Below are 72,089 nucleotides of genomic sequence, written 5' to 3' on the forward strand. Positions count from 1 at the left end.
AGATCATCATCATCATCAAATTCTTGAAAGAGAAGGATTAAGATTTGCTTATGAGTTCACTATCTGATTTGTTCAGTTTCCAGGTGAATTCGTTCCTTTAATTCTTTGGGAATAATTGTAAATCTTGAGTAGGTGTCTCAAGTGGTAAGGAATTCTTGTAGTGGGTTTCAACAAGAGGTGCTTTCTTTGGGTCAAGAAAGTGGGTATCTTGAATGTAAGAGTGTATGCATGTGTGGTATGCTTGTAAAACTTCTTCATTAAGATAGTAGAACAAATCTTGATCAGGTTATGATTGAGGACTACATGTAGGTCACATGTGGAGTGGCTGAACTAGGATAAAAGACTTGTGCAATCTTTTCTTACCCTTATCTTTTACTTTGAACAATATCTTGGTTGTGTGTGAAAGGGAATAATCTTGATTAACATCTTTGTATGCACAACATTGCTTTAAACTGAATCAAAGTATTTCATATTGATTGCTCTTAACTTTGGAGTTTAATAAAGATTAATCAAGAAAGCATATAGGACTCATTTTCACTAACAAGTCTTTTAAGGAACTTTTTTGAAAATTCATATTAGAAAACTTTGAATTGAAATAAAGATCCTAAGAACTCTAAAAAATTTTAAAGTGTCATAGAATCCAATTCACCCCCCTCTTGGATTGAGCCATTCTTTTCTAACAATTGGTATCTAGAGCAAGGTTCTTGAGAGTTATTCAAGATTTCAAAAATGGCCAACAACAACCTACCTTATGGTCAGATAATTGATTATTTTTATAATCGATTATCTGGAACAATCGATTATTTGGGAAATAATCAATTATCTGGGCGAGTTAGAGGAAATGACCCTCTGGAATAATCAATTATTCGAAAAATAATCGATTCTTTAGTGCAGAAAGGCTTTTTCAAAGGATTTTACTGATACAAATAATCAATTATTTGTATAGATAATAGATTATTTGTGTGGCCCTTGGTTTTCCAGATGGTTTTTGAACGGTTTTATTCGCGCCAACCTCCAACTTCCCTCTACTCTTCATTTGTGGAACTTCTCCTCTACCCCAAACCGGTGCTAGGGATTTTATAACTTCCAAAGCCTCTTATTTTTCATAAACCCACATTTTCTAAACTCTCAAACCCTAACACACTCATTTTCTTCATCTTCTTCATCTTCTTCATCTCCACCAAAGAACCAATCTTTAACCTAACAATGGCTTCATCTTCCAAAAGGCCAAAGAAGCTAGAAGTCAGGGGGAGCAAACGTCCTCTACCCACAGAGAAACTCATCTCCAAGTGGTTTGCTGATGAGAAGACCCAAAAGTATTATTTTGAATGGTTTGCGGGTAGAATAATCATCCCTCCTAAGACCTTGAAGCTAGAATGGTTCAAGATTGAGGGGTTTAGCTTTCCTCCTCTCTTGGAACACCAGGAACTTGGGAAGTTCTTGGAGCTAGAAGGACTCTATTACCCTGAGCTTATAAGGCTATTCTTATGCTTTGCCTCAAGCAATGAAGAGATAATGCAATCGGTGGTAAAGGGCAAGCTTATAAAGCTTGATGGTCCAACTTTGAAGGAAGCTGTCGGGCTGAGCGGAGATGGGAGTACAAAGCTCCAACCCTTCAACTTTGGAGACTTCGAGGAGTTGACAACTTTCAGAGACTATTAGAGGAACCTGGAGACCACCAACTATACAAAATTTATGGCCGGAGGTATGAAGAAAAATTCACGCTTAATTTCCTTTCTCATAGCTTGGTTGATTAAGCCTCGGTTGCATAATCATGCTCAAATGTCAAGGGATGACATTTTGCTGACGCATGTAATCAAGAAAAAAATTAAAATAGATTACGTGTCTGTGGTGAACGACTGTATGTGGAAGGCTAGGAGGAAGGAGGATGGTCCAATACCATATGCTTTGTTATTATCTAGAATTTTTGAGAAAGAAGGTGTGGATCTGAAAGGGGAGAAAAAGATAATTCTCCATGCCTCGAATAAGATTGAAAAATCTTCCTTGCATCATATGGGGATGTTGAAACAGGAATACAAATGGGTATTCAAGGAAGATGTCCCTCTGACTCCTGAACCTGCAACTGATGAAGATGGCGTTCCATCTCATGATGAAGATCAACCGCCACAAGTAGAAGTTGAACCTGAAAGGGAACAAGAATCGGAGCCAAAAGCATTCTCTCCATTTGAGCATATTATGATTAACAAGCTAGATGTGGTAATGGAGATGTCTAGGAGGCACGAGTCAATTTATTCGGGTATTCTTGATCGGTTTGATAACCTTGGTCATGAGATTAATCGAATTAAGGCTCAGCTTGGGATGCCAAAATACTCGGAGTGATTTTAGTGCTTTAGTGTTAAGTTCTAATTTTAGGAGTTTAGTTTAAATTTTTGTTTTTCAACTGGGTGGTAATTGGTTTAATTTTCGAACAATTATGTTGGTTTATTTTGTTGAACAATTTAAATTCTGATGCAATGTGAGTTTTATTGTGGTTATATTGTGATTTGATAATTTTGCTTTGGATGATTGATTGTGTTATGTTCTGTTTTTGAATATTGATATGTGATAGTGTTGCTTCATATATGTTGGTGTTTGCTGGTATATTTGATAATGCTATATTCTGTTTTGAACATTGAAATGTAATGCATATTTGTGATATTTGCTGATGGTATGATGTTTTGTTGATGAATCATATGGTTGAGATATTGTGACTAAAGATCACTTGATATGGAAAAATTTCCTGATCACAAATTTTGGTATTAATTGATTGGAACAATGCCTATGTTGAAACTTCAGAACAAGATAGAAGAAGTTAGAATAGAGAATCAAAAAGAAAAAACGTTATTATGAAGTCTTTGTGACCTTCTTGGAGTGTTTTCTTTGTGAAACCAAGAAGTAAAAAGTTTTTGAAATGCTTTGAGAAAAGATCATCATCATCATCACGTTCTTGAAAGAGAAGGATTAAGATTTTCTTTTGAGTTCACTATTTGATTTGTTCAGTTTCGAGGTGAAATCGTTCCTTTAATTCTTTGTGAATAATTGTAAATCTTGAGTAGGTGTCTCAAATGGTAAGGAATTCTTGTAGTGGGTTTCTACAAGAGGTGTTTTCTTGGAGTCAAGAAAGTGGTTATCTTGAATGTAGGAGTGTATGCATGTGTGGTATGCTTGTAAAACTTCTTCATTGAGATAGTGGAACAAATCTTGATCAGGTTATGATTGAGGACTGCATGTAGGTCACATGTGGAGTGGCTGAACCAGGATAAAAGACTTGTGAAATTCTCTTACCCTTATCTTTTAATTTGAACAATATCTTGGTTGTGTGTGAAAGAGAATAATCTTGATTAACATGTTTGTATGCACAACATTGCTTTAAACTGAATCAAAGTATTGCATATTGATTGCTCTTAACTTTGGAGTTTATTAAAGATTAATCAAGAAAGCATATAGGACTCATTTTCACTAACAAGTCTTTTAAGGAACTTCTTTGAAATTTCATATTAGAAAAGTTTGAATTGAAATAAAGATCCTAAGAACTCTGAAAAATTTTAAAGTGTCATAGAATCCAATTCACCCTCCCTCTTGGATTGAGCCATTCTTTTCTAACAGTATCTACACCCATAGTTTCCTTTTTGTTTATAAGACTACAAAAAGAGCATAAAATCAATTTCAATAGTAATGATAATTCAAAACAAAACACCCTAAATAATATTATTGTTGGAATTAAAATACCTTACTTTAGGAGAGATCCAACTCATTTTTTTCTTTAACTTTAAACCCTTTATCATATGATACCCTTCAGTTTTAAACTTTATGTAAAACATGTTACACAAATAGACTTCTAGATCATTTCCATCTTTTAAACAGGTAAGACTTTATAAGAATTGTAACACATAAACCAATTAATCGCCCAAAGTTTAACCTATTTCAATGTTTAGTAGGCACCAACAACACCAATATCAAAATAGAAATTAAATATTCTATACATTAATCCGGTAAAGAATTTTTATATTGACATTCTATCAAAATTAGTTATAATATATAACCATTGAACTTGTATAAAAATAAGTAAGAATTTGGTTTTGTTTTTAATGCAAAAATACAAGTAAGCAAATATGCCCATGTCTAGCATAAAACAATTCTCCCTTACTAGTCATAATGTTTAGCCAAACTAGCACATTCAAAATGATCATGGTGTTGTCAACATAGGCAAGCAATTACATTGTGTTCATCCCATTTATCCACATTCACATAAAAAATACTAAAATTCTTTAATATAATTAAATTAAAAGTGAGTATTTAATTAAAAATGGGAACGGGGACGGGTATGGGTACGGGTACGGGGCGGGTAAGTACATACCCGTACCTAATTTAATATATCGGGTTTTACCCGTACCCGTACTCGTACCCGGTCAAACCGGGTATTCCCCGTCAAAGTCGGGACGGGTTCGGGTATTACCCACGGGTACGGGTATATTTTCCATCCCTACCACCAATGCATCACTACTCCCATAATTTTTTTTTTTAAAAAAAAAAAGATGCATAAAATGTTTAGCAGAAAATTTAATGTGAAAATCAAATCCAACAATTTTATTGTGATACACAAACATAGGTAGAGATACATCATAACTAACACACTTTAAAAATAATCAAAAAGAAAAAATATGTGCAAGAATAAAAAAGATATAAAGTTTTCCCTGATAGTGGTACCCATAATTTCAACTTTTCATCGTCAAGGTCAATCAAGGACATCACTACTAGAAGGATTTTATTCTAAGTCGGTTATTTTGCCATATCTACATTGGTTCTACAACTAACTTAGATGAGAGCGACGTAGATGAATGAACATATCTATGTCGGTTCCTTAAAACTGACTTAGATCTACGTGTTAATCTAAGTCAATTTTTACTAAAAACTATCTTAGATGTACATGTACATCTAAGTTGGTTTGTAATAAAAACCGTTTTTGATGTACACATACATCTAAGTCAGTTTTTAGTAAAACAGTCTTAAATATGCACATACATCTAAGTCAGTTTTTAATAAAAATCATCTTAGATGTACCCATATATCTAAGTTAGTTTTCATGTAATTGTCTTAGATGTACACATACATGTAATCTAAGTCGATTTTTAAATATAACCATTGTAGATTGTATTTTTTTAACCAGTTTAATTTTTAAAATACTGTAAAAACTAATTCAATTATCCAAATCAAAATCCATCATGAACTAAGAAAGGCCAATCTGGGATCCTTATCATTATAGGAATGACTCAATTACATCATTATCATTATATAATATATAATACTAGAGAAGCCATATACTCAAAAATCAAGAGAGGCCAATTTGGGATCCATAAAGAAGAGTTTTTTTGTTACAAGGAGAAGAGAAGCTCAAAAAAATTACGTCACACTAAATTAGACATGCACTTGGCAGCTTAATGCTGAAGCCACATTCACCTATTTCTAAATTTTACATGTAATACTAGACCTTTCAACATGGTGTATTTCTAAATTTTTCTAAATTTGTACATCTATAACATACAAATTCCTCCATTTTCATGTTCCTAACCAAAGTCTATACCATTAGGAAAGGAAAATTATAAGCCTTGTCTAAGGACCAAGTAGAGTCCATTACAATCTTTTTTGTATAAAATATATAATATTAAAAAGTTTCTTATAACTAAATAAACATCATAATAGAAATCATTAATTGTAGCTGATGCAAAAATAGAGCAAAGATTGTACCTGAATTCATATTTTTATTAGAGGTGCGAGAATTCTGACTTTAGTGTATACATCAGACACAATAGAGTACAGTGAAATTTTATCTTCCAACTTCTAATTAGAATCTCCAACCTGTGTCACCAATGATTTCCCAATTAAATTACTATCAATCAACTATAGAATTCTGCACTTTAATCTCAAATATTTATATTTCCTCTTCATCCATACAAAATCATTAAGGAAAGACGTGGCAAACGAAGAATGAAGAAAAAAATAATATAAACACATCACAACATTAATGTGCTCAAATAGACCAAATAGATAACATAACCTTTTGGAAACATAGATGGATTAGATGGATTAGGGTAGAGCATAATGCAAATACCTTAGGGGAAAGAGGTGGAGAACAAAGAGCGATTGAAATTAACAACAAGTAGAGGGAATACGAATGAAGGATGAACACGAATGGGAAACCACTAAAGCATGATGGCCACGATGAGAGAGAAATCTGATAACACAAATTGGAGGTGATGGCCACGGTGACGAGCCTCGACGGAGGAATGAGAGAGATCGCAACCATGAAAAAGAAAAGTTAGTAGGTGTGATAGAGAGGAGACTAGAACCGAAGCAAGAGACAGAAGGTGGTGGAGGCGTAAAGGAGTAGAAAGTGGAGGGGCGCGAGAGAGACATTAGGTCTCCTTATAGCAATAATATATTTAAGATCTTTTAAAATTACGTGTTTAAGAACCGATCTTGTATATCACTTTTAAAATTGGTTCTACTTATAACCTATCTTAAAAGTTGTATCAGACACACCTTTTAAAATCAGTATTAGAAGAATCGATCTTAAAAATTGTAACATTATTTACAAAATTGCCACTGCATCACTTTTAAGATCGGCTTCCTCTTAACCGATTTTAAAATTAAATTTTGTACTAGAGATTTAACCCAAAAAATGATGTTAATCATTCAATATACAAAAACATGTAAAGAAAAATAGATATCCAAATAGATATTCAACCTAATATTTGAGGAAATGCTATGCGTTGACGCTGCAAAACCTAACCTTAACAAGTATCTCAAACCTAGTCATTGTCGTACACTCCCAAGAGAACGAGATTTGCCTCATCCATAATGAGAATGTTAGCTGAACTTGAGGGTTCAGGAAACATTACAAGAAAAATCAGCATTACCCATGGAAATTTCAGTAGATAATCATGAAAATCCATAGGAAACTGTCAATTATCTATGGATCATCTACAGAAAAAAATCCGTAGGTAACAAGGTCGTAGATAACGTTATCTACAAAATTTTTTGTAGATAACGTTTGTAGACACCCAATTTCGTCCGGGGGGCATACAAATAACAAGATAGGACATCAGAGGGCCCAAAGGCCCAAACCAATTTTTTAGTGGCCCGGAACGGGCCGTTCCTAAGTCCGGAACGGGCCGTTCTCAATCAGAACGGGCCGTTCTGGGCTTCTAAAAACCCTAAAAAAATATAGGTTGGAACGGGCCGTTCTAGACCAGAACGGACCGTTCCGAACCAATCAAGGGGGGCTTAAAATCTGTACCCCAGAACGGCCGTTTTGAAATCAGAACAGGCCGTTCTGGTTCCCCGGAACGGGCCGTTCTGGTTTCAGAACGGCCCGTTTTAGGGTGCAAATGTACTGCATAACGTTTGGATCCAGAATGGGCCGTTCCGAATCCAGAACGGGCCGTTCCGGCCCACATCTGATGCCTATAAATAGAGAATCTCGGCCAGCAGTTAAGGGGACCTTCAAAATTTCGTCCAAAGCTCCATAGAGCTCGAAATTTCTCCCTTTTTTCTCTCTCTCTCCTATTGTACTTCTTGAGTTTTGTGAGGCTTATTGTAGTGTGAAAGGTTGCCACAAAGCACCTAAAATCCTCATAGTTGAAGATCCAATAAAGCTTGTTACGAGGTATTACTCATCAATCTCTTGTTTTATCTTTCTCTTCTTTTATTTTACATTGTTATAATAAAAATAATCATGTAGATATTTTAGAGTCAATTGTTTAATTTAAATTTCAAGCATGTAAATAGTCATCAATAAAAGGGGATTTAATATTTATATTATTATTATTTATAATGTTAAACTTCGTCATAGGGTACCGATTAAGGGCGTTGTAGGGGTGCTTAATACCTTCCCTACACGTAACCGACCCCCGAACCCAATTCTGGTTATCTTATTGGACTTTTAAAAACCTTTTCTTTTTCCAATGTTTTGAGTAAAATATTGGTGGCGACTCCATGAACCTATTTTCAAAACCATTAATTAAGGATTAGTCTGGTGTTTGGGCATTCCTTAATTGATGAGATCTTTAAAAGGATGTCTAAACCATAGGTTGCAAGATCGGAAATTTTCGGGTTGCGACAACGTTATCTATGGAATTTTCTGTAGATAACCCATGAAAGTTGTTATCTATGGATAAAATCCATAGATAACTTTCGAAAAAAATTTATTTAATTTTAATAAATTTATTAATGTAACATTCCTCATATTTGGGCTCTCAAGGATGTCATTTGTAACGTAGTGAGGAGACTTTTGAGTTTAGTTGACTCTAGAGAGAGAAGAGTATATAAGGGTTTCCCTGAGAAAGGAACTTCCTAAGTTCATTCTCAAAGAAATTAGATAGAAGTTTTAGAGAGGACTCTGGGTCCATGAGCTCCTTTCTCTCTCAAATTTCTCTGGTTGATTCTTCTTCTTCTCTAGATCACTAACTTCTTCTGTCTTCTCTTGGTATTCAGGTTAGGAAGCTTGATTTTGAAGGATTAAAGTTTGAGAGTCGAGCTTGGAGGAAAGTCTTCTTCTTCCCAAAGTCAGTTTTTTGAAGTCAATCTTCAGCTAAGGGAAGCTAGAATGTATGTTGTTTGCTTGCATGGGAGTTTAGGAACTCCATTGATGTATGGAATTCGACAATAAGTAATTTAATCGAGTGATTTCCTCATTTTTGGGGTTTTTAAGAAAAATGGGGTTTTTATCAATTTTGATGCATTGATTGGTTGCATGTTGAATCTGAACTCATTTTTGAGTTCTAGGGAGTCTATATGTTGCATTTCATGGATTGCTTGTGGTTGAAGTTGCTCATTTTCAGGTTTTGAAGGAATTTTTGAGGATTTTGGAGGTTTCTGGTTGAATATGCATCGGGCATTCTTCATTTGGGGCCACCAATGTTAAATCACACCGGGCGCGAGGCTAGTCGAGTCGGGCGTGGAGATTCTTGTTAGTCTCTGTTTGAGTTTGCGCCGGGCATGACACTAATGCACCGGGCGTGAGTATGTTGGTCTTTAACTCTTCATGAAAGTTTTAGCCTTGGATGTTAGCTTTCCAATGGTGCTTGAATCACCCAAGAAAAGGTCTAGAACTCTAGAAATGGCTGTTTTAGTGAAGAGGGGTCAAGCTACCAGTATTGGTTATAGCTGTTGCGGTTTTTAGAATTTTTAACAAGGTAGATGAAGGAATTAGGACTTGGTGTCTTCATGAGAGTTGTAGTAAATCTTCTTATCTTTCATATGATATAAGGATGAGCATGATAGGAGTAGTATAACTCCCGACATTCTATTCTATGTAAAGGTTGCCATTTCACAAGGAGTGATTTGGATAAGTTGAAGGTTGTCTTGGGTGTGTAGGTTAATTCATGCTGTATATGTTGTGTAGGTTGGCATGATAGATGATTTTTAAACATGATGGGAGAGTTGTATTATGTGTTGAATATGTTGTATGTTGTGAAGTTGTTGATCTATTATATGTTGAATTGATGATATTGTTGAAGCATGTTAAAGTTAAGTGGTTAAAGTTGTTTTATGTTATGAGTTGGCTAATTATGTTGTGAAATATGATGAGATGATATAGTTGAAAGTTGTGAAGTGCATGATGATAATATTGTGAGAAGCATGATGTGAAGTGTGTAGAGGTGTTGAGATTTATATAGAAGTTATTAGTAGACTGTGTTGCTAAGTTGTTAGAGGAAAGATGTATGTTGTTATAAAGTTGTATGTTGTACCATGTGTTGAAAGATATTATTTTAGGATGATTGATCTGTAGATTAGGAGTTGAGCCGTTAAGCTGTTGAGTTCATCATGCTATTTAAGATGTTGAGCTGACTTGTGTTGTTGATTTGATCATGCTGTTTAAGTTTTTGAGATAAGTTGTGTTGTTGAGTTGATCATGTTGTTCAAGTTGTTGAGCTGATCTGTGTTGTTGATTTGATCATGTTGTTTGAGTTGTTGAGCTAAGCTGTGCTGTTGAGTTGATCATGCTGTTTAAATTGTTGAGCTAAGTTGTACTGTTGAGTTGATCATGTTGTTTAAGTTATTGAGTTAAGTTGTGCTGATTGAGTTAATCATGTTGTTTAACTTGTTGAGCTAAGTTGTGTTGTTGAGTTGATCATGTTGTTTAAGTTGTTGAGCTGAGTTGTGTTGTTGAATTGTAAGTTGATTAAGCTGTGATGATGAGCTGTTGATCACTAGGACTAGGGGAGATGTTTTCGAGGTTGCTCATCCCATTGTGTGGATTGAGAAAGATGTGGTGCTTAGAGAGCCCAATTTGTTGAAAACCCTCCTTGGGAAGTTGTCCCTTGGAGTGGACATTTTGTTGTTCTCCTCTAGGACTTAGTTGGTCCCGTGTGTGGGCAAGGTCGAGGCACACGTGTACAAAGCGACTACGGTATAGAGGCCAGGTCAAGCTATACCGATTAGAAAGCGTCCAATTTGAGTAAAGTACGAAGTCAGGAACTTTGTTCCTAACCGAGTATCGGAAGGTTGTAGTATTTGGAGGATAGTTGGTAGGCTAATCCCATAGGTGGCTTAGTTAAGCTAGCTAATGTCGTGGTAGGCCTAAACCTAGCTGTTTTATCCTGACATAGTACTATACTACCTTGTTTAAGTGGCAAAGTTTGAGAAATCGTTATCATCCTATGGATTGGTATCCAAATTTGTTGTTTACTTAGCAATCCCAACAAGGTTCTTTGCTATCGGTTCGGTAGGACCTAGCCACTTAAACTACTCACCCATGTTGTAAGAGATCTCCAAGTTGAAATGCGTGACGACGAATAAGCTGTTGATGTATTTAATTCATGTTGATATGAGTTGTATATGTGTTGTTGTGTTGTGAAGCTTTGATTGAGTTGTTTGTTGTTATGTGTTGTATGTTGACCCTATTAAGGATGATGATAGTGCTGTTATGTTGTAAGTAGGTTATTTGTATACAAGTTGATGATGATGCTAGCGTTACTAGATTACCTGTGTTGTAAGTTGCTTTTAAACATGTGTTGTTGAGAGGTTTCCAATACATGTGTTGGTTGTTATTATGATGAATATGGTAACTATTCCAATGATTTGTGCAATAGATGTGATGAAGTGTTGATACAGTAGTGATATGTTAAATTTAGTTGAAATGATGCTAAGATGTATATTATATGTGTTGTTGTCTTCTATGTTGGATGTGAAGATGATTGTATTGTTGGTGTGTTCAATATTTAATTATTATAAGTTGTTTATTGTCTCTAGCTTACCCTTGCATGTTTCCATGTGGTTTGGACGTTGATGATCATATGATGTATGTGAGCAGGATAGGGATAGGCTGAGAGATAGTTGCTAGAGGCCACAGGAGGTGCCTAAAGTTGGATTTTTTTGTAGGCTACCCTATAGTAACATATTTTGTTGTATATAGCTGGTTGTTGTTGGTTGCTTGATTAGCAACTTGTGTTGTAATTATTTTATTATACTGTTTTAGTATATATATTCCAGTAGTGTGTAGTGTTGTTCCGTGGTGTGACGGCCATGGCGGGTCGTTACATTATTTCATGACACTTCACTTTTTAACATGTCTTGTCTTTACTGCACATTTTCTGGGAGACTTCCCAGAAGGTCACCCATCCCTATACTACTCCAAGTCAAGCAGGCTTAACTGTGGAATTCTGATAAGATAAGCTACTGAGAAGCAAATGCATGCTATCAGTATAAGTAACACAAATTAATTCATTTAAGTTATCCTAAACTATACAATCTCATACTTATACTATTATTATTATTACTATTATTATTATTCTTATTATTATTATTACTATTATTATTATAATTATTTTTATTTTTATTATTACTATTATTATTATTATTATTATTATTATTTTTATTATTATTATTATTATTATTATTATTGGTTTATCTACGAAATTTACCGTAGGTAACGTTACCTACAGAAAATTTTGTAGATAACAACTTTGGTGAGTTATTTACTTCGTAGGTAACATTACCTACGAAATTTTCCATAGATAACCCACAAAACTTATTATTATTATTATTATTATTATTATTATTGAGTTATCTATGGAATTTTTCGTAGGTAACGTTACCTACGAAAAATTTCGTAGATAACAACTTTTGTGACTTATATATGGAAAACTCCGTAGGTAACGTTACCTACGGAAAATTTCGTTGATAACACTTTTCGTGGGTTATCTACGGAATATTCCGTAGGTAACGTTACGTACAGAGTTTTCGGTAGACAACCCACGAAACTTATTATTATTATTATTATTATTATTATTACTACTACTATTACTATTATTATTAATATTATGGTTATAATTATTATTATTATTTTTAATTATTATAATTATTATTATTATGATCATTATTATTATTAGTATTATTATTATTCGTGGGTTATCTACGGAAAATTCCATAGATAACAACTTTCGTGGGTTATCTACGGAAAATTCTGTAAGTAATATTCCGTAGATAACTAAACATTATCTACGGAAAAAATTCCGTAAGTAATACTCCGTAGATAACTAAAAGTTATATCGGAAAAAATTCCGTAGGTAATATTCCGAAGATAACTAAATATTATCTACAAAAAAAATTCCGTAGGTAATATTCCATAGATAATAACAATTTTTCTTGTCGTGAGAACACTCCAGCTTGGGAGAATGTGATTAGGGATTTGGACGTTCAATTTGTTCGAAGCGACGATACATCAAATTCACATTTATTTATAAAAATGCCACCGCATTTTATTTCTACATCTTTTTTACGTTAACTGGTATAAAAATAGTGATGTAAAATAATACTTTTGTAGTTGCCACAAATCAAAATCTCTAAATTGTGCACCCAACTCTGTCTATGGTATTTGAGGACCGGTCTCGGAACAAATCTAAAATCTACAGCAATATCTACCCTTGACGGTACCGTAAAATCCACTACATAATAATCACCTCTATACCTTAAGTAATAAAGGTAAAAAACTATAAAACCATCTTGAAATTTTAGAAAGTTAATTTTTTATTATAACTAACTAGTACTGTAACCATTTTACCTCTTATAGTCGGTAATTATCATGGTCCATCGATCGACCACATATGCTATTTAACCTTAGCATATTCGCATCCTTTCATCACAAGTATTTTCAACACAATATTAACTTTTCTTAACTAGTACTAACATTCTTCAGCAACCTTTTAATGTCACTAGCTATTGCGTCTTTCTCATGAGCACCACATAAAATACAAGAACATATTTTAAATGAAAAAAAATAAAAATAACGTAACATAAGTGATGTTCCATTGTGAGAACCCACTTTGATAATTAATTTTAGAATCTACACTAATGTTATCAAGTAGCATGACACTTCAAGTAAAAAAATAGAGCAAACAAACTTTAACAGAATTAAAAAAATTCCTAGAAGGAAACCATAATTGTTGTGAAAAGTTAATAAATCTATACAAAGAATTGAAGGTGATGTTCAGTGAACCGGGCAACCATTAACAACAATGCCAGGTGCAGTGGGGCAAGAAGCCAAAGGGCAACCTTCCCCATCATTACCCCACCAGGAAAGGGTAGTAGATCCCAAAACAAGGAACAACAAGACAGCCATGAAGGAAGTTCCAGCATCAAGGCCACCAGACAAGACATAGTTGTAGCGTTTCCACCATTCTGGTTTGTACCTATAGACCACAAAACCTGAGATAAAGCCAACAAATATCCAACTTGTGAAGTTCACTGCACTTGCTGGGGGCATCATCCCTGTTGCACCCAATAACACAGGCATGTGAATAAGACCTATCCATTTCTTACTTGGAAATGCCTTCTTGGCAAGCCACACTAGTAAGGGAGCAATGGCTCCACCAACGAAGTACCAATTCACTTGGCCATATTCACCTTCGTTTCCAAATATCCTGCGTGGCCCAAGAAGACCCCAGATAACTGATGCATCGTAGAACACTCTGTCCATTGGGCAAGTCCAAGGGCTATCAGGTGGCAGATTGGCTACATCACAAAGGTGGGGAATTGTCCCCATCAACCACCATGCTGTTATTGTGTATACAACTACTGCTATCAATGTTCCTACCACCTGTAATACATTCAACTTTAACATAAAACTGGTTTGAAGTGGCTAATACACAATGTTAATCCCTTATTTATTTTGTTGGTTTCAGTTTGCTCTCCTTAGTTTAAATCTCTTCAAGTATCTCAATTTTATCTTAGTAATTTTGGCTAACATCGTAAACTCCTGTCTAACACGATATCTCACAATTTGTTAAGCATCAGTTAATGAAGTAAATTGTCAAAGAGTAATACCACATGTACAACGTAACTTTAATATTTATCTCTTTCTATTATTAATAAATATTTCTTCTTATAATGAATGAAGAGATGCAGAGAGACAAATATAAAAGTAATATTATATAAAATGTTATGTATTTTTTATTTTTACATGTTGCATTATTCTTGTCAAAATAATTAATTTGGTCTAACCAATACTCTTTAAGATACCAGAAAAAACTTTTTATGCTTGAGGGACCAAACTCAAACTAATATCCAAGGAATGAGGGAACTTTGACACTTAGAAGTTAAAAAATAAAATTGAGCATACATTACCTGTGCCATAAACATTATTCTTGGAGGAATCTTCATGTAGTGACCAAGTTTGAAGTCTTGCAAGAAGGTTAGTGCTTGAACCATGCTAATGTAACCATACACCTTGAAGCACATGTTGGCAACAGGGCGCCCTGGATACATGTAGCCAATGAGGTATTCTGTTATGACGTTCAAACCCGGTTGCTGATAAAGCAAAAAGAGAATATCAGTTCCAAAATTTTCATCAGTATAAAATCAGCATGCTTTTTGAGTAAATTATTTATAGTACCTGATTTGTAGTGGCTGAAATTATACCAATAGGAAGAGTGAAGAAAACGGAAATTGCACATGCTAGTAGTATACCCCACCATGGCAACTGAAATGATGTCTTGTAGTACACAGAAGTAAACAAAATAAGAGCAATGTTCACCACTAAGATGATGAGAAACCACCACATGGGGACTGATTTGTATCTCTTCATAAGTCTTGTGTGTATGTCCATTTTCTTACTACCTCCAAAGGCCCTTTTGCTTTGCTTCCATATATCACTGCATGAGGCAATTTTAAGTGGAATTCAGTTTATGCTGAACTTATGGAACCAAAAAGAGATAATGGAATTAAGGTCTAATTATTTAAACTTATCTGAAAACACTTTTAGAAGAAAAAAAATGAAATAAATTAATTTTATCATAAGTTAAAATTAGATTATATATAAGAGAATTTTTTTCTTTAAAATATTACTTTAATCTCATGTATGAGTTATTTTTAGTTTACGTAAAAACTTATTTTGATTTTTTTTTTATTTTTCTCTCTTATAAGTGTTTATATATATAAAAAAAAAACTTATACAAATATATCATTAGACTACAAATGTAATATTGGGGATTTTGCATGTGGTACTAATACAATGAGAAGGAATTATTTGAGGAAAATAATTATAAAGGGAAACATAATTAACAAAACATTTTCCATCAAATGTTTGGATTAGTAGTCATTACCTTCCATGGAAGAGAAGAACATGCACAACAGTAGCAGAAAGTGCAGCAAATCCAAGACCATATGTCATTGCAAAGAAAGTGCTGAGATGAACAGGCCCAATGCTGGAATATGCATGTTTATCAAGATGGAAGTTGGAGTCAACTTGCGAGAAATGTCATACACTGAACCATTTTCCATGAAAAGGTCGCTTGAAAATATTGGGAAAGTTTTGGCATTGTAAGCATTTTTCCAATAATATATGGGTGTAAACACGTACATTATGATACCAAACCCAGCAGCAATATTAGCAGTGGCAAACCATGGGCTAGCTAAAGGGCTTCCAAGGTAAGAGGTAATTGTGGACCAATCCAACCCAAATGTACCAATTCCAAGACCCTTCATGCCAGAACCCAGTTGTTGAATAAAGATAGACTTGGAGCCAAACCAACACACCCAAGAAACAGTTGACATGATGTTAAAAAGGTAGTTTGGAAGAACATAATAAGCAAAGCCAGTGATCATAACAATGATGAAAAATTGAGTACGGGTTGAACTGCCTTTAGCTCTTTTTTCCTTCTCATGTAGAGCTCTGGAATAGTTTAAAGATGAATCAGCATATATAGTTTATATAATGCTATTATTGGAATGTAAGTTAAAAAAATTTGTCAAGTAACAGAAAAGTTAAATTACCCGAATAAGGAGACTTGAACCAAATTTGAAGGCCACCACATTTCCCCTGGCTCAACTAGAAACTTCCTAAAGAGTCCCGCCCAACCAAAGCCAAGTACCTTCAAATGCAATAATTTACAAAAGCATTTAAATTGTCATCTCAATTACTTCCTAAATTAAAATATCCTACATATTTAGATAATTTATTAGTACATAGGGGTTAATATATTAATGTTCGAATAATGAAGTTGTCATTATATATTATTGTGAGCTTTTAATAGATTATAAACAACGCCATTGTTGCACAATAACTGCTACACAAAACCTTATTAAGGTAGATTTAATGGTACGGAGTTTGGAAAATATAGACCAAATCGTTACCACCACTTTACATCAAAAATAAATTAATTAAAGGTAAACAATGATTTCGGAAATTTCATTATATTAATTTCATTACTGTTGCTTGCATCCATTTTCATTAATCCAATCATATTAAAGTTTAAGAAAAAGTGGTGACTTTAATTGAAGATATATATATATATATATATATATATATATATATATATATATATATATATAGTAAATGAATGATGATGACCATTTTGTTTTAAATAAAAAAAATCGATTTTAAAAAAATATTTTAAAGAAAAAAACATGAGTTACTTCCTGAAAATGACAAAATAAATTTGCTTAATTTAATGAGCACATAAAAAAAAAGTAGAAAATAATATTTTTAATTTTTTTTCTTAAATAGACAAACATATAAAAAAAATAAAGAAATTAGTCCAATTGGTTGAGCAGATTAATAACAAATTTGATTCATACTAATTAAAAAAGAATAACATATTAAAGAAAAATGTTATGTAGCACGTTAAACTAGTTAAGAAATTAAAAGTGGTTGTTTTTTATTATTATTAAAAAGCGACAATGCATGCATATTAGAATTAAGAAGATAAGACGGAGTCAAAAAAAAAAAATGAAAATGAAGATCGTTCACGTAAAAATAAAAAATAAAAAGTAGAACATTATTACCTGAGAAGTGAGCATGATAATGAATGCAGGCAAGAAAGGGAGAGGCTTCTTGTAGAGCAACTTGACCGCAGTCAAAATATGAGCGGCGTAAACGGAGCCAGCGCCGGAGTTGGCAAAGATGGTAATGAGAACGTGTTCCTTGACGTTGAAAGGCCCAGGGTTGAGCGTGAACTGAAGCCACGTGTCCTTCAAGAACAACCGCGTCGGCAAAGTCTTCGCCATGAGATGCCCAATGGGAACAACCGCGATCTGCACCGCTATCGGCCCCACACTCAGAGGCTCCGTCCTGTACCAAAAGAACTGGTTCACGAACGACAGCGCCATGCACGAAACGACGCCCAGAACCCACATTCTGAACGTTAGTATCGGCATTGTGGGGTCGTCGGTTTTCGGCACCGTTAGCTCCACTTGTTTTATCTCACACTCTTCCACGTTTGCGTCCTCCATAGTTATTCCGTCACTGGGGAGACTCATGTTGCTAAACTAACACACTGATATCAGAGAAACACGGGGTTACAAACTTACAAACGTAACATCACATTCACTTCTTTTTTTTTTTCCTGTTTTTTCTTTATAATAGAAAAAGCATAGGATTGAGGAACCAAACCTTGCAGAGTGAGAACTCCAGTATGAAGGAGACTGTAAGCAGAAACGAATATATTAAGTTAGGATCTAACAATCTTAGGTGGTTAGTGGTTACCTTATCTTTTTTTTTTTTTTTTTTTTAAATAAATCAAATTTTAGATAGATTATCCGTATGTAACTAATTTTAGGTGGTTACAATTTTTTTTCTTCTAAGTATATAATTATCTTCTTTGATTTATTAAACTAATAAATTTATCTCACTTTTTTTTTATCTCATTATTTAATTCTCTCCATGAAAAGAAAATTATTTATTTTATCCTGAAATTTTGCTTGTTTTTTTCATCAAACATTTTTGCGGTATATATTCATGCCAGCTTCTTCTTATATTATTATAACTTTAGTGATTAACCGGTATCTTAGTTATGTTAAATATTTATTATATATAATTAATATTTATAATAAATCATATATAAATATTATATTTAAAATTTGTATAAATAAATATTTTTAAATATATAAATTATATTTTAGATTTATGATAAATAATTTATATTGTAGAATAAGGTTATTTTTATTTATCAATAATGTATTTTAAAAATATTAAAATTTAATTCATCAATAATTATGATAAATAAATATTGTAACGCCATGATCCTTATTCTAAATGACACAACTACTAACTTAAGATCATATACTTATAAATTTTATAATAGGTACAATATTGCATGCATATAATGATGAAACGAATATGTGCAATATACATACAATAATTCTCCAACTATAACTATCTACACAAATCTACTAACAATAAGTAGTCATCAAAACATCCAGCTTCAATGCCATTGTATGGCCTCTACTGCAATATTCCATCCCTATCCTTACCTTGCTCTCATACCACGTATGATCATCGTCGTCCAATTCACATGGAAACATGCAGGGGTAAGTTAGGAAAAAGAAACAACACACATTTCATCATCATCTCATCTTTGACACCACAGTAACAAAGCATCATGATGGAACCAACCTCTTCATGAGGGTTAATGGTTGATTCCTTCTCTTCTCCAAGGTTGAGATGACATGAAGGGTGATCTCTTCAAGGGTATGGGAGTGGTGGAGATGGTGTTTAGGTAGGTGAAGGTTTATGCACAAAATGGAGGAAAGGAGGGGAAGGTGTTTGGTGGTGTAGGTCCTTTAGGCTAGCTCACTTCACTTAGGATGATGAAGGCCAACCAAGGAAGACCCAAGCTCACTCAAGGAAGAAAGGAGAGGATAAGGGGCCATGGAGTTCCTAGGGGACTAAGGAAGGAATAAAGAGGCACAAGGCTCACTCAATATCATTAATTTCCAAAGTGGCTACAAGGTGGGTGACCTAGAGTACTTATAGGGAGAGAAAGGCATCTAAAGTTTCTTGGAAGCATTTGGCCAAATTTTTGGAGTCCAAATGCACCCTAAATATGAGCCCTAAATACATCCCAAATGAAATGGCTCTCATTCCTCCTAAAAGACTAAAGTACCCTTAGGCCTAAAAAAAGAAAGAAATGGACTTTGACCTCATAAATTAAGGTTTAAGTCCTAAAATAAATCCTAAGACTAATTTTGCCCCATAATACAAAGGCTAAATATAAATACAAAATAAAATCCTAATATTTAATGTACCCCAAAATACAAGGCAAAATAGGAAAAGAAAACAACAAACTAAGGAGAGGGCTCAAAATCCACACATATGATGATCATGACTTTTGGTGTGGTGTATTCTTCATCTTCCTCTACTCTCCTAGCCATGGACCTTGTGATAGGCCCTATATGATGCTTCAAGGATGGTCCTCCATCATTCCCTCCTTCTTGAGAAGGATTTGACCTCAAATCTTTAAGCTCATCCATGTCATTGGTCCCTTCAAAGATGTGAGACCACAATTAGGGAAATAAACTACTAAAATTTTCCATCTCAATCCTTAAGTACATGATTTACTAGATGAATGAGAGTGCTAGGGGTATTGGGGAGTCCCAAAAAGGCATCACCAACCATGCATATAGGCAAATTTTGAAAAATTGAATGGCCCCATGCAAGACATCCATCAAATCATCTAGCTTAGGGATTGGGTTCCTATATTTTATTTATTGATGGCTTTCTAAAATTGGTGCACATTCTCCATTACCATCTTTCTTTGGCACCAAAAGAATCAGGATGGCACAAGGGTTAAGGATCTCTTGAACCTAGCCCTTCCTTCTCTCCAAAGGAAAAACTCTTTTCTTTTCTTTTTGTTTTTGTTTTTGCTTTTCTCCTCTTCGTATTTCTTGGCTTTCAATTTGAGTTGGTCCTCATTCACTTGAGAGGGTGATAGAGGAAACCACACAAATTTCTTACCCAAGTGTTGGAAACTTATATTATTTGTGAAGCCATCATGGATTGTTTTCTTGTCAAATTGCCATGGCCTCCCAAGCAAGACATGACTAGCCTCCAATGGCACTATGTCACACAAAACTTCTTCTTTATATTTGCCAATGGAGATTGGTATGTTTGCTTGTTGGCTAACTACAATACCTCTTTCCTCATTGATCCATTGCATTTTATAAGGTTTAGGATGAGGTTTTGTAGTTAAGGCTAGCTTATCAACCAATCTAGTACTACAACAATTGGAAGTAGACCCACTATCTACAATGAGAGAACAAGTGTTTTCTAGAACCTTGCATCTTGTGTGAAATAAGTTCTCTCTTTGAGATTGGTCAACTTCGATCACTAGATTGATTGCTAAGGAGCCTTCTAACCAATAATAAGTCTCTTTCACAAGGTAAGATTTATTATTGATTCACTAGATTTATTAGAGTCCGAGGAAGAAATCTTACCTTGTGAAGGAGACTTATTATTGGTTAGAAGGCTCCTTAGCAATCAATCTAGTGAAATTGACCAATCTCAAAGAGAGAACTTGTTTCAAACAATGCAAAGTTCTAGAAAACACTTGTTCTCTCATTGTAGATAGTGGGTCCACTTCCAATTGTTGTAGTACTAGATTGGTTGATAAGCTAGCCTTAACTACGAAACCTCATCCTAAACCTTATAAAATGCAATGGATCAATGAGAAAAGAGGTATTGTAGTTGACCAACAAGCAAGCATACCAATCTCCATTGGAAAATACCAATAAATTTTGTGTGACATAGTGCCATTAGAGGTTAGTCATGTCTTGCTTGGGAGGCCATGACAATTTGACAAGAAAACAATCCATGATGGCCTCACAAATAAAATAAGTTTTCAACACTTGGGAAAGAAATTTGTGTGGTGTCCTCTATCACTTTTTTCAAGTGAATGAGGACCAACTCAAATTGAATGCCAAGAAAGATGAAGAGGAGAAAAGCAAAAACAAAAACAAAAAGAGAAGAAAAGAAAAGAATTATCCCATTGGAGAGAAAGAAGGGCTAGGTTCAAGAGAACCTTAACCCTTGTGCCATTCTCATTCTTTTGGTGCCAAAGAAAGATGGCAATAGAGGATGAACACCTTTTATAAAAGCCATCATTGAATAAAGTTTAGGCACCCAATCCCTAAGATGGATGATTTGTTGAATGAATTGCATAAGGTCACTAACTTTTCAAAATTTTCTTATGAGCTTCCTCAATGCCCCTAACATTTTCATTCAACAAATTGTGTACTTAAGGATTACATAGCTAAAGTTCATTAATTTATTTCCCTAATTGTGGTCTCACGTCTTTTGAATGGACAAATGGAATGGATGAGCTTAAATATTTGAGGTCAAATCCTTCTCAAGAAGGAGGGGATGATGGAGGACCATCCTTGGAGCTTCATGTGGGACCATCACTAGGTCCATGGCTAGGAGACTGGAAGAGGACGAGTGATGGAGAAGATTAGGAGGAGTGAAAGATAACTTCTCCTTAGTTTCTCCTTAGTCACGGATCTTCTTCAAGGAAATGGAATCCGAAACTTTGAACACTTGATGGAGGAAGTTTTACGGATTGGAAGGTGCAAGGGAAGGCTCACTTCAAAGAGGAGGAAACCTAGTAGGGTTCCTAAGGAAGCTCACTTTCTCTCACGGAGACTTTGATAGGAAACTCGGCACAAGGCTCTCAAATTTCATATAATGATCAAAGTGAATACAAAAATGTGAAGGGAGGACTTAAGTATGCACGGAAATGAAGCACATAGGAACCTAAACCAAAGCTACACAAATTGGCGCCTAAAGTTTGAATTCAAATTTGAAATTTGAATTCAAACTTTGGTGCACATGTGTAAGTCCGAAAATTTAGGTACCAAGGTGCAATTAGGTTTGATTTGAGAGTCATTTAGGGTTAATTTGAGTGTCACATGTTCAGCCACCAATGGTGCAAAACATGTGACTCAAATGTAACTTAAATGGCTTCCAAATTAAACCTAGTTTAACCTAATTAGCATACTTTAGTATTCCTTGTATTTTCCTATTCTAATGACCTAATTACATTGGTCAAACAATTACAATGGAAAGGAAAAATTACAAGAATGAAAATGAGCCCAATATTGGGTACCAAAAGCCCAAAGGCCCATGAAGCCCAAAACTAGGCCCAACTAGCCTAAAACCTAAAATGCTACTCTATGTGGTCCAAAATACAAGACCAAAATATATGATACCTATACTAACATGATATATACAAAACATATGAAATTATCTATAACAACATATGGCCCATGAAAAGTTCAACTTGGGCCTTCCCAGGCCTATCAGGCCCATTGGGCCCTGACTGGCCCAAACCTTCATGTCTAGCCAACTCCTCTTGGATCTTTGAGTGTGTCACCTCTTGCATTCCCAAGTATGATTCCATCATCCCCTCCCTCTTGAAAAGGATTTGTCCTCAAATCTAGAGGATGCATGGAAGAAACATTAGCACCTACATGTAAAACATGCAAGGAATAAGAAGTGACATGGTAAGAAAAAAAATCATGGATCCTAAGAGGAGTCCTACTTTCTAACCTAACAAAGAAGGATAAAATATTAGACTCTCTAGAAATAGGCTCCTTTCCTAAGCATAACCTAGAAGTAAAACCTAAAAATGTGAGAACACTATGACTAAGACAATGGAAAGATTGATTTTTAAACACTACTATATCTTGCCTAAAGTACCCTAAATGGTAACCTAAGCTTTTCCTAAAAAATAAAGAAAAAACTACTAGAAAACATCCTAAACAATTTTGGATTTGATTGTTTGCTAGATACTTATAATCATATAAACTATATTTGTCTTGTAGGGAAGGAATCATATTAAGTTCAAAAGAATAAGATCTTCCCATAGAAGCAAACATAGAATATAGATTATTACAAGTTGTATCTACCAAACAATGTAATCCAAAAATTGGGTGCTTTATTAAGACCACAAAAATACTTTCTCCCTTGTGCACCTCCAAGGAAGTAGTATAAGGTGTAAAACTAAAAATAGTCCTCTCCTTCTTCACTATATCCCGAAGTTGAGAAGTCTTTGTTTGAAATTGATTTTGTTCCTCATTCTCAACTTTAAGATTAGTGGCAGCATTAGGATAAAAGTCAAAACTTTTATGAATAAAGAGAGTTCTTTGCAAGGCTTGTTTGGTAATAAAATAACTCTCCTTGTTCACAAATGTTTTAGTGGAGTCCCCTTCATCCACACTCTCTCCTTCTTTCCTTTCTTTATTTCTTTTTCTTTTCATTTGCTTTTGATCCTCAAACACTTGGGATGGTGTTAAAGGATTAAAAACAATTTCCTTATCTTTATGAGTGAAGGTTATTTTGTTAGTGAGGCCATCATGTATAGTGTGTTTATCAAATTGCCATGGCCTACCAAGCAAAATATGACAAGCTTCCATAGGGATCACATCACATAAAACTTTGTCTTTATAGTCCCCTATAGAAAACTTGACCTTCACTTGTTGATTTACCTCCAATTCCTCACCTTCATTGAGCCAATGAAGTTTATAAGGATGAGGGTGAGGAATAGTGGTAAGGGCTAACTTGTTAACCAACCTTGTACTACAACAATTAGAGCATGATCCACTATCAACAATAAGAGAACAATTTCTTTTGGAAACTAAACATCTTGTGTGAAAGATGTTTTCTCTTTGTGATAGTGAAGTGGGACAAGGTTGACTTCCAAGAAGCTTTTTGATTATAAGAAGATCACCATCAACAGGATATAGCTTTTCACTTGGATGATCTTCCTCACTAGTCTCACTATCACTTGAAGTGGTAGAACTAGATTCATCATGACTGCTATAAATGTCTTGTCCTCTCAAAATCATAACCTTTTTAGTTGGACATTGAGAAGCTATATGGCCTCTCCCAAGACATTTAAAACATTTGATGTCACTAGTTTTACTACTAGAAGTGACAACATTTTTATTTTTATCATTTTCTTTTTTTATTTCTTTTTCTTGACCCTTACTAGAGTTTGTAGAAGAGTCATGTTGACCCTCCCTCTTGTAGTCATTCTTCATATATGAGCTAGATTGAGTTTTATCTTTAAAAGAACTTTTCCTCAAATTTTGTTGTTCCACCCTTATACAAAGTTGGACCAAATCATCAAGGTCCCTATAAGGGAGTAACTCAACTCTATCTCTAATATCAAAATTTAGACCACTCAAAAACCTAGCAATGGTCAATCTTTCTTCCTCCCTTATTCCAGCCCTCATGAGATATAAATCCATTTTCTGTCTATACTCCTCCACACTCATGTTCTTTTGTTGGAGTCTTTGGAGCTTATCCATAAGCTCCCTACTATAATAAGAAGGTATGTGCCTTCTTCTCATAGCACTCCTCAATTCATTCCAATAAGTGATGGGAGGATCATTGTGAAGTCTTCTCTCTCTTTCCAAGGATGTCCACCAATACATGGCACCTTGAAAAGCTAGGGTGGCTAGAGGAACTCTTCTTTCCTCACCTACTTGATGACAAGTGAAGATTTGCTCCACTTTCATCTCCCAATCCAAGTAGGCGTCCACATTTTCTTTTTCATGAAAGTAAGGGAGATCAATCCTTGATTCCCTCACTTTGTGTTCTTTAATGACTCTCCTAGGTGGGGGTTGATAGTAAGCATCCATTTGTATACTACCATCATTATCTTGATTTTGAGAATCATTGGAGCTCTTGGTTGAGCTCCTAGAAGAACCTTTTGGACTTTTATTTTTATTCAATCTTTTCAAAAGTTTTTCTTCTCGTTGCTTAATCTTTTGAATCTCTTGTTCTAAAGCCATGATTTGTACTTCCTTTTCAAGTTTTTCTTTTTGTTTTTGAAGTATTTCATCATGCTTCCAAAGTTTTAGTGCCTCAACCTCCTTGACAATTCTTTTAAAACTTTTAGGAGATTCAAAGTCACTACTACTTTGAGAATGTTGACTCATGATTAAGCAATAAGATTTTATATGCTATGAAAAAAGTTATAAAATGTTTTTGGTATTTTCTAGGAATGAAAATAACACTTAGAAGTCTAAGTGTACAAGTTGCACTATCAAGGGAGGTGAGCTACAAAGAGCCACTTAATAACCAAACCTTTTCAAGTGGAAATCACTAAACTCCTTTGTGGTACTTCCAATTCCCCAAAACTTTTCACAAAAATTTTGAATGCTTTTTCACAATTTGTTTGTTTTTGAGACTAAACTAAATGTGAGCAAGTAAATCTACACATGTCTAGACGTTTCAAGGCAGCAAAATAAAGCAATTAAAAGACAAAGAACTTAAAGGAAGCAAGATAAGTAACTAGTCGGGTTCCCTAAGTGGAAACTTGAAACATATGAAATTTCCAAGCCACTTCCACTAGCACTACACGTGAGGATGCTAACAAGGATTTAGATATACCTGACCAGCTTCTTAATACTCCCTCAAAGCTTTACAAATTGGTTTAAAATACAAAAGATTTGGCAAAAATGTAAACTAGTCTAGGAAAGCAATAAAGTGGCGGCTTTAGCAACCAACTAGTGACGGATTGTTGTGCAAATTTTCCAACACTTAATCAAGTGTTTAATCCGCCACTAATCCTTCAATATGATGCTACTGGACCTGCAAAAGAAACACAACAAAGAGGTTAATGGTGGCTGCCTCACAAGGTGAAAGGAATGGTCACTCAAGTGAAGGAAGTTTAGGAGAAGTTTTGGTCACTAAATTAGGTCAAATTTTTAGGTCTTAGTGTCCAAACTTTTCCTAGTCTTTGTTGAGCAATGCTTGATCCTTGAGCAAGGATTTGAGGCCACTTCCAGCACAGGGAAATTATTGAAAGAAAACTAGACAAGCAATAGAAGCACAATTTGAAAGGCTTATACCAAAAGTTAAGAGTAATATGTATATATGACAAGACTCAAAGAGGTTCAACAAGTAAAACTGAAAATTAAGACTCCAAAATAAATCTAGCACTCAGATAGGAAAGTTCCTACATAGGTACTAGAATAGATGAACAAAACAAAAATTTTTTGAAAGCAATTGGACAAGTATAGAACAAGTTGTAGTCAAAACAATAACAAGGAATCAAGTAAGTTTTTCAGCTTGTACACCTCTCGCCTTTTTCCTTTTAAATTGTTTTCTCTATATTTTTTTTTATTCTTTCTTTTTCTATATTCAATTTAAGATTCCAGAGAAGGTAAATGCCTTTTGTTTCAAATTTTTTTATGATTCCAAGCTATAGAAACCGAGACTACAAGTCAGCCAAAAATTAGGTCAAAATTCAAGTGAAAATGAGAAACTAGTGCACTAGTCTTTAGGTTTTGGTTTGGATTCCTTTTTGTACTCTTTTTCTTTTGAAATTTGGAACTCTTCTTTTGTTTTAGGCTCTGTATTTCCTCTGTTTTCAGCCTCCTTTTTTTTAAAAAAATTTGAATCCACAAGAAAAGTGCACTAGAAGTAGGTTAAACACTTGAAATTTTAGGTCACAAAATTTTTAAGAGATTTTCAAAGGAAAGTGAATTGAAAACTTAAGTACACAATAGAAACCTAACTCTAAAGAAATTTGCTAGAACTAATAGCAAATTATGAACACAATAAGGTAAAAGAAAAGCACATATAGGTAAGCACAAAGAGAAGCAAACCGAGAGCCAAAATAATGAACAATGCACTTAACACAAAATTAGGTCAACATGCTATTCAAGGAATTTTGTGAGAATGTGAAGAAATGAGAGGTTTTGGAGGTTCTTATGCCCTAGCACGTTTCTGAGTGGGGAGAGGTTTCTTAACTGAAGAGTAATGGGAAGTTAAGGGTTTGGCGCGCATAGAAACAGTTCAAAATGCTTCAGGAATTTCTCAAGTCGCGCAGATAATCGATTATTTATACAAATAATCGATTATTTGTATCAGTAAAACCTTTTAAAAACCCTATTTGCACTAAATAATCGATTATTTTTGGAATAATCGATTATTCCAGAGGGTTGTTTTTCCCAACTTTGCCCAGATAATTGATTATTGCTTAAGATAATCGATTATTCTAGAGGCTTTTCATATTCTTCTTCCTAGATAATCGGTTATTGCCATAAATAATCGATTATTCCAGAGGCTCTTGGAATTCTTCTTACCAGATAATCAATTATTACCCAAATAATCGATTATTATAGAGGCTCTTGGAATTCTTCATCTCCCAGATAATCGATTATTACCCAAATAATCGATTATTATTATGGCTCACTTAAAATAATCAATTAAATTTTAAGATAATCGATTATTCCAGAGAAGTTTTGCTTCTTAGAATTTTAAGTTTTCAAATTTCTCCAAGTCTAATTCACTCCTTGAACACTCTTTTATGCATACTCATTCCAAACAATCACACAATCACTCTCAATTCACAATCAATTCAAACTAGATTCATTGACTATTCCTAGTTCATTTCTCAATTGATTAAATCTTTCCCTTGGTAGAGGTTTTGTAAATATGTCAGCTAATTGCTTACTAGTCTCAACAAACTCTACAACACAATCATTTCTTTGAACATGATCTCTCAAAAAGTGGTGTCTTATCTCTATATGTTTTGTCCTAGAGTGAGAAATTGGGTTTTTGGTTAAATTTATTGCACTTATATTGACACATCTCAGAGGTATTTTATTTAGCTCATTTTCATAATCTCTTAATTGTTGCTTCATCCAAAGAATTTGAGCACAACAACTCCCAGCTGCTATATACTCAGCCTCAGTTGTACTTAGAGTAACACAATCTTACTTTTTGCTATGCCATGAGACAAGTGCACTACCTAGTAGGTGACAAGTACCACTTGTGCTTTTTCTATCTATTCTACACCCAACATAGTCTGAATCTGAGTAGCCTATCAGACTTACTGAGACTCTCTTTGGATACCACAGACCTACATTAGTTGTACCTTTCAGATATTTAAGAATTCTCTTTACGCATTTCATGTGAGATTCTTTTGGATTTGCCTGAAATCTTGCACAAGTGCACGACAAACATTATATCAAGCCTACTAGCTGTCAAGTACAAGAGTGATCCAATGATACCTTTATACTTTGAGTTATCAATAGCTATGCCTTTCTCATCCAAGTCAAGATTTCAAGTGTTTGATATTGGTGTGGCAACCTCCTTACACCATTCCATACCAAACTTTTTCAATAGTTCATTGCAATACTTACTTTGACTTATGAAAATTCCACTACTTATTTGTTTGATTTGCAACCCCAAAAAGAATGTAAGCTCCCCCATCATTGAAATTTCAAATTCTCCTTGCATGGTCTTAGCAAATTCTTTGCATAGAGAGACATTGGTAGATCCAAATACAATATCATCCACGTAGATTTGAACATACATTGTATCATTGAACAAGTTGATTGAGGAAGAAAATCAAGAACAATCAACCAATGGATCTATGAACACAAGAACATCAACAATATAGATCCGAAAACTGAAAATCAAATTAAGACAAGACAAACACAAGAACACAAGAACACGGACACAAAAATGAAGAACACTTATCTCCTTGAAGACCTTGCTCTTGATACCAAAAATGATGGAGAAGATTAGGAGGAGTGAAAGATAACTCCTCCTAATCTTCTCCATCAAGGAGGGAGCTCACACACCAAGGGACACTCTCCACGTGTTCATAGAGTACTAAATACTCTCCTAAGTTTAATTAGCATAGAGTTTATTTAACATTCCAATTTTACCCTTGTATTTTGGGGTGTTTAGGACTTAGAATTTATTTTCTTTGTATTTCCTATTTTTGCCCTTGTATTTTGGGGCACTTAGAATTTAGGGCTTTATTTTGTAGGTGATGTAAGTGTTTGGGCGTGACAAAAATAGGTCTTTTGGGCTAAGAAGAGCATTGGCCCAAGTGGAAGGGCACTTAGGTTGCATTCTCCCATCATGCACCTAGATGTAGCCTATCTTAACCCAAAAAGAACCCATTTTTAGGGTAAGTGGACGGAACCTTCTAGGGTTCATTTGATTGTCATTTGGCATGCATTTCCTTCCCATTTAGGGAAGGAATGATGACCTAATAATGACCTAGCCGTCACCTTTCGTAGGGTTTTGGATGTCACCCCACACTTATAAATACCCTAGGTAATGCTTCATGTAATCACTTTGGAAATTATAATACTGAGTGAGCCTTTGAGCCTTGATATTTTCCTTAGTCTCCCTTGGCTATTTTCGTCCAAACCCTACCATCTCCACCTTGAGAGAAAAATCCTAGAAGTGGCCTTCATCACCATGAAGTGAGCCAACCCTAGAGTGCACCTTCTCAACCCTTTCATTAAACACCTTCTACCCAACCTCCAAATCCTTCCATTCCTTCATCATCCTCCTTAAAACCTTGTGCCACCTTGAAGAACTTGATCCTTGGAGTAAGGCGTCCTCTTCCTTGTTCATCATCTCCTGTCCATGCAAGTAAGGATGCCATCAAGTGGTATCTCGAGCCTTGGTTCTTCAAGGGTAACATTCTCTTTTTCTCTACATATATTCGGTCATGTCATGTCCTCCTTGATTGTCTTCTAAGTGTGCTTAAATGAATCATCATAATTGCCATATTTAGATGATCCATAAATCTCCTTTCTTGAATTGATTCATACCATATCTTCCTTGTGAATCATCTTGCTATTTTAGGCTTTCTTATTTAGGTTCTTGCATTTTTCTTTAAATTTTTTAGTTGCTAGAAATTTTGGCCTGCATGATATATTGATGGTTTTTTTTAATCCATCCGGTTTTGTCATAAGATTGTCTTCTTTGAATTACCTTGAAAGAAATTCCAAGTTTTATGCTTAACCATTGAAATGAGAAAAATATGACATGTCTGCCATATGTTTGATGAATTGGCCGTGACTTATATGTGCTTCAGAGAGTCAATCATGCATGCTAATTAGTTCTATCATGTTCCATATCACTAAAATATCATGTGTGATTATATCTTTTACACATTCTTGCTTTAAAATTTTCGGCCATTCTTGACTATTTCCTAGTGCACTTACATGCCTATATGTTGATTGATGATTTGAGTGTGAAAATATGACTTTGATGTGCATATTTTTCTGCTGTATATTTGCACACTAAAACTTTAAGAAAACATTCAAATCTTGTCTCATTAAGCCATCACAAAATATTAACAAGAATACTCCTAAAATTTATTTCTAAACCATTTGTTGGACACAAGTGTAAAACCCAAGCAAAAGAAGGATAATAGTATCAAAATTCAAAAAAAAAAAAAAAGTGGCTGGACTTGGAACATCAAAACCGAGACTTGGACAAGCCCAAGGAGAAACAAAAGAAACAAAAACAAGAAAAAGGGAACCTTGCTAGACTTGTGGACTTTGGGACAAAATTTTCCTACCTTAGCAATGGAGTTATTCTTGGACCTTTGAACAAACTATTGTATGGCTGTACGAAACATTAAATCAAACATATTAAGTGCATCATTCAATTTTTAGCCTATTTTTTAAATTCTATTCTAGTGCCATTCTAGGATTTACTCTTTTGTGTGCTTGCTTTTGTTAATGTGCCTTAATTTTAGTTTTTGAGTGTTTATTTCTACTCTTAAGTTTGTCTCAACAAATCCACTTGAGTTTAGCCTTTTTAATTGTGCCTTTTTATTTTTTCTTCCTTGGCCTCTTGTACTCTTGGGTTGTGTCTTCTTCTTGACCTAGGTGAGGAAAGCTTCTACACACCACACACTTTCTTGGTGGATTGAGTGGAGGGGCTACCCGATTTGAGTTCAAGGGGCTTTGGAGGATTACACTAAATCAAAGAGTTCAAACACCATTGAAAGGCTAACCTTGGGTGTTCCATGTGAAGGGGTGGAGATTTGAAGACTTGAAGACTCAAAATATTCTTTTTTCTTACTTGTTCTTTCTTGTTTAATTTTTGGCCTTTTTGTATTTTGGCCTTTGCTTTCTTTCATTTTGGGTTGTAATTGGCCATTTTAAACCTCTTCAATTTGGTAGTAATTTCATGTAGTTTGAAGGTGATTTGAAAAGCTTCATATAGGAATCCGACTAGCATATGCTTTAAGTTCTTTCCTTTGCATGTTTTAAAGCTTTTGTAGTATATTTGCCTAGGACTTTACTTTGTCTATTTGTTTCATTTAGAAGGCTTCAATTTGCCTACTAGGGGGGCTGTGCACACACACACACATAACTTTTGTGCAAAAAAATTGTTTGGTGAGAAAAGTGTGAAAAGGCTTAGTGATTTTTTACTTGAACCTTGATAGTTCACTTTGTACACTTAGACCCTTTCATACCAAACTTGCACCTTGAAAACCTTTTTGTGAAAACCTTTTTATCATTCATTCTTTGTGAAAACCTTTTTTTTCAACTCTTTTGAAACAAATTTGTGAAAACCTTTTCTTTCTCTTGATCAAAGATGAGTGATCATTCTAGTGTACATGGTCATAATTCTTGTAGTACTAGGTGATGGAGTCACACTAAGGCCAAGAAGACCAAGAGGTGATGTTTTGAAAGAGGCAAGAGGAATGGGTTAGTTTTGAAAACCCTAAAAGGAGTGGACTTACTTTTGGGCCTTAGCTCCTACGTTTTTATTAGCATAAAATTTATTCTTATTTTGCCCTTATCTTTAAATTTCCCATTTTCACCCTTGTATTTTGGGTATCTTAGACATAGGATTTATTTTCTTTTGTATTTCCCATTTTACCCTTGTATTATGGGGTATGTTAGTCATAGGATTTATTTTCTTTTGTATTTCCCATTTTACCCTTGTATTATGGGGTGCTTTAGATCATAGTTTTTAATTTTGGGCTAAGGTATTTAATTAGGGAGCTAGACGTATTTTTGGTGGTGTTTGGACCTATTTTTGGACTTAGAAAGGCTTAGGCCTAAGTGGAGGGCAAAGGTTGCATGGTCTTATCATGCACCTAGATGTAGCCTAATTAAACCCAAAGATTCCATCCTTGGCCACCAAGTTGCATCTAGGGTTAATTTGGGTTTCATTTGGTGTGCATTTGGCATTGTAAATTTTGGCCAATGCAACCCTAGATGCCTCTCACCCCTATAAATACCCTAGGCACCACACCTTGTAAATACTTTGGATATTGAATATAAAAGGAGCCTTTTATGCCTTTATATCTTTCCTTAGTCACCCTTGGCTAATTTGGCCACCTCCCTCCCATCTCCACCTTGAGAGAAACAACCCTAGAAGTGGCCTTCATCATCATGAAGTGAGCCAACCCTAGAGTACCCTTCTCAAGCATTTCCTCAAACACCTTCTACCCAACCTCCATTTTTGTCCATTCCATCATCATCCACCCTAAAACCTTGTGCCACCTTTGAAGAACTTGATCCTTGGAGAAGGCGTCCTCTTCCTTGCTTATCATCTCATGTTCATGCAAGCTAGGATGCCATCATGTGGTAGCTAGATCCTATGTTCTTCAAGGGTAACTTCTTATTTTATTTTTGTATTTCCGGTCATGTTCATGTGTCTTCTTGCTTGTCTCTAAAGTTGTGCTAAAGTGGGTCATCATCTTGCTATACTTTCATGATCCATATTTCTTCTTTGATGTGTTGATTCATGCCATACTCATTCTTGTGAATCATCTTGGTGTTATAGGCTTCTGATGGAGGACCATCCTTGGTACTTCATGTGAAACCCATCACATGGTTCATGGCTATGACCAATTTGAGTAGTATAGAATTTTATTGCTTTATTCCAAATTTACCCTTGTACTTTGGGGTATTTTAGTCATAGAATTTATTTTACTTGTATTTCCAATTCTACCCTTGTATTTTGGGGTGTTTAGGACTTAGAATTTATTTTCCCTTGTTTTTCCCATTTTACCCTTGTATTATGGGGTGCTCTAGATAATTAGGTTTTTAATTTGGGCTAGGGTGTTACATTAGAAGGGTGACGCATTTTTGGTGTTCATTGGATCTATTTTTGGTGTTAGAAAGGCTTAGGCCCAAGTGGAGGGCAAAGGTTGCATGGTCTTATCATGCACCTAGATATAGCCAATCTAAACCCAAAGATTCCATCCTTGGCCACCAAGTTGCATCTAGGGTTCATTTGGCATTTCATTTGGAGTGCATTTGCCTTATGAATTTCGGCCATGCATACTCCAAATGAAACCCTAGATGCCTCCCCTCCTATAAATACCCAATGCACCACACCTTGTAAATACTTTGGATTATATAGATTTTGAGTGAGCATTTTATGCCTCAACATCTCTTCCTTATTCACTAGGTTAACTTCGGCTAACCCCCTTCATTCTCCACCCTTGGAGAGTGAAACCCTAGAGTGGCCTCCACCTACACTTGGAGTGAGCCAACCTTGAGCAACCCTACACCTTTCACCATACACTTCCGCCATTCAACACTATCTCACGCCTAGCTTCCTTTTTCACCATAAACATCCCTTTTGTCTAACCTTTGGTGAGCCTAGATCATGGGCAAGGTGTCTCCCTTCAACACACCATCATCAACCATAAAAGGAGAGACTCCATCAGCTTCTTTGCTTACGTTCTTACCATTTTTCTTTTAAGTTTGAGTTGTTGGAAATTTTTGGCTGCATGATAAATATGGATGAAATGATGATTTTTATTTTGTAATCCATCTGGTTTTGTCATAAACTTGTCTCTTTTGAACCCACCTTGAAAAAAATTCCAAGTATTCATGCTTAAACCTTGAAAAGATCAAAAAAATGAAATGCATGCCACTTGTTTGATGTAATGGTCGTGAGTCTATAGTGTGCTTTAGAGAGTCAATCATGCATGCTAATGAGTTCTAGCATGCTAATGAGAGTCTATAGTGTCGCAACTCGAAAATTTCTGATCTCGCGACCTATGGTTTAGACATCCTTTTGAAAATCTCATCAATTAAGGAATGCCTGGACACCAGACTAATCCTTAATTAATGGTTTTGAAAAAATGATTTCATGGAGTCGCCACCAATGTTTTACTCAAAACATTGGAAAAAGAAAAGGTTTTTAAAAAATATAATAATGGTCTTGATAACCAGAATTGGGTTCGGGGATCGGTTACGTGTAGGGAAGGTATTAAGCACCCCTACAACGCCCTCAATTGGTACCCTATGATGAAGTTAATGTGATAAGAATTAATAAATTAAATATTAGATCCCCTTTATTAATATTTATTTACATGCTTGAAATTTAAATTATACAATTGACTCTAAATGTCTACATGATTGCTTTTATTATGACAATATTGATCAAAGATAAGAAATAAAAGGGATAGAGAAAGATTGACTGAAATACCTCTTGAATGAGCTCTATTGAATCTTCAAATAGGTGCTTTGTGGCAACCTTTCACACTACAATATTCCTCACAAAACTCAAGAAATACAATAGGAGGAAGAGAGAGAGAAATTTCAAGCTCTAAGGAGTTTTGGATGAAATTTTGTGGCCCTAAGAACTGTGCCCGAGCTGTCTATTTATAGACATCAAAAAGTTTCTAGAGCGACCCGTTCCAAAATCAGAACGACCCGTTCTGGATCCGACCATTCTGTGTTAATTTTATAACTAGAACGACCCATTTTGAAACTAGAACGGCTCGTTCCAGGGATGAGATTAACACATAATTGGCTAGGCTGGAACGGCCATTCCAAACAAAGGTTGTTAGGCCTTTTTCATAACTTGGAACCGCCGGATCCAGTTTAGGAACGACCCGTTCCATTTAAGGTTTTAACCCTTTTTTAGGAGCTTGGAACGGCCCGTTCCAAACTAGGGTTTTAGGCTCTTTTAAGAACTTGGAATGGCCCGTTCCAAATTGGGAACGACCCATTCTGGTTTTGTAACAACCCGTTCCAGGCTACTAAAACCAGCTTGTTTGGGCTTTTAGGCCTCCTGATGTCTTGTCCTGTTATTTCCACGCTTGGGAGATCCATTTCTTTGATGATAGATGTCCATTTCATTGCTATTGTTGGTCTGGATGAAATTGGGTGTCTATAGCTGCCCCTCTTTACTTGTCCTTTGGAATAGCTATGTGTTGCTTTTCCAAAGGTAAGTAAAGACGTAGACATTTCGTCTAGGTCTTCTCTTTGTCTCTTTGGTGCTGGTGCTTCTGCGTTGTTTCCCTTGGATTGGTGTATTTGCTCGTATCCTCACCCTTTAGAGCATTTGCGCACTCTATTGGGTAACAAGGCTAACAAACTGTACGCCTGATCTTCAGTCTTCGATTAGAAGCTCCATTGTCTCTCTTGTGATAATGTGTAGCTTGTTGAAGAGGGAGTATTTTTGTAGCTCAGCCTCTCCAGGCTAGACTGATATTTTAAGGCTTTAACCAGTCCACTACTAGTTCTAAGGACAGGTAAACCTCTTTGTTGTTAAAGTAGTTTCGTAGCTCAGCCTCTCCAAGCTGGACTGATATTTTAAGGCTTCAGCCGGCCTATTACTAAGGTCAGGTAACCCTCTTTGTTGTTGAAGTAGTTTCGTAGCTTTGCCTCTCCAAGCTGGACTGATATTTTAAGGCTTCAACCGACCTACTACTAAGGTCAGGTAACCTCTTTGTTGTTGAAGTAGTTTCGTAGCTTAGCCTCTCCAAGCTGGACTGATATTTGAAGGCTTCAGCTGGCCCACTCTAAGGTCAGGTAACCTTCTTTGTTGTTAAAGTAGTTTCGTAGCTTAGCCTCTCCAAGCTGGACTGATATTTTAAGGCTTCAGCAGGCCCACTCTAAGGTCAGGTAACCTTCTTTGTTGTTGAAGTAGTTTCGTAGCTCAGCCTCTCCAAGCTAGACTGATATTTTAAGGCTTCAGCCGGCCCACTCTAAGGTCAGGTAACCCTCTTTGTTGTTGAAATAGTTTCGTAGCTCAGCCTCTCCAAGATGGACTGATATTTTAAGGCTTTAGCCAGCCCACTCTAAGGTCAGGTAACCTTCTTTGTTGTTGAAGTAGTTTCATAGCTTAGCCTCTCCAAGCTGGACTGATATTTTACGGCTTCAGCCGGCCCACTGCTAAGGTCAGGTAACCCTTTGTTCTTGTACTTGATGTCTTCTCATTGGCGTCGTGGGATGTGATGGAGGACCATCCATGGAACTTCATGTGGGACCCATCACTAATCCATGGCTAGGAGATTGGAAGAGGATAGGGAAGTCAAAAATCCTAGAAGACATGTTTCTCAAGATTAAAATACACTAATCACTCTCCTAAGCTTTGGTAGCCTAGAATTTATGTTTATGCCTATTTTGCCCTTGTCTTTGATTTTCCATTTTACCCTTGTATTTTGGGGTATCTTAGAGATAGGATCTATTTTACTTGTATTTCCAATTTTACCCTTGTATTTTGGGGTATTTTAGTCATAGGGTTTATTTTCTTTGTATTTCCCATTTTACCCTTGTATTATGGGGTGCTTTAGATCATAGGTTTTTATTTTTGGGCTAAGGTATTTGATTAGGGTGGGAACAAAAACCTAGACATATTTTTTGTGGCTATTGGACCTATTTTTGGTGTTAGAAAGGCTTAGGCCCAAGTGGAGGGCAAAGGTTGCATGGTCTTATCGTGAACCTAGATGTAGCCTAACTAATCCCAAAGATTCTATCCTTGGCCACCAAGTTTCATCTAGGGTTAATTTGCATTTCATTTGGTGTGCATTTGGCTTGTGAATTTCAGCCATGCACTCTCCAAATGCAACCCTAGATGCCTCCCACTCCTATAAATACCCTAGGCTATGCATCATGTAAATACTTTGGATTATATGAATTTGAGTGAGTATTTTTGCCTCAAATCCTCTCCTTAGTCACTAGGTCAATTCGGCCTACCTCTCTTATCTCCTCCTTAGAGTGAGTTTAGGGATACCTTGAATGGCCTTCACCTCCACTTAGTGAAGAGAGCGAACTAGAACACCCAAAACACCACCCTCCCTTCATTTCTCATATTCGCCCAAGCCATCACCATCTACGCCCACCTTCCTTTTTGCCTTACCCTTGAAGGACATCCACCCCCTAAGGTCACTATCTTGGCCTTGGCAAGGAGCTCCTCTTCACCATTGATGTTTGTTCATTCCCTTGGTGGAAGGAGTCCATCAAGATGAAAGACTGCCCCTAGGTGGATGGGCATGAGATGTTTGGTTAGCAGGGATTCCAGTGTTGCCCCTGCCAGGTGAATATTGTGATGCCTCTCCAGGCACCTGCTTGTGGTAGGTTTCTTTTTTCTGAATTTCATTTTTGTTTAGCTTCAACTTTTTCATATTTGAAACTTGCCTTTTTCTACTATTTTTCTTAAATGCTTCAGATTTTTCAAGATGTACAAAGCTTGCCTTTTTTGTCTATGGCTGGTCATTGTAAGGGACTTGCTCAACCTTGTATGATCTCTATTATGAGGGGAGAAGTTTACCCTTTCACACGTGGCTCCTTTCTTGGTTGCTTTCTTTAGAGATTTTATTCGTGATTCATGCATGGATTGAAAATGCTTGTAGCCTACTACCCTTTTGGATAATTCCCTTTTGATGTGAAAAGTTATTTATTTCAAGTGCGTGCTTTTCTGTATGTCATACATACGCATTTAAGCTTTTTTAGAAATCTATTAGTATCAGGTGGCTTCCCTTTACCCCTTTAGTTCTTTTTTATTATTGAAGATTTGTACATGACTTTTGCTTACTTTAGAGGCCCGTATAGGATTGCCTCGTCTATTTAATTTCTTTTTTTAATGGGCTATTTTTGATTTTTCTCTTTAATACCAAAACACGTCATTTAAAGATAAAGGTTGAAAAATTTGAGAAGAATGGTATTTTATTGCAAATTAGAAAATTTCAAGGAGGGTTACAAGAGGAGGTTTGAAAAACTAACTGACGTTGGTCGGTGTCTGGGCTTGAGCGATCATGACTTTAAGAAACAAAGCTTGGCATCCTTCTAGGTCGTCCGTTCGTCTTTCTTTAACACCTTTTTTTTGCGCTTAAGCATAGAACTTCTTCACGGCATCAGAGTTTACTGGGTAAGGGAGTTCTTCACCATCCATGTTGGTGAGGATCAATGCTCCTCCAGAAAAGGCTTGCTTGACCACGTATGGGCCTTCATAAATCGGTGTCCATTTCCCTATCTTATCCTTCTGTGCTGGTAGAAGTTTCCTAAGTACTAGATCCCCCTCTTCAAATGGTCTTGGTTGGACTCTCTTGTCGAAGGCTCTCTTGATTCTCCTTTGATATGTTTGCCTGTGACAAATGGAATCTAACCTTTTCTCTTATATGAGATTTAATTGGTCAAATCTGGTTCGAACCCATTCGGTTTCTGGGAGCTTTGCCTTTGTGAGTAATCTCAAAGAAGGAATTTCCACTTCAATAGGTAAGACTACCTCCATCCCGTATACTAAGGAAAAAGGGGTGGCGCCCGTCGATGTGCGAACGGATGTTCTGTACCTATGTGATGAGTTATTATTTTCCCTTATTTATTTATCTTTTTATACTTATTTTAATTGTTGATTTGGGCTTAATCGCTTATTAATTGTACAGTTTCACTGTTTAGGCTTCATTGGGCCAGTAATTTGAATTTTAATTAATTCTGATTCACTTGGTCTAATTTTTGCTTATCAATTATTTTTAGGTTAATTATGGAGCATTCTTGGGCTTGGATATTATTTTTGGGCCAGACAGATGGGAAGGAGGCCCACTTCGTTTTAGGTTTTGACCATGTGTCTTTTAGGTTTTAGGGTTGACCATGGAGCCACCACTTGGGTGGGGCAGACTTGATGTGACCACATTCTCTTCTTTCTCTTGGACGTTTTCCTTGTTTTGGAGCTGTTCATCATGTTTTTCTTCCATTTTTTCTTCTCTGGTTGTATTAAGAAACTGAACCCTTCACGTTTTTGCCAATTAATTGTGATTTTTGGTTTTGATAGCTAGACTTGTTATTTTTGCTTCAAATTTGGTGTGCATACTTCTTTCAACTTACTTTTTGTGTAAAAAATCCTAGATGCACTTAAAGATGTCCTGATTTGAAGATCCAAAAAATTTTTGAAATAGATTTTTGCAAACATCAAACGGCCATAACTTTTGCTCTAGTTATCATAATTAGGCAAAATTTGTTTTCATTTTTTTGTAGAAAGAAAGATCTATCAAACATAGATGGCCAAGCCGTTTGGCCCTAGCTAGATTTTCAAAAAAAGGTCGTTTACTATTTTTTTCTATTTTTGAAGTTTTATTTCCCTATTTTTCAAAGCTTTTCATGGGTAGTTCATATAGTTAGGCTTTGAATTTTGCTCTCAAATTTTTTGTGGTAGTTTCTAATGATTTTAGGATGATATTGGTGCATTGTTTTTTATGGTTTCCAAGTTTGCATGAAAATTCCCCTTTTACCCCCCTATTGTTCACACAGTAGTTGCATGTGATTGCATCTAGTGCATGACTAGGAATAATCCAGACACTTTGCATCCATTTAATCCTGAAATAGATAGTACATACTTAGATTAGTTAGAGAGCATATAGTCCCACCTGAGAGTGATACCCATAGTGATACCCATAGTGTGACCCATAGTGTGAGTGTAGCATTTGAAGTTGACTCAACTGAAAATATGGGTGACCAACCTGCACCTCGAGAGAGAACCCTTAGGGAGATGGCTGCACCTGATTTCTCATATGAGAGTTTATACATTCAATACCCTGAGGAAGATGTTCCTTTTGTGCTTAAAGCTGGACTGATCTATTTGTTACCTAAGTTTCATGGTCGTGCAGGTGAGGATCCACACAAGCATCTCAAGGAGTTCAACATAGTCTGTTCCACCATGAGACCACATAATGTCCCTGAGGATCACATATTCCTGAAGGCATTCCCTTTCTCATTGGAGGATCTTGCCAAGGACTGGTTGTACTATCTGGCCCCTGGTTCAATAACAAGCTGGGATGACTTGAAGAGAGTGTTCCTTGAAAAATTCTTCCCTGCATCCAGGACCACTCTGTTAGAAAAAATGGCTCAATCCAAGAGGGGGGTGAATTGGATTCTATGACACTTAAATTTTTTTTAGAGTATTTAGGATCTTTATTTCAATTAAACTTTTCTAAAGATGAATTTTCAATGAAGTTTCTTAAAGACTTGTTAATGAAAAATGAATCCTATATGTGATGGAGGAGGCCCATGGGCCAAGGGCCCAACTACTAGGGCTATGGCCAAGAGGATTCAAGAAGAGTGGGCCCATGCTCAAGAAAAGCCCATTATACTTTTCAGTTGGGCTTTGACTCAAGCCCAAGTAGACTAGGAGTAGTGTAGGTTTGGGCCTTAGGGCTTGTATTGCATTCTTTTAGGCCTTGTATTTTCGGCCACCTAGACTAGGATTTACATTTCATGCCAATATGAATTTAGGGTTAATTTAGGTTAACATGTGCATATGCATTTGCATGTAATTAGTATAGCATTTGGTATGCATTTCAGCCATGTGCACACATGTACATGGTGTGGCCGAAATGCAACTCAAATGGATACTAAATTACATCCAAATGAGTGCACATGGGGGAGGTGACCGGTTGGCACCAAAATTGAATATTTGAATTCAAATTTTGGCGCCTAAGGTTAAGTAAACCATACTATGGTTTTACTTAACCTTAGGTTAACCCAACGTGCACCCTGGACCTAATTTTACCTATAAATTCATGCTTGGCCGAATTTTGTATCACTTTTGGAATTAATTGAATGAGAATTCTACTTTTGAAATCTCTCCTCTGAAAGTCTCCCTTGGCCTAAACTCTTCCCTACTTGAGATCCTCTCCTTGTAGAGTTAGGCTTCATCACTTTCTATCCGAGAATAGCTAGGTTATACTTGGCTACACTTGTTCTTCTTGGAGCTTCCAATCCTTGCCATCCTTCCAAGCATCCGAGAAGAGTTGAAGAGCACTCCTTGAGGTTTTCTTCAAGAAGAACCTCATCAATATGCTTTCTTGATTAACCAATAGAACAATATGTAATACTCAGTCCAAACCAATGTTACTCATGCAAACATGTTAATCAAGAACAATCTTTTCAATATACAATCAAGATGTTACACAAAGTAAAAGATAAGGGTAAGAGAAGATTGCACAAGTCTTTTATCCTGGTTCAGCCACTCCACATGTGACCTACATCCAGTCCTCAATCATAACCTGATCAAGATTTCTTCCACTATCTTAATGAGGAAGGTTTACAAGCATACCACACATGCATATACTCCTACATTCAAGATAACCACTTTCTTGACCTCAAGAAAGCACCCCTTGTAGAAACCCACTACAAGAATTCCTTACCACTTGAGAAACCTACTCAAGATTTACAAGTATTCACAAAGAATTAAGGAACAAATTCACCTGGAATTCAGAAGCAAATCTTAATCTCTTTCCTTTCAAGAATGTGATGATGATGATCATTTCTCAAAGCTTTTCAAAAATGTTTTTCCTTCTTGGTTTCACAAAGAAAACTCCCAAGAATGTCACAAAGGCTTCACAAACACGTTTTTCCAATTTTGATTCTCAATTCTAACTCTATTCTGAAGTTTCAAAATGGTCAAACTATTTATAAGTTTTTCAGAACTAGATAATCGATTATTTTAAAGAATAACCGATTATTTTGTTCTTCATGATTTATGGAAATCATCCAAGAAAAATTTAATCAATTATTTTTCTGGATAATCGATTATTCCAGAGAGTCATTTATGGGATAATCGATTATTTTACAAATAATCGATTATTGCAGCAAGGCATCCTTGTTTGCCTATTGCTGGAATAATCGATTATATTTAATGATAATCGATTATTTTGAGTTAGTTTTCAAAACTTTATTTTAAGTCTCAAAATAACTTCTTAACCTTTTAAACTCATCATCATACACTCCCTAATCAGATTAGATACAGATTAGCTTATGCACAAAGCACACACAAAAGATAAACTCAACAAAACAAGTTATAAGCTACTCCTATTACATAACATGATAGCCATATTTTTCTTTGACTTTGTTTTTGACTTCTAAGTTGTTGATGTCCTTGGTCAGCTTTGTTCCACAGTTTGTTATCATCAAAACCTTTAATCTCGAGAGGTGAGTTGATTCACCACAATGAATCTCAACAATCTCCCCCTTTTTGATGATGACAAACCATATATGCCAAGCCATGTTGTTTTGCCTCATTTCAAAGCCTGCAAAACAAGCTTACAAAACCTTTCTCCCCCTTTGGACATCATAAAAAACAAACCAATATATGTATGTCCAGAATACACAATTATAAGCTTTATGCAAAGTCCTTAATTGCACCAGTCAATCAATTCCAAATTTTGTGATCAGAAAATTTTCAAGTTTATCAAGTGTCTTTAATCACAATATGTAATTCATTATCACAACATTAATTTGATCATCAAAAAAAACATCAAGTTGTCAGCCAAAATCACAATGTGCAGTACATTATCACAGTTCAGAGTCCACAATCATGATCAATTAAGCTAATCAAAAATCAAATGTCACATACCAATGTACAAAAACATAACATTCCACCAGCAATCAATCAAACGAGAATTATGAAACTATTCAAATTCAATATATCAGCAATTTAAACTTCAAATTCCGACAACATAAAGCAATAGAATTGTTTCGAAATTAAAATAGTTACAACCAAATTGAAATTGAAATAAAAAAAAAATAGAAATTTAAACTTCCTAAAACAGAATAGAACAGAGCACTAATCAATCTAAGTCTTCAGGCATCCCAAGGTGAGCCTTGAGTCGGTTAATTTCATGATCAAAGGTATCAAACCTATCAAGAATACCCGAATATATTGACTCATGCCTTCTAGACATCTCCATAACAGCATCAAGCTTATTAATCATAATTTGCTTGAAAGGAAAGAATGGCTTAGGCTCCGCCTGTCGCTCTCAGTCAGGTTCAGCTTCGACTTGTGGTGGCTGGTCCTCATCATGAGATGGAACGCCATCCTCATCTGTTGCCGGTTCAGGGGTTGGAGGTACATCTCCCTTTAATACCCACTTATCTTCCTGTTTGAGCATCCCCATGTGATGCAAGGAAGATTTCTTAATTTTGTTAGAAGCATGGAGAATAATTTTCTTCTCCCCTGTCAATTCTACCACTGCATTCTAAAAAATTTTAGACAGCAACAAGGCATAAGGAATTGGACCATCCTCTTTCCTTCTGGCCTTCCACATACAGTCATTCACCACTGATACCCAATCAATCTTAATTTTCTTTTTGATAACATGCATCAGCAGAATGTCATCCCTTGAAATTTGAGCATGATTATGCAAACGCAGTTTAAGCATCTAGGCAATAATGAAAGAAATTAAACGGGAATTTTTCTTCATACCTCCCGCCAAGAACTTGTTGTAGTTAGCGTTCTCAAGATTCCTCTGACAATCTCTGAAGGTCGTCAGCTCCTCAAAATCACCAAAGTTGAAGGGTTGGGGTTTTTCACTTCCATTTTCGCTCAGCCCAGCAGCCTTCAAGGTTGGTCCGTCAAGCTTTATCAGCTTGCCCTTCACAACTGATTTCTGTAGACCCCTAAAATTGTCCGGGTCGGAAATAAAGCTCAAAGACTCTCGAAGACCGAAGGAAAGTCAGCCAGAAGGACTCCTGGAAGACCCTAGGGTGATTCTTTGTAGGTCTAAAGGTCTTAGAGTAGCTTAGAATAAGGGTGTGCGAGGATTGGAGCTCAATACGCCCTCCTAGAGGTTCAGTACGGCCGTACTGAGCCATTTGAACTACAATACGGCCGTAGTGAAATCAATACGGCCGTACTGAAGTTTTTGAACATCAGTACGGCCGTACCAAATTCAATACGGCCGTACTGTAGTTCAAAATGGCTCAGTACGGGCCGTAGTGAAATCAATACGGCCGTACTGAAGTTTTTGAACTTCAGTACGGCCGTACCAAATTCAATACGGCCATACTGTAGTTCAAAAACCCAGTACGGGCCGTATTGACCTCCCAGGCCGTATTGCGCCTCAATCCTATAAATAGGACGTCATTGGCACGTCCTCCCACACATTATCCACACTTCTGGACCCTCGTGCTGAGTATTCTTGGGTTTTTGAGCTATTCTCTGCCCTAGAAGTCTCTCCAAGAGCCAATCCGACGAAGTTCTTGAGTCATGAGCCATTAGCTTGAGACTCGAACAAGTCGAAGGGAAATCTCTTTGATTTCCATAGTAAAAATTATCTTTAGGGAAAGGAGCGAGCGGACGTGTAGTGGGAAGGAGCGCCAAAAAGCCTCCTAAACTTTGTTTTGAATATATAAAAGCACGCTTCAAAGGTTTATTCCCAAAATCCTTTCTTTTACCGCTTTTTGATTGTTGCATACACGTTTAAAGCTTTCATCATGTAAATATTTTACTTATAATCGTTTCTAATAAATGGGGGTAATTTAGTAACTTTACGCTATTATTTATGAAATAATCTGTCATAGGGAACCCGAAAGGGGCGTTGTGGGGTGCTAACACCTTCCTCACACGTAACCGACTCCCTTACCCAACTCTGGTTGTAATGGCCGAAGTTGATTTACGAAAATCAATTGCCTTATATCTTTTTCCAATGTTTTGAGTAAAACATTGGTGGTGACTCCAAGAACCCCTTCTTTTTGCGAAAACCACTAATCCATGGAGGGTCCCGCTTGGGATTAACATGGATTGGTGAGAGTCATTTAAACAAAATTGTTAGCTCGATGAGGTCTCAGTTTGAGAATAAGTCGTTCTAACAATCCATCATCTTTCAAAACTAAAAAAGAGTCCAACCATCGTCGCGAATGCCAAGGTCCGTTTCGGCGGGTGGCGACAGATGGCGACTCCACTGGGGAAGCCTCGAGAGTCAGTCCCATTTAGTGATGGATTATTTCTAAAATAATAGTTTAAAATTGCTTCATTACCCCTAGCTTGTATGATAATATGTTTTATCTATCTGGCTTTAATAACTGTTGCGTGTTTAAATTTTCGCAATTGTTTGAAATATAAACTGCACACAAACCTTTGCACACAACAGTTCCCTCTATACCCAGAGGCATGAGTGGAAAGCCATAGGGAGTGGATGTTAGTACGGCCGGTTGTCGAATGGGTCTATAGGTGCCCGTAGACCGTTGTCGGAAAACATCACTCAAGGTGATAACCATGAACTCGAGTCCGACAGTGCGTTGGAGCTTTCCATCGACTTACGACGAGAGGAATTGGGTCCCTATAATGGGGGCACCTTGGGGGCCTTGGACCGGTGAGAACAGTTAGAACCTCCTTGAATATGCACTTGTCTGCAGGATACCCCTACCTCGTGATTCGCTCGTGACTGTTCGTGGATGAGTGAATTGTTTGTGCATTGTTTATGTGACATTGTTTGAGCATACATTGCATTCTTTAAACATACAACATTCCCTTTTAAAATAAGAATAAATAGGAATAAGAATCTTCCATTACATGGTGTTAACATCTACCTTCATCACATTCATATAGGTAGTTTCCATTTTCACCCAAAAAAAATACAAAAAAACAAAATACCCAAAAAAAGAAAAAGGGTTATTTATCCAAACCAAGCAATATCATGCATCATCTTAGGAACATCTTGAAAACATGATAATGCTTAGTTGAATAAATACAATGCATGCATATTCAACGCCATCATCTCATATCATGCATTCTTATCGTAGATCATGGAGGGATCTAGGGGAATGCAAGGGCAGTTGAAGAAAGTGGACTTCTTATTGTACCGTGCCGAGAGGTTGGACCACCTCTGTTCTTTGATGCCACGTGAGGCTCGTGTTGAATTCGAGAAATCTTATGGACGAGTCCTCGATTTGATGAAGATATGTGTGGATCCAGCTTTTCTGAGAGCATTGGTTCATTATTGGAGTCTCGATCTGCATTGCTTCGAGTTCTCCCAGTTTGACTTAGTTCCTACTCTCGAGGAGTACGAGCTCATGTTGCGATGGCCCAAATCAGCAGGGGTCTATGTCTTTCATGGTAATTATGTGGCCGTGGAGAGGGTCGCTACTCAAGTCAAACTACCATCACGATCATCTGCTTTAGTGGGGAACGACAATATTAAAGGTTGGAAGCTCGCTATGATTGAGGACCACACTTCTTCCTTAGCTGGTGAGGGAGATTGGTTAGCTTTCAACAAGACTCTAGCGTTAGCAGTGTTTGGGACCGTCTTATTCCCCTTTCACGCTAACACTGTGGACCATGCTGCTATGGACGCTTTCTTCGCATGGGACGTGCACATGAAGAGTCCCGTGCCTGTCATTCTTGCCGACACCTTGCTTTCTGTCCACCTGTCTCAGCAGAAGCAAGGGAAGATTATCTGATGCTGCACCTCCTTGTTATATGTGTGGAGCATCACACACTTCTACGCCTCTAGTCACATGGGGACTTTGCCCGATCCGTTGAGGAGCTTTTCGAAGATCCCCATATGCCGCCGTTATGCTTCCGAATGGAAGGAAGAGATGGAACAGTGGAGTATTGAGCACTTCACATGGGTTTGTCCTTGGTTCCGTCCAAGCAATATATTGATGAGATGCGACAGTTACCCAAGCATACCTTTGATGGGCCTCAGAGGTTGCATAGCCTACTCACCTAGAGTGGCTATGAGGCAACTTATGAGGACTCAGATTGTTCCTACTAAAGAGGAGCTTGGAGGATTGTGTTTCTCCTTTGATTCCGAGCATCAGAGGGACATGCATGCTGTCATTAGAGCGTGGGAGATACCAATCTATGAGGGAGATCGAGAGCTTGGAAAGCCTCGGGTATCCGCCTCCACCGACTACGAGATTTGGAGGAGCGAGAGGGGGGTACCCCAACCATCCACCTCTTGCGCGACCACAGTCACAAGGAGGGTGTTGCAAGAACAAGTCGACGCCTTGACCAAGAAGCTGGAAATCATGGGAGCTCAGATGAGAGTTCTTGAGGAGAAAAACGAAGAATCCAGTTTCGCCATTGACGGTCTACAAAGGCAGTGCAAGAAAAAAGATCATGAGATAGAGCGGCTCAAGGATGAGTGTGCTAACCTTAATGAGAAGGCTATTCGGGCATCCAAAATGCCAAAGGTCGAACCAAGTAGTCAACTCCGAGATGTTGACGCAAAGATAGCACACCTTGAAGCCGAGTATGCAAGGCAGGCACAGTTGATCAAGGACATGCAGGATGATCTGCTCTTGACTCGATCCGATGCGCAGCAATGGCGGGAAGTTGCTCAACAACAAACCGCAAGCCTTTCCGATTTCCGCAAAAAGGAAAGGGAAGGATTAGCACAGATGGCTAAGCTCCGAGAGGAGAAGGATCGAGCCGAAGACGAGCTTAATGAACTGCAAGCCATGATCAACTACCACATTCAAAAGGCGAAGGACGCTCAAAAGACTAGCGATGATATGAGCCAAGCAGTCCATACGCAAGTCGAAGCAATGGCCTGCCATGTAGAGGAAGCCGAAGATGAATGGAGAAGAAACATGAACCCGCCTGTGGGTTTCTATCGGCTTTTCTCATTTTGTAAAAAATTGCTTCAAAGCATTGTATAATAAGTTGTACACTTTCTTTGATTAATAAATCGAATTTTTGAGATCTATGAAATCTTTCAATTGCCTTTGCATTTCATAGTCATTCATTTGCATACATCCCTCCTAGTAATTCATTAATAAACATTAATAAAAAGAAAGAATTAACCGATGCGTATGTTCAGAATGGATCGCACGCCGTTTGTTATTAAGTGTAAGCCAACAACCGCGCCAAGCGAACGCACATCAACTCCGTTGTTGGTAATCAAGACAAATAAAGGGGAAGGTCCGACACCGTTAAGGATCACTGCTCCAAGACCTTTTCCCTACGAATCGAATAAGGCTGTGCCATGGATATACGACATCCATTCTTCTGCCGACAGCGATATCTCTAACATCGCTGGACTTGGGGGCATGACTAGGAGTGGCAGGATCTACACTCCCGAAGATCTTCATGATAAAGCTCCCAAGAATAAAGGAAAAGAAAGAGAAAAAGAAAAAAACCGAGGAAAATAAAGAATCCGAGGATAAAGATCAAAGGACGAAGAGGAACCAAGATCCTTCTCGACGTTCTTTAAGCCAGATCTTTAGGAAGGCCAGTTCACAAGCGTCAAGGCCGGTCGTCGTCATCAAGTGCTCTTCTCCTTCCGATAGGGATGTATAGACCTGATGACTGTTAGAGATTACTCCTCGGGGACAGCCCGACCCCCGAGCCTCGATAGGGCACATGTTTCCGCTAGAATTATAATAAAATCATTCTTTATTATTTCTTATTGCTTCTTTTCTTGCTTGCAATAAATTTCTAGACCACATTATTTTAACCCTGTTTGAATAAGCATGAATGAGGTTAAAATTGTCTTAATAACAATAAACCCGCATCATTTTTATGTGGAAGTGTGTATGACAACTTGGAGCACCATTCCTTGGCCTCGACAAGTGCCATCATGGATAAAAAAGAAATCCTTTAAGGACAAAATCCTAAAAAAACAAAAAGCTCGGCAGGAAACCCAAAAAGGGGGCTGCGCAAAAATAAGAGCAAAGAACCCGCTAGGAATCCCACGAAAGGGTGACCTAGGCAAAAGTTAGGGTTGCAAAAATGAACAAAAACAAAGGTCCGCTAAGACGCCACAAAGGGGTGTTTTAGACAAAAATAAGGACTATCAAAAAAACAAAAGAAATCCATGATGGTACCATGAGCTGAATCCAAAAAGAAAGGTTCAAGGGAAACTATCTGAGTTGTCAGATCACAACATCAATAACAAGACTTTCTTAACTTCATAAGTGTTTAATCAAACAAGCCTAAACACATAAGCCTACCTTGGCCAGCCATTCTTACAAAAACCATTTTCAAAACAATAATAATCCCCTCTAAAACACAAACTTTTGAACAAAAAAAATATATATCTTTCCCTTCTTTTCTCTTGTCCCAAACGATTTTAGGATAATCTAGTGGAAACATGGAGATATAGTGGTCAATAGGAGGGTTGATACATCTTCTAAAGGAAGAGAAGGATCATTGGGTCGATGACACCAATCTCGATATAACACGCATCATTCCTCGGTTACAAAAATCGGCAGCGCACAGCCCGTCTAAGAGGAATGGCAAAATCCAAGCAAAGAAACGCATCGGTTAATTCTTTTGAAAAATAAATCAAATAGAATTAGGTGCATCATACCGCATACATGCATACAGATGATAGGTGTACTGGAAGATCACTTATTCTCTGTTTATTGAAAAAACAAACAAAAAAACAAAAAATATAAACTTCAGAAAAAACAATGCGCCCGTACCATGTTCAGTACACCCGTACTAAAATTAGGATTATGAACAAATTTTCAACTCAATACGGGCGTACTGAAATGAATACGGCCGTATTGGCCATAAACGTCCACACCAATACGGGCGTATTGAATTCAATACGGCCCGTATTGGCCCATTCTTTTGTACATCAACAACATCTTCATTCCTCTGCATACTTTATCTGTGAGTGTGTTTGAGATCCCTCCGTACAGAAAAAGCCAAAAATCGACAAAAAAGGCAAAAATTCAGAAAATCCAACAATCGGACAGAATAACTGAGCCTGGAGAGGCTTGCCGAAATAATACTCCCCAGAGACATCTCAGCTTGCACTCTTGGGCCGAATTCCCAGTGAAAGCTATCAGAGCAAGATCAGCAAGATTCCCCAATGGAAGCATGATCATCCAAACAAAATATCAGAGTCAAAGGACTTAGACTTCCTCAGTGGAAGATAGCTTTCCAACTCGAGTGACGAGTGAAGCTAAGCCTGAAGAGGCTTTCTAAATAATACTTTGGGATACATAAGATCCTCAATCCCCATTCGCCTACTCAGAGGCACTCCTTCAAATTTAGAAAATCCAAACAATCGTACAGAATAACTGAGCCTGGAGAGGCTTGCCGAAATAATACTCCCCAGAGACATCTCAGCTTGCACTCTTGGGCCGAATTCCCAGTGAAAGCTATCAGAGCAAGATCAGCAAGATTCCCCAATGGAAGCATGATCATCCAAACAAAATATCCGAGTCAAAGGACTCAGACTTCCTCAGTGGAAGATAGCTTTCCAACTCGAGCGACAAGTGAAGCTAAGCCTGCAGAGGCTTTCTAAATAATACTCTGGGATACATAAGATCCTCAATCCCCATTCGCCTACTCAGAGGCACTCCTCCAAAAAGGGAAAATCCAAAAAGATCAATACCCATTCCCCAAGCGGAATTCGGTATTCAACCAAACACCGAACGTCAAGATAATCCGCCTAACAGAAGAGGCCAATCAAGATCAATACGACAGAATCCCCCAGCGGATAACAGCCTACGCAGAGGCAACAAAACCAGAAAATCAAAAGAGTCACCCGAATAAGGATAACCGGGATACTCCACCACCGTCGAAAGGACGTCAGCCAACCATAAGGCACCGCTCACCTCAGAAAGAGCATCTTTGTGTCTGCATCCCCAAGGAATCAAAATTTCCCCAGTGGGCACCAACTACGCAATAGAGAGTTGGGACACAAGAACCTATGAGTAACTGCACATCCCCTAGACGGATCCCTGCGTTATCCAGCCCTTAGCGGCATCAAAATCAAAAACAACCATCGAAGCAGCATCGTGGACTGTGGAGACAAAATCATCACAATAGAATCCCCCAGCGGATAACAGCCTACGCAGAGGCAATAAAACCAGAAAATCAAAAAGAGTCACCCGAATAAGGATAACCGGGATACTCCACCACCGTCGAAAGGACGTCAGCCAACCATAAGGCACCGCTCACATCAGAAAGAGCATCTTTGTGTCTACATCCCCAAGGAATCAGAATTTCCCCAGTGGGCACCAACTACGCAATGGAAAGTTGGGACACAAGAACCTATGAGTAACTGCACATCCCCTAGACGGATCCCTGCGCTATCCAGCCCTCAGCGGCACCAAAATCAAAAACAACCGTCGAAGCAGCATCGTGGACTGTGGAGACAAAATCATCACAAATCCCTGGAGAGGGCAAACTCACGCTACCAAATTGACCAGAAGCATGGAGGTATGCAACCCTGGGGAGGGCAAACCGCAGACCCTGGAGAGGGCAAACTCACGCTACCGAGGTTGTCAGAAACACCAAGGTATGCACGAGCCTGGAGAGGCGACGACTAATACTCAGCTACCCCGTCGTCAGAAACACGGAGGTATGCAGCTACCGAGGTTGTCAGAAACACCGAGGTATGCACAAGCCTGGAGAGGCGGTACTCAGCTACCCCGTCGTCAGAAACACGGAGGTATGCAGCTACCGAGGTTGTCAGAAACACCGAGGTATGCACGAGCCTGGAGAGGCGACGACTAATACTCAGCTACCCCGTCGTCAGAAACACGGAGGTATGCAGCTACCGAGGTTGTCAGAAACACCGAGGTATGCACGAGCCTGGAGAGGCGGTACTCAGCTACCCCGTCGTCAGAAACACGGAGGTATGCAGCTACCGAGGTTGTCAGAAACACCGAGGTATGCACGAGCCTGGAGAGGCGACGACTAATACTCAACCTGGAGAGGCCACTCAACAATTTTCCCATCGGAAGACACTACAAGTTGGAAGTATGGCTTACTCCCCGGACAATTGGGTCAACTCCTTTACTTGTCAACCGGTACACCAAAAAGCCGTTCGACTAAGTAAAGGGGGGGCAGCTGTAGACCCCTAAAATTGTCCGGGTCGGAAATAAAGCTCAAAGACTCTCGAAGACCGAAGGAAAGTCAGCCAGAAGGACTCCTGGAAGACCCTAGGGTGATTCTTTGTAGGTCTAAAGGTCTTAGAGTAGCTTAGAATAAGGGTGTGCCAGGATTGGAGCTCAATACGCCCTCCTAGAGGTTCAGTACGGCCGTACTGAGCCATTTGAACTACAATACGGCCGTAGTGAAATCAATACGGTCGTACTGAAGTTTTTGAACTTCAGTAGGGCCGTACCAAATTCAATACGGCCATACTGTAGTTCAAAATGGCTCAGTACGAGCCGTAGTGAAATCAATACGGCCGTACTGAAGTTTTTGAACTTCAGTACGGCCGTACCAAATTCAATACGGCCATACTGTAGTTCAAAAACCCAGTACGGGCCGTATTGACCTCCCAAGCCGTATTGCGCCTCAATCCTATAAATAGGACGTCATTGGCACGTCCTCCCACACATTTTCCACACTTCTGGACCCTCGTGCTGAGTATTCTTGGGTTTTTGAGCTATTCTCTGCCCTAGAAGTCTCTCCGAGAGCCAATCCGACGAAGTTCTTGAGTCATGAGCCATTAGCTTGAGACTCAAACAAGTCGAAGGGAAATCTCTTTGATTTCCATAGTAAAAATTATCTTTAGGGAAAGGAGCGAGCGGACGTGTAGTGGGAAGGAGCGCCAAAAAGCCTCCTAAACTTTGTTTTGAATATATAAAAGCACGCTTCAAAGGTTTATTCCCAAAATCCTTTCTTTTACCGCTTTTTGATTGTTGCATACACGTTTAAAGCTTTCATCATGTAAATATTTTACTTATAATCGTTTCTAATAAATGGGGGTAATTTAGTAACTTTACGCTATTATTTATGAAATAATCTGTCATAGGGAACCTGAAAGGGGCGTTGTGGGGTGCTAACACCTTCCTCACACGTAACCGACTCCCTTACCCAACTCTGGTTGTAATGGCCGAAGTTGATTTACGAAAATCAATTGCCTTATATCTTTTTCCAATGTTTTGAGTAAAACATTGGTGGCGACTCCAAGAACCCCTTCTTTTTGCGAAAACCACTAATCCATGGAGGGTCCCGCTTGGGATTAACATGGATTGGTGAGAGTCATTTAAACAAAATTGTTAGCTCGATGAGGTCTCAGTTTGAGAATAAGTCGTTCTAACAATCCATCATCTTTCAAAACTAAAAAAGAGTCCAACCATCGTCGCGAATGCCAAGGTCCGTTTCGGCGGGTGGCGAATCATAATTCCTTCATTGCTTGTTGCAAAGCAAATAAACAACCTAATCAGCTCAGGGTAGTAGGGTCCTTCAATTTCTAAAAACTTTCCAAGTTCTTGGTGCTCTAGCAGAGTTGGAAAGCTAAACCCTTCATTTTTTAACCACTCCAACTTTAGGGTTTTGGGAGGGATGATTCTCTGACCCGCATACCACTCGAAGTAATACTCCTGGGTTTTCTCATTCGCAAACCATTTGGAGATTAGTTGCCCTGAGGGTAGAGAGCGCTTGCTCCCCCTCACTTCTAGCTTCTTGGGTCTTTTGGAAGAAGAAGCCATGGATGGGTTTTGGTGGAGAAGAAGAGATTGAGAGAAATGAAGAGGTTAGGGTTTGAGATTTTGAGAGAATGTGAGAATGTGAAGAAATGAGAGGTTTTGGAGGTTCTTATGCCCTAGCACGTTTTTGAGTGGGGAGAGGTTTCTTAACTGAAGAGTAATGGGAAGTTAAGGGTTTGGCGCGCATAGAAACAGTTCAAAATGCTTCAGGAATTTCTCAAGTCGCGCAGATAATCGATTATTTATACAAATAATCGATTATTTGTATCAGTAAAACCTTTTAAAAACCCTATTTGCACTAAATAATCGATTATTTTTGGAATAATCGATTATTCCAGAAGGTTGTTTTTCCCAACTTTGCCCAGATAATCGATTATTGCTTAAGATAATCGATTATTCTAGAGGCTTTTCATATTCTTCTTCCTAGATAATCGGTTATTGCCCTAAATAATCGATTATTCCAGAGGCTCTTGGAATTCTTCTTACCAGATAATCAATTATTACCCAAATAATCGATTATTATAGAGGCTCTTGGAATTCTTCATCTCCCAGATAATCGATTATTACCCAAATAATCGATTATTATTATGGCTCACTTGAAATAATTAATTAAATTTTAAGATAATCGATTATTCCAGAGAAGTTTTGCTTCTTAGAATTTTAAGTTTTCAAATTTCTCCAAGTCTAATTCACTCCTTGAACACTCTCTTTTATGCATACTCATTCCAAACAATCACACAATCACTCTCAATTCACAATCAATTCAAACTAGATTCATTGACTATTCCTAGTTCATTTCTCAATTGATTAAATCTTTCCCTTGGTAGAGGTTTTGTAAATATGTCAGCTAATTGCTTACTAGTCTCAACAAACTCTACAACACAATCATTTCTTTGAACATGATCTCTCAAAAAGTGGTGTCTTATCTCTATATGTTTTTTCCTAGAGTGAGAAATTGGGTTTTTGGTTAAATTTATTGCACTTATATTGACACATCTCAGAGGTATTTTATTTAGATCATTTTCATAATCTCTTAATTGTTACTTCATCCAAAGAATTTGAGCACAACAACTCCCAGCTGCTATATACTCAGCCTCAGTTGTACTTAGAGTAACACAATCTTGCTTTTTGCTATGCCATGAGACAAGTGCACTACCTAGTAGGTGACAAGTACCACTTGTACTTTTTCTATCTATTCTACACCCAACATAGTCTGAATCTGAGTAGCCTATCAGACTTAGTGAGTCTCTCTTTGGATACCACAGACCTACATTAGTTGTACCTTTCAGATATTTAAGAATTCTCTTTACGCATTTCATGTGAGATTCTTTTGGATTTGCCTGAAATCTTGCACAAGCGCACGACAAACATTATATCAAGCCTACTAGCTGTCAAGTACAAGGGTGATCCAATGATACCTCTATACTTTGAGTTATCAATAGCTATGCCTTTCTCATCCAAGTCAAGATTGCAAGTGTTTGATATTGGTGTGGCAACCTCCTTACACCCTTCCATACCAAACTTTTTCAATAGTTCATTGCAATACTTACTTTGACTTATGAAAATTCCACTACTTATTTGTTTGATTTGCAACCCCAAAAAGAATGTAAGCTCCCCCATCATTGACATTTCAAATTCTCCTTGCATGGTCTTAGCAAATTCTTTGCATAGAGAGACATTAGTAGATCCAAATACAATATCATCCACGTAGATTTGAACATACATTGTATCATTTTTAAACTTTTTCACAAACAATGTATTATCTACTTTCCCTCTTTCATAGTCATTCTCAATCAAAAATTTGCTCAACTTGTCATACCATGATCTTGGAGCTTGCTTTAAGCCATAGAGTGCCTTTTTGAGTTTGTACACATGATTAGGATTTTTAAAATCCACAAAGCCTGGTGGTTGATCCACATACACTTCCTCTTGTATCAACCCATTGAGAAAAGCACTTTTCACATCCATTTGATAAAGCTTGAAATTCATTATAGAGGAATAAGCAAGAAGTAATCTAATGGCTTCTATCCTTGCTACAGGGGCAAAGGTTTCATCATAGTCAATTCCCTCTTCTTGATTATACCCCTTAGCCACTAGTCTTGCCTTATTTCTTAAATTATTCCTAATTCATCAAGCTTATTTCTAAAAACCCACTTGGTTCCTATAATTGGATGATTAGTTGGTAATGGCACTAAATCCCATACTTCATTACTTTCAAACTGATTTAGTTCCTCTTGCATGGCCATTAACCAATGTTCATCTTTTAGTGCTTCATCAATACTCTTAGGTTCAACTTGTGACACAAAAGCCATAGTGTTACAAATATTCTTAATGGCACTCCTAGTTGAAACTCCCTTACCAATATTTCCAATTATATTATCCAATGATAAGTCCCTAGAAGTTTTCCATTCCTTAGGCAATTGTTCACATGTATCCTTAGTGTTTTTATGTGATTCACTCTCTTTAGGCTTTTCATTTGGTTCACTCTCCAATAGAGGTTGATCAAGCAAATCAGTCAAGTCATCTATTTCAGTTTGCCTTGTCTCTTATTTATTTGTCTCATCAAATACAACATGGACTGATTCTTCAACAACTAGAGTTCTCTTGTTATAGATTCTACAGGCTTTGCTATTTGTAGAATATCCTAAAAAGATTTCCTCATCAGCCTTTGCATCAAATTTCCAAGTTGCTCTTTCCCATTGTTCAACACAAAGCACTTACACCCAAACACTCTAAAGTATGAAATATTGGGCTTCCTTCCATTGTAAATTTCATAGGGTGTTTTCTTTAATATGGGTCGGATCAGAACTTTGTTTAACACATGACAAGCTGTGTTAATAGCATCGGCCCAAAAATATTTTGGCAATTTTGTCTCATTCAACATAGTCTTAACTAGTTCTTCAAGAGGCCTAGTTTTCCTCTCAACAACTCCATTTTGTTAAGGTGTCCTAGGTGCTGAGAAATTATGGTTTATACCATACTCGTCACAGAATTTTTGGAACAAAATGTTTTGAAATTCACCTCCATGGTCACTTCTTATAGAGGTAATGTTTGAATTCTTTTCATTTTGAACAAGCTTGGCAAATTTTCTAAAGGCATTAAAAGAATCATTTTTATTTGCAAGAAACAAAACCCATGTGAATCTTGAGTAGTCATCTACAATAACTAAACCATAGTAGTTCCCACCTAGACTCATGGTTCTTGAAGGACCAAACAAGTCCATGTGAATCAATTGCAAAGGTCTAGTTGTGGAAATCTGGTTTTTGCTTTTAAAGCTAGCCTTCACTTGCTTGCCCTTTTGACAAGCATCACATAGTTTGTCCTTACTAAACTTGAGTTTAGGTAATCCTACCACTAATTCCTTCCTACTCAGTTTATTTAAATGATCCATGTGAATATGTGCAACTCTCCTATGCCAAAGCCAAATATTATCTTCTTGGGTTATTAAGCACTTAGTATTAGAAATTTCTATTGAGTGTTCTAAGTCAAGCATATATATGTTGTCAATTCTTTTTCCAATAAATCTGATTTCCTTTGACTTTTTATCACATATCAAGCAACATGTATTATCAAATTCAATTTTAAGACCTTTGTCACTTAGTTGACTTATACTCAACAAATTATGTTTCAGCCTTTCAACAAGCAATACATTCTCAATCAATGTTTGAGAGGAAGAGTTACTAATATTACCATGACCAGGAATTTTCCTTTTGTTGTTGTCACCATAGGTAACATACCCTTCATTCTTCAATTTCAGACTTGAGAATTTTGAAGGATCTCCAGTCATATGCCTTGAGCAGCCACTATCAAGATACCATAGTAAGTTATTGGCCCTCAAGCATTCCTACAACAAAGATTCAGGGAAAAAATTTAGGTACCCATGTGAAGGGTCCTTGTAGGTTAGTTCTCAGCCTTTGGCTCTTTTCAATCCAAACCATTTCTCCATTTGGAACTCCATATTTCCTAGAGTAGCAATTTCTTATTGTGTGACCTCTTTTACAACAATAATAGCAAGTTGTTTGTCTAGAGAAATTGCTTTTAAATTTTCAGAAATCTTGTTTTTTCTTAAAAACTCCTTTCTTTGACTTGAATGACATGCTCATGCTTTGATTAAAACCAAGTCCACTCCTGATGGAATCATGCTTTGGAGTGCAAGAGGTGACATACTCAAAGATCCAAGAGGAGTTGGCTAGACATGAATGTTTGGGCCAATCAGGGCCCATCGGGCCCATTGGGCCTAGGAAGGCCCAAGTTGAACTTTTCATGGGCCATATTTTATTATAGCTATTTTCATATGTTTTGTATACATCATGTTAGTATAGGTTTCATATATTTTGGTCTTGTATTTTGGACCACATAGAGTAGCATTTTAGGTTTTAGGCTTGTTGGGCCTAGTTTTGGGCTTCATGGGCCTTTGGGCTTTTGGTACCCAATATTGGGCTCATTTTCATTCTTGTAATTTTTCCTTTCCATTGTATTTGTTTGACCATTGTATTTAGGTCATTAGATTAGGAAAATACAAGAAATACTAAAGTAGGTTAACTAGGTTAAATTAGGTTTAATTTGGAAGCCATTTAAGTTACATTTGAGTCACATGTTTTGCACCAATTGGTGGCTGAACATGTGACACTCAAATTAACCCTAAATGACTCTCAAATCAGACCTAGATGCACATTAGATACCTAAACTCACGGCCACACCCATGTGCACCAAAATTTGAATTCAAATTTCCAATTTGAATTCAAATTTTAGGCGCCAACTTGTGTAGTTTAGTCTAGGTGCCAAAACCGTCCCTACTTAAGTGTTTCTCCTACACATTGTAATCACTTTTGAATATATGAGAATTACTGAACAAATACTTCAGCCAATTCCCTCAAGAGTCACCGAAAATTCCAAGAGAGAAAACCTAAGAGAATGCCTTCAAAAACCTTAGGAAAACCTAGTTTTCCTTCCCTTTGAAGTGTGCAATCCTTTGAGTTCATGAGCTTGGATGCTTCCTTCTTTCATTTCCGCAGAATGTTCTTCATCTTCACGAGTCTTCAAGTGTGTTTCTATCTCCATTGAAGAAGATCCGAGCCTAGGAGGAGTTTAGGAAGAGTTTGAGCTTCACTCCTACTACTCACCTCCATCAACTCCTATCAAAAGTGTTTCTTTGTTTTCCCAAAAGAATATTCAAATTTGCATTTCCATTTGTGAACTTTGCAAGAGTTGTTTTTAAATCAGCTTTTTCTTTTTCAAGAGTCTTGCAATTTTCACAAACATCTTTTGAGGAGGAGGAGGTTTCACAATGAGCTTCACTAAAGTTGAAAATAGTTTGAAGATTTTCATGCTCATGTTTCAAATCCTCAAGCTCTTGTTCAACTTTAATTAAAGCATTTTCATACCATTTCAGCTTGTTTTTAAGTTTTGAATTTAAGGCATCTAATTTCACGGCCTCTTTATGGATTTGTATAAAAGCTTCTTGGAGTTGATCATAGTCCGGACTGGATTCAAGGTCAGAATCACTTACTATTGTGTCTTGGTTAGCTCCAGCCGTCAAACACAGGTTGTTCTCTTCAAATTCAGATTCATCACTTGTTGTGCTTGAGTCATTGTCTTCCCAAGCAATGTAGGCTTTCTTCCCTTTGCCATTTTTCTTCATTTTCTTCTCCTCTTGTTGCTTCTTCAAGAGGTTTGGACACTCAACTTTTATATGTCCTAGTTTTCCACACTCAAAGCAATTATAGGAGGATGTACTTGCTTCCTCTTTCTTATTAGTCTTTTTATTGAACTTGTAGGGGGAATTCCTCATTTTCCTTAAGAATTTTCTGAACTTCTTCACCAGCAAGTTGAAGTTATCAGTTTCGGAATCATCGGAGCTTGATTCTTCACACACCTCTTTGCCTTTGGCAGATTTCAAGGCCTTTAGTGACACTCCTTTGCCCTTCTTGTCCTGCTATTCATTTTCCTCAAATATGTGCAGCTTTTGCTCATGATCTCTTAGCTTCCCAAAGAGAGTAGCAAGGGTCAAAGAGGTCAAGTCTTTTGATTCTTCTATGGCTGTCACCTTTGCTTGCCATGATCTGTCCAAGCATTGCAGCACTTTCAAATTCAACTTTTCTTTTTCAAATTTCTTGCCAAGGTTAACAAGGTGATTTATCAAGTGTGTAAATCTCTTTTGAAAGTCAGAAATAGATTCACCATTATTTATTCTAAACAATTCATATTCTCTTATGAGAGTATGATTTCTAGATCTTTTTACATCACTTGTTCCTTCATGAGTGACTTGCAAAGTATCCCATATTTCTTTAGCAGATTTGCATTGTGATATTCTAAAAAACTCATCAATAGACAATGTAGATGTAATAATTTTTTTGGCTCTATAGTCATATTGGGCTCTCTTTCTTTCATCATCATTCCACTCACTCCAATGTTTTTCTCTCTTCTCATCATCATCTTTTGTCATTGGGATATAGGGTCCATTTTCAATTGCATCCCATACAGCAATATCAATTACTTCAATGAAAATTCTCATCCTAATTTTCCAGTAGACATAGTTTTCACCATTGAAAACAGGAGGTCTATGAATAGACACACCCTCACCATAGGGTAAGTTGCTATTGGCCATTTTTGAAATCTTGAATAACTCTTAAGAACCTTGCTCTAGATACCAATTGTTAGAAAAGAATGGCTGAATCCAAGAGGGGGGTGAACAATATGCTTTCTTGATTTCCTATATGCTTTCTTGATTAACCAATAGAACAATATGTAATACTCAGTCCAAACCAATGTTACTCATGCAAACATATTAATCAAGAACAATCTTTTCAATATACAATCAAGATGTTACACAAAGTAAAAGATAAGGGTAAGAGAAGATTGCACAAGTCTTTTATCCTGGTTCAGCCACTCCACATGTGACCTACATCCAATCCTCAATCATAACCTGATCAAGATTTGTTCCACTATCTTAATGAAGAAGGTTTACATGCATACCACACATGCATATACTCTTACATTCAAGATAACCACTTTCTTGACCTCAAGAAAGCACCCCTTGTAGAAACCCACTACAAGAATTCCTTACCACCTGAGAAACCTACTCAAGATTTACAAGTATTCACAAAGAATTAAGGAACGAATTCACCTGGAATTCATAAGCAAATCTTAATCTCTTTTCTTTCAAGAATGTGATGATGATGATCTTTTCTCAAAGCTTTTCAAAAATGTTTTTCCTTCTTGGTTTCACAAAGAAAACTCCCAAGAATGTCACAAAGACTTTTGGAAAGTGGAGTGATGACTTGGGGTTGTGCCTTTTTTAGATGATCCCCTGAGCCGCCTTTCGATTTTCAACTCAGGTCGCTACTTTGACGTCCTAACTTTTACCTAGGTTACTTGAGATGTGTTCCCTAGCGGACACTTTCTTTTGATCCTTACTTTTGCCTAGGTTTCCCTTTTTGATTGTGGGTTGCCTAGCAGATCTTGCCCTAACTTTTGCGCAGCCCCCTTAATGGGTTTCCTGCCAGGCCTTCATTTTTTTTTTGCAGCACTCATGAGTGTCGCCACCCGCCGAAACGGACGTTGGCATTCGCGACGATGGTCGGACTCTTTTTAGAGTTTGGAAAAAATGATTGATTGTTAGAGCGACTTATTCTCAAACTGAGACCTCATCGAACTAACAATATTTATTAAATGACTCTCACCAATCCATGTTAATCCCAAGCGAGACCCTCCATGGATTAGTGGTTTTCGCAAAAAGAAGGGTTCTTGGAGTCGCCACCAATGTTTTACTCAAAACATTGGAAAAAGATATAAGGCAATTGATTTTCGTAAATCAACTTCGGCCATTACAACCAGAGTTGGGTAAGGGAGTCGGTTACGTGTGAGGAAGGTGTTAGCACCCCACAACGCCCCTTTTGGGTTCCCTATGACGAATTATTTCATAAATAATAGTATAAAGTTACTAAATTACCCCTTTTTATTAGAAACGATTATAGATAAAATATTTACATGATGAAAGCTCTAAACATGTAATGCAACAATCAAAAATCAATAAAAGCAGTAAAAGAAAAGATTTAGAAAGAAACCTCCGAAGCGGGCTTTTATATATATATGAACAACGTTAGGAGGCTTTTTGGCGCTCCTTCCCACTACACGTCCGCTCGCTCCTTTCCCCTAAAGACAAAATTTTTACTATGGAAATCAAAGAGATTTCCCTTCGACTTGTTCGAATCTCAAGCTAATGGCTCGTGACTCAAGAACTTCGTCGGATCGACTCCCGGAGAGATATCTAGGGCAGAGAAAAGCTCAAAAACCCAAGAATACTCAGCAGGAGGGTTGAGGAATCAGTAAAAAGTGTGGAAGGACGTGCCAATGACGTCCTATTTATAGGATTGAGGCGCAATACGGCCTGGGGGGTCAAAACGGCCCGTACTGGGTTTTTGAACTACAGTACGGCCGTATTGAATTTGGTACGGCCGTACTGAAGTTCAAAAACTTCAGTACGGCCGTATTGCAGTTCAAATGGCTCAGTACGGCCGTACTGAACCTCTGGGAGGGTGTATTGAGCTCCAATCCTTGCACACCCTTATTTTAAGCTATTCTAAGACTTCTAGACCTACAAAGAATCATCCTAGGGTCTTCCAGGAGTCCTTCCGGCTGACTTTCCTTTGGTCTTTGAGAGTCTTTGAGCTTTATTTCCGACCCGGACAATTTTAGGGGTCTACAGCTGCCCCCCCTTTACTTAGTCGAACGGCTTTTTGGTGTACCGGTTGACAAGTAAAGGAGTTGACCCAATTGTCCCAGGAGTAAGCCACCCTTCCAACTTGTAGTGTCTTCAGGTGGGAAAATTGTCGAGTAGCCTCTCCAGGTTGAGTATTAGTCGTCGCCTCTCCAGGCTCGTGCGTACTTCGGTGTTTCTGACAACCTCGGTAGCGTGAGTTTGCCCTCTCCAGGGTCTGCATGCCTCCATGTTTCTGACGATGTTGGCAGCTGCATACCTCCGTGTTTCTGACGACGGGGTAGTTGAGTATTAGTCGTCGCCTCTCCAGGCTCGTGCATACCTTGGTGTTTCTGACAACCTCGGCAGCTGCATACCTCCGTGTTTTTGACGACGGGGTAACTGAGTATTAGTCGTCGCCTCTCCAGGCTCGTGCGTACTTCGGTGTTTCTGACAACCTCGGTAGCGTGAGTTTGCCCTCTCCAGGGTCTGCATGCCTCCATGTTTCTGACGATGTTGGCAGCTGCATACCACCGTGTTTCTGACGACGGGGTAGCTGAGTATTAGTCGTCGCCTCTCCAGGCTCGTGCATACCTTGGTGTTTCTGACAACCTCGGTAGCGTGAGTTTGCCCTCTCCAGGGTCTGCATGCCTCCATGTTTCTGACGATGTTGGCAGCTGCGTACCTTCGTGTTTCTGACGACGGGGTAGCTGAGTATTAGTCGTCGCCTCTCCAGGCTCGTGCATACCTTGGTGTTTCTGACAACCTCGGCAGCTGCATACCTCCGTGTTTCTGACGACGGGGTAGCTGAGTATTAGTCGTCGCCTCTCCAGGCTCGTGCATACCTTGGTGTTTCTGACAACCCCGGCAGCTGCATAACTCCGTGTTTCTGATGACGGGGTAGCTGAGTATTAGTCGTCGCCTCTCCAGGCTCGTTGCATACCTCAGTGTTTCTGATCACTTTGGCAGCTTGAGTTTGCCCTCTCCAGGGTCTGCGGTTTGCCCTCCCCAGGGTTGCATACCTCCGTGCTTCTGGTCACTTTGGTAGCGTGAGTTTGCCCTCTCCAGGGATTTGTGATGATTTTGTCTCCACAGTCCACGATGCTGCTTCGATGGTTGTTTTTGATCTTGGTGCCGCTGAGGGCTGGATAGCGCAGGGATCCGTCTAGGGGATGTGCAGTTACTCATAGGTTCTTGTGTCCCAACCTTCCATTGCGTAGTTGGTGCCCACTGGGGAAATAACGATTCCTTGGGGATGTAGACACAAAGATGCTCTTCCTGAGGTGAGCGATGCCTTATGATTGGCTGACGTCCTTTCGATGTTGGTGGAGTATCCCGGTTATCCTTATTCGGGTGACTCTTTTGATTTTCTGATTTTGTTGCCTCTGCGTAGGCCGTTATCCGTGTCGCCACCCGCCGAAACGGACCTTGGCATTCGCGACGATGGTTGGACTCTTTTTAAGTTTTGAAAAATGATGGATTGTTAGAACGACTTATTCTCAAACTGAGTCCTCATCGAACTAACAATTTTATTAAATGATTCACCAATCCATGTTAATCCCAAGCGGGACCCTCCATGGATTAGTGGTTTTCGCAAAAAGAAGGGTTCTTGGAGTCGCCACCAATGTTTTACTCAAAACATTGGAAAAAGGGATAAGGCAATTGACTTTCGCAAATCAACCTTGGCCATTATAACCAGAGTTGGGTAAGGGAGTCGGTTACGTGCGGGGAAGGTGTTAGCACCCCACAACGCCCCTTTCGGGTTCCCTATGACGGATTATTTCATAAATAACAGTGTAAAATTACTAAATTACCCCTATTTATTAGAAACAATTATAAGCGGAATATTTACATGATGAAAATTCGAAATATGCAATGCAACAATCAGAAAGCGGTAAAAGAAGGGATTTGGAAAAGAAACCTTTGAAGCGTGCTTTTATATATTTAAACAGACGTTAGGAGGCTTTTTGGCGCTCCTTCCCACTACACGCTTGCTCGCTCCTTCCCTAAAGATTAATTTTTACTATGGAAATCAAAAAGATTTCCCTTCGACTAGTTCGAATCCTCAAGCTAAATGCTCAGAACTCAAGAACTTTGTCGGATCGGCTCTCGGAGAGACTTCTAGGGCAGAACACTGCTCAAAAACCCCAGAATACTCAGCAAGAGGGTCCAAAAGTATGGAAAAGTGTCCAAATGTGTGGAATGACGTCCAAATGACGTCCTATATATAGGAGTGAGGCGCAGTACGGCCTCTGACATCAATACGGCCCGTACTGAAGTTTTGAACTACAGTACGGCCGTATTGAATTCAGTACGGCCGTATTGGTTTCAGTACGGCCGTATTTTAGTTCAAATTGGTCAGTACGGCCGTACTGAACTTCTAGGAGGCCGTATTGAGCTCCAATCCTCCCACATCCTTATTTTAAGCTACTCTAAGACTTCTAAACCTATGAAGAATCATCCTAGGGTCTTCCAGGGTCTTCCAGGAGTCCTTTCGGCTGACTTTCCTTCGGTCTTCGAGAGTCTTCGAGTCTTATTTCCGACCCGGACAATTTTAGGGGTCTACAGCTGCCCCCCCTTTACTTAGTCAAACGGCTTTTTGGTGTACCGGTTGACAAGTAAAGGAGTTGACCCAATTGTCCGGGGAATAAGCCATCCTTCCGACTTGTAGTGTCTTCCGGTGGAAAATTGTTGAGTAGCCTCTCCAGGTTGAGTATTAGTCGTCGCCTCTCCAGGCTCGTGCATACCTTGGTGTTTCTGACAACCTCGGTAGCTGAGTACCGCCTCTCCAGGCTCTGCCTCCGTGTTTCTGACGACGTTAGCAGTTGCACACCTCCGTGTTTCTGACGACGTTGGTGGCTGAGTACCGCCTCTCTAGGCTCTGCCTCTGTGTTTCTGACGACATTGGCAGTTGCATACCTCCGTTGTTTCTGACGACGGGGTAGCTGAGTACCGCCTCTCCAGGCTCTGTCTCGGTGTTTCTGACAACCTTGACAGTTGCATACCTCCGTTGTTTCTGACGACGGGGTAGCTGAGTATTAGTCGTCGCCTCTCCAGGCTCGTGCATACCTCGGTATTTTTGACAACCTCGGTAGCGTGAGTTTGCCCTCTCCAGGGTCTGCGGTTTGCCCTCCCCAGGGTTGCATACCTCCGTGTTTCTGACGACGGGGTAGCTGAGTACCGCCTCTCCAGGCTCTGTCTCGGTGTTTCTGACAACCTTGACAGCTGAGTTTGGCCTCTCTAGGGTCTGCGGTTTGCCCTCCCCAGGGTTGCGTACCTCCGTGCTTCTGGTCACTTTGGTAGCGTGAGTTTGCCCTCTCCAGGGTCTGCGGTTTGCCCTCCCCAGGGTCTGCCTCCGTGTTTCTGACGACGTTGGCAGTGTGAGTTTGCCCTCTCCAGGGATTTGTGATGATTTTGTCTCCACAGTCCACGATGCTGCTTCGACGATTGTTTTTGATTTTTGTACCACTGAGGGCTGGATAACACAGGGATCCGTCTAGGGGATGTGCAGTTACTCATAGGTTCTTGTGTCCCAACTTTCCATTGCGTAGTTGGTGCCCACTGGGGAATTTCTAATTCCTTGGGGGTGCAGACACAAAGATGCTCCTTTTGAGGTGAGCGATGCCTTATGATTGGCTGACGTCCTTTCGACGTTGGTGGAGTATCCCGGTTATCTTATTCGGGTGACTCTTTTGATTTTTCAGTTTTTGTTGCCTCTGCGTAGGCTGTTATCCGCTGGGGGATTCTGTCGTATTGATCTTGATTGGCCTCTTCTGTTAGGCGGATCATCTTGACGTTCAATGATTGGCTGAATGCCGAATTCCGCTTGGGGAATGATTATTGATCTTTTTTGGATTTTCTCTTTTTGAAGGAGTGCCTCTGAGTAGGCGAATGATCTTGATGTTCGGTGTTCGGCTGAGTGCCGGATTCCGCTTGGGGAATGGTTATTGATCTTTTCGATTTTTCTCTTTTTGAAGGAGTGCCTCTGAGTAGGCGAATGGGAATTGAGGATCTTATGTATCCCAGAGTATTATTTAGAAAGCCTCTACAGGCTTAGCTTCACTCGTCGCTTGAGTTGGAAAGCTAAGTCTGAGTCCTTTGACTCGGATATTTCGTTTGGATGGTCATTGCTTCCATTGGGGGATCTTACTGATCTTGCTTTGATAGCTCTTACTGGGGATTTGGTCCAAGAGTGTGAGCTAAGAAGTCTCTGGGGAGTATTATTTCGGTAAGCCTCTCCAAGCTCAGTTATTCTGTACAACTTGTTGATTTTCTGTTCAGCCCAAGAGTGCAAGCTGAGCTGTCTCTTGGGGAGTATTATTTCGGCAAGCCTCTCCAGGCTTAGTTATTCTGTACGATTGGGGAGTATTATTTCAGCAAGCCTCTCCAGGCTCAGTTATTCTGTATGATGAGGGAGTATTATTTCGGCAAGCCTCTCCAGGCTCAGTTATTCTGTATGGTGCGGTTGATTTTCTGAATCTTTGCCTTTTTTGTCGAATTTTAGCTTTTTCTGTTGATTGCTGTCATACACAAGCAATTTTTTTCTATTTTTCTATTTTATGCGATTGCCTCATGATAAGGTCTTTAAATGTGCAACTAAAGGCCAATACGGCTGTATCCATTTCAGTACGCCTGTATTGAGTTAAAAATTTGTTCATAACTCTAATTTTAGTACGGGCGTACTGAACATGGTACGGGCGCATTGTTTTTTCTGAAGTTTGATTGATTTTTTTTTATTTTTGGTTTTTTCAATAAACAGAGAATAAGTGATCTTCCAGTACACCTATCATCTGTATGCATGTATGCGGTATGATGCACCTAATTCTATTTGATTTTATTTTTCAAAAGAATTAACCGATGCGTTTCTTTGCTTGGATTTTGCCATTCCTCTAGACGGGCTGTGCGCTGCCGATTTCTGTAACCGAGGAATGATGCGTGTTATATCGAGATTGGTGTCATCAACCAAGTGATCCTTCCCTTCCTTTAGAAGACATGTCAACCCTCCTATTGACCACTATATCTCCATGTTTCCACTAGATTATTCTAAAATCGTTTGGGACAAGAGAAAAGAAAGGAAAGAGATATATTTTTTTGTTCAAAAGTTTGTGTTTTAGAGGGGATTATTATTATTTTGAAAATGGTTTTTGTAAGAATGGCTGGCCAAGATAGGCTCATGTGTTTAGGCTTGTTTGATTAAACACTTATGAAGTTAAGAAAGTCTTGTTATTTGACGTTGTGATTTGACAACTTAGATAGCTTTCCTTGAACCTTTCTTTTTGAATTCGGTTCATGGTACCATCATGGGTTTCTTTTGCTTTTTTGATTGTCCTTATTTTTTGCCTAAAACACCCTTTTGTGGCGTCTCAGCGGACCTTTGTTTTTGTTCTTTTTTGCAACCCTAACTTTTGCCTAGGTCACCCTTTCGTGGGATTCCTAGCGGGTCTTTTGCTCTTATTTTTGCGCAGCCCCCTTTTTGGGTTTCCTGCCGAGCCTTTTTTTTGTTTTTATGATTTTTGTTCTTTAAAGGATTCCTTTTTTATCCATGATGGCACTTGTCGAGGCCAAGGAAAGGTGCTCCAAGTTGTCACGCACACTTCCACATAAAAATGATGCGGGTTTATTGTTATTAAGACAATTTTAACCTCATTCATGCTTATTCAAACAGGGTTAAAATAATGTGGTCTAGAGATTTATTGCAAGCAAGAAAAGAAGCAATAAGAAATAATAAAGAATGATTTTATTATAATCATAGTGGAAACATGTGCCCTATCGAGGCTCGGGGGTCGGGCTGTCCCCGAGGAGTAATCTCTAATAGTCATCAGGTCTATACATCCCTATCGGAAGGAGAAGAGCACTTGATGACGACGACCGGCCTTGACGCTTGTGAACCGGCCTTCCTAAAGATCTGGCTTAAAGAACGTCGAGAAGGATCTTGGTTCCTCTTCGTCCTTTGATCTTTATTAGGGTTGTATCCTAACCCTTGTTTCCCCGGATTATCCTTGATGATGGGTAGCTCGGGAATCCCTTGGGAATCCTTGCCAAGTCCTTGTCCGGGCAAGTATCCATTCTTGGTGAGCATATGGGCTACCTTCTTCATTTCTCGGGGAAACGTTTCAACATTGGCAATCTCCAATGCTTGGAAGGCGGTCTCTAGAGCTTCCTCTGCTGCATCCACGTATGGCGGATGGCTTGCTGATGAATATGTCATCTTCAGCTTGTACGGTCACCAGCTTGTCACCCACTATGAATTTGACTTTCTGGTGGAGCGTAGAGGGAACAGCTTTCGCATCATGAATCCAAGGTCGGCCGAGGAGACAGCTGTATGCGGGAGTAATGTCCATCACTTGAAATTCGACGTTGAAGATGGTGGGTCCAATTTGGATTGGAAGATTGACTTCTCCCACCACTTCTCTTTTAGAACCGTCGAAAGCTCGGACGATCATATTGCTCGGGCGCATTTGGATTCCCTTGATTGCCATTTGATCAAACGTTCTTTTTGGCATCACATTCAAGGAAGATCCGTTATCCACCAAGACTTTAGCGATGTGGTATTCCTTGCACTTTACAGAGATGTGCAAGGGCTTGTTGTGGTTCGGTCCCTCAGCGGGGATTTCTTCATCGGTGAAAGTGAGGTGATCATTAGCCGTGATGTGACTAACAATCCCCTCAAATTTGTCTTGGGAGATAGTGTGCGACACGTATGCCTCGTTCAAGACTTTCAACAGAGCTTGCCGATGCGGTTCGGAGCATAGGATCAACGACAATAGAGTAATCTTTGATGGCGTCTTATGAAGTTGATCCACGATGGAGTACTCGCTCTGTCGGATATATTTTAACAGCTCGTTAGTCTCCTCCTTGGATTCTTTATTTTCCTCGGTTTTTTCTTTTTCTTTTTCTTTTCCTTTATTCTTGAGAGCTTTATCATGAAGATCTTCGTGAGTGTAGATCCTGCCACTCCTAGTCATGCCCCCAAGTCCAGCGATGTTAGAGATATCGCTGTCGGCAGAAGAATGGATGTCGTATATCCATGGCACAGCCTTATTTGATTTGTAGGGAAAAGGTCTTGGAGCAGTGATCCTTAACGGTGTCGGACCTTCCCCTTTATTCGTCTTGATTACCAACAACAGAGTTGATGTGCGCTCACTTGGCGCGGTTGTTGGCTTACACTTAATAACAAATGGCGTGCGATCCATTCTGAACATACGCATCGATTAATCCTTTCTTTTTATTAATGTTTATTAATGAATTACTAGGAGGGATGTATGAAATGCAAACCTAGATCCCTCCATGATCTTTGATAAGAATGCATGATATGAGATGATGACGTTGAATATGCATGCATTGTGTTTATTCAACTAAGCATTATCATGTTTTCGGGATGCTCCTAAGATGATGCATGATATTGCTTGGTTTGGATAAATATCTTTTTTTTTTGGATATTTTGTTTTTTATATTTTTTTTGGGTGAAAAGGGAAACTACCTATATGAATGTGATGAAGGTAGATGTTAACACCATGTAATGGAAGATTCTTATTCCTATTTATTCTTATTTTAAAAGGGAATGTTGTATGTTTAAAGAATGCAATGTATGCTCAAACAATGACACATAAACAATGCACAAACAATTCACTCATCCACGAACAGTCACGAGCGAATCACGAGGTAGGGGTATCCTGCAGAAAAGTGCATATTCAAGGAGGTTCTAACTGTTCTCACCAGTCTGAGGCCCCCAAGGTGCCCCCATTATAGGGACCCAATTCCTCTCGTCGTAAGTCGACGGAAAGCTCCAACGCACTGTCGGACTCGAGTTCATGGTTATCACCTTGAGTGATGTTTTTCGACAACAGTCTACGGGCACCTAGACCCATTCGACAACCGGCCGTACTAACATCCACTCCCTATGGCTTACCACTCATGCCCCCGGGTATAGAGGGAACTGTTGTGTGCAAAGGTTCGTGTGCAGTTTGTATTTCAAACAATTGCGAGAATTTAAACATACAACAGTTATTAAAGCCAAAAAGCATGTTATCATACAAGTGAAGGGTAATGAAGTAATTTTAAACTTATTATTTTAGAAATAATCCATCACTAAATGGGACTGACTCTCGAGGCTTCCCCAGCGGAGTCGCCATCTGTCGCCACCCGCCAAAACGGACCTTGGCATTCGCGACGATGGTTGGACTCTTTTTAAGTTTTGAAAAATGATGGATTGTTAGAACGACTTATTCTCAAACTGAGACCTCATCGAACTAACAATTTTATTAAATGATTCACCAATCCATGTTAATCCCAAGCGGGACCCTCCATGGATTAGTGGTTTTCGCAAAAAGAAGGGTTCTTGGAGTCGCCACCAATGTTTTACTCAAAACATTGGAAAAAGGGATAAGGAAATTGACTTTCGCAAATCAACCTTGGCCATTACAACCAGAGGTTGGTAAGGGAGTCGGTTACGTGCGGGGAAGGTGTTAGCACCCCACAACGCCCCTTTCGGGTTCCCTATGACGGATTATTTCATAAATAACAGTGTAAAATTACTAAATTACCCCTATTTATTAGAAACGATTATAAGCGGAATATTTACATGATGAAAATTCGAAATATGCAATGCAACAATCAGAAAGCGGTAAAAGAAGGGATTTGGAAAAGAAACCTTTGAAGCGTGCTTTTATATATTTAAACAGACGTTAGGAGGCTTTTTGGCGCTCCTTCCCACTACACGCTTGCTCGCTCCTTCCCTAAAGATTAATTTTTACTATGGAAATCAAAAAGATTTCCCTTCGACTAGTTCGAATCCTCAAGCTAAATGCTCAGAACTCAAGAACTTTGTCGGATCGGCTCTCGGAGAGACTTCTAGGGCAGAACACTGCTCAAAAACCCCAGAATACTCAGCAAGAGGGTCCAAAAGTATGGAAAAGTGTCCAAATGTGTGGAATGACGTCCAAATGACGTCCTATATATAGGAGTGAGGCGCAGTACGGCCTCTGACATCAATACGGCCCGTACTGAAGTTTAGAACTACAGTACGGCCGTATTGAATTCAGTACGGCCGTACTGAAGTTTAAAAACTTCAGTACGGCCGTATTGGTTTCAGTACGGCCGTATTGTAGTTCAAATTGTTCAGTACGGCCGTACTGAACTTCTAGGAGGCCGTATTGAGCTCCAATCCTCCCACATCCTTATTTTAAGCTACTCTAAGACTTCTAAACCTATGAAGAATCATCCTAGGGTCTTCCAGGGTCTTCCAGGAGTCCTTTCGGCTGACTTTCCTTCGGTCTTCGAGAGTCTTCGAGTCTTATTTCCGACCCGGACAATTTTAGGGGCGCTGGGGGATTCTGTTGTGATGATTTTGTCTCCACAGTCCACGATGCTGCTTCGACGGTTGTTTTTGATTTTGGTGCCGCTGAGGGCTGGATAACGCAGGGATCCGTCTAGGGGATGTGCAGTTACTCATAGGTTCTTGTGTCCCAACTTTCCATTGCGTAGTTGGTGCCCACTGGGGAAATTCTGATTCCTTGGGGATGTAGACACAAAGATGCTCTTTCTGATGTGAGCGATGCCTTATGATTGGCTGACGTCCTTTCGACGTTTGTGGAGTATCCCGGTTATCCTTATTCGGGTGACTCTTTTTTTGATTTTTTGGTTTTTTTTTTTTTTTTTTTTTTTTTTTTTTGAAGGAGTGCCTCTGAGTAGGCGAATGGGGATTGAGGATCTTGTGTATCCCAGAGTATTATTTAGAAAGCCTCTGCAGGCTTAGCTTCACTCGTCGCTTGAGTTGGAAAGCCATCTTCCACTAAGGAAGTCTAAGTCTTTTGACTCGGATGCTCTGTTTGGATGATCATGCTTCCGTTGAGGAATCTTGCTGATCTTGCTCTGATAGCTTTCACTGGGAATTCGGCCCAAGAGTGCAAGCTGAGATATCTCTGGGGAGTATTATTTCGGCAAGCCTCTCCAGGATTAGTTA

General features: G+C 38.2%; 1 protein-coding gene and 1 pseudogene across 2 annotated transcripts; one reads left to right on the forward strand and one right to left on the reverse strand.

Annotated features, from left to right (window-relative positions):
* Positions 1 to 11,859: 11,859 nt before the first annotated feature.
* On the reverse strand, positions 11,860 to 18,731 carry LOC145953170 (oligopeptide transporter 9-like; annotated as a pseudogene). Its single transcript, XR_014430723.1, has 6 exons — positions 17,284 to 18,731; positions 16,273 to 16,370; positions 15,603 to 16,171; positions 14,894 to 15,152; positions 14,626 to 14,808; positions 11,860 to 14,098 (listed from the first exon to the last, which is right to left on the reverse strand). The product of XR_014430723.1 is annotated as an oligopeptide transporter 9-like (transcript).
* A 21,020-nt stretch (positions 18,732 to 39,751) lies between these two features.
* LOC145953404 (uncharacterized) lies at positions 39,752 to 42,520 on the forward strand. Its single transcript, XM_083067353.1, has 2 exons — positions 39,752 to 40,134; positions 42,451 to 42,520. Exons 1-2 carry the CDS (start codon positions 39,752 to 39,754, stop codon positions 42,518 to 42,520), a joined length of 453 nt encoding a protein of 150 aa, XP_082923479.1.
* The last annotated feature ends 29,569 nt before the right edge of the window (positions 42,521 to 72,089 follow it).

Source organism: Cajanus cajan, chromosome 11, assembly GCF_000230855.2.
Source record: "Cajanus cajan strain Asha chromosome 11, NIPB_CcT2T_4, whole genome shotgun sequence".
Taxonomy (NCBI): Eukaryota; Viridiplantae; Streptophyta; class Magnoliopsida; order Fabales; family Fabaceae; genus Cajanus; species Cajanus cajan.

Bases quoted from the DNA above. Each gene is read 5' to 3' on its own strand.
- LOC145953404 (XM_083067353.1), top strand. From the start codon at position 39,752: ATGGGTGACCAACCTGCACCTCGAGAGAGAACCCTTAGGGAGATGGCT. The intron at 40,135-42,450 runs GTTAGAAAAAAT...TAATTGCACCAG, and splicing joins CCTGCATCCAGGACCACTCT to TCAATCAATTCCAAATTTTG.